Source organism: Crassostrea angulata, chromosome 10, assembly GCF_025612915.1.
Source record: "Crassostrea angulata isolate pt1a10 chromosome 10, ASM2561291v2, whole genome shotgun sequence".
Taxonomy (NCBI): Eukaryota; Metazoa; Mollusca; class Bivalvia; order Ostreida; family Ostreidae; genus Magallana; species Magallana angulata.
In genome coordinates, this window is record NC_069120.1 from 11,145,264 (window position 1) to 11,217,352 (window position 72,089).

At 34.4% G+C, this 72,089-nt stretch overlaps 3 protein-coding genes across 4 annotated transcripts; 2 read left to right on the plus strand and 1 right to left on the minus strand.

Moving 5' to 3' along the window:
* The first annotated feature begins 17,550 nt into the window (after nt 1–17,550).
* On the plus strand, nt 17,551–38,081 carry LOC128166551 (exportin-2-like). 2 transcript variants are annotated; one of them, XM_052831799.1, is made up of 27 exons: nt 17,551–17,707; nt 17,858–17,949; nt 18,076–18,221; nt 18,466–18,561; nt 18,830–18,975; nt 19,096–19,186; nt 19,277–19,384; nt 19,631–19,723; nt 19,931–20,098; nt 20,484–20,613; nt 20,997–21,062; nt 21,362–21,471; nt 21,719–21,811; nt 21,993–22,077; nt 29,572–29,633; nt 29,802–29,941; nt 30,211–30,314; nt 30,554–30,651; nt 30,908–31,058; nt 31,255–31,457; nt 31,642–31,739; nt 31,869–31,954; nt 33,199–33,280; nt 34,277–34,420; nt 35,958–36,055; nt 36,842–36,975; nt 37,721–38,081. In XM_052831799.1, the coding sequence occupies exons 2-27, from the start codon at nt 17,865–17,867 to the stop codon at nt 37,808–37,810; spliced, it is 2,907 nt and encodes a 968-aa protein (XP_052687759.1). In that variant the 5' UTR covers nt 17,551–17,707; nt 17,858–17,864; the 3' UTR covers nt 37,811–38,081. The 2 variants fall into 2 exon arrangements, with proteins under 2 accessions (XP_052687759.1, XP_052687760.1); XM_052831800.1 differs by having other exon boundaries at nt 17,553–17,707; nt 17,862–17,949.
* Nucleotides 26,192–29,200, minus strand: LOC128166552 (uncharacterized). The gene is made up of 3 exons (XM_052831801.1): nt 28,812–29,200; nt 28,361–28,469; nt 26,192–28,065 (listed from the first exon to the last, which is right to left on the minus strand). The coding sequence occupies exons 1-3, from the start codon at nt 29,100–29,102 to the stop codon at nt 26,894–26,896; spliced, it is 1,572 nt and encodes a 523-aa protein (XP_052687761.1). The 5' UTR covers nt 29,103–29,200; the 3' UTR covers nt 26,192–26,893.
* A 9,487-nt stretch (nt 38,082–47,568) lies between the features above and the next one.
* Nucleotides 47,569–49,113, plus strand: LOC128164884 (uncharacterized). The gene has a single exon (XM_052828942.1). It carries the CDS (start codon nt 47,569–47,571, stop codon nt 49,111–49,113), a length of 1,545 nt encoding a protein of 514 aa, XP_052684902.1.
* The last annotated feature ends 22,976 nt before the right edge of the window (nt 49,114–72,089 follow it).

The following is a 72,089-nucleotide window of genomic DNA, read 5'->3' on the forward strand; positions in this document are numbered from 1 at the left end:
TGTATTTAAAAACAGCTTTTAAAGGTCTTAATCATTAATTTATGAACCATCATAATGCTGCCATTGTGCATTTCAGCATGTCGCTTTACCACTAGCTTCTGTTTTCCTTTTATGCATTAAAGAGGCCGAGAAATTAATTTCTTCTCTCCTTGAAATGTGTTTGTAATTATTAGAGGAAAAAATGATCCTTTTTTCGGCATGGGCTAAGGAGTGCTTTTTAGATAAAGTTCTGATAGTTCTGGTGTCTTGTATCAAGACGATAGTCCATAGTTCACTCTCGCCAGTCGGCCATTTAGGCAACCAATAACATGCTTTGATGACGAACGAAACTTAAACACGATAGAGAGATGAAAGATAATTAAATGTCAATTTTAGTTGATTTTAATGGAACATATTGAGTAGCATTGTATTCATATAATAATATTCATTCAATGCATCCTGAACTTCTTTTTGCTTTTACATACTAGTACTTTACATATCTATTCAATTTGAATATGGTCGATAACCGTTACCGTCATGTTTTCTCAATTGCGCCCCAGTTAAAATGTTTTTGTATTTGGGAGGGGGTGATGATGAATGATCGTGGATGCGATTTCGGCTGTCTCTTGTTTGTCGGATTTAGTGCAAGTTGAGGATAGAAAACTATTTTTTCCCACTTGAATTTGGGTATTTTTAATTTTTTTAAACAGCTTTTAAAGGTCTAAATCATTAATTAATGGAAAAAAACATCCTAATGCAGTCATTGGACACAAGTTGCTTTGCCACTAGCACCCTTTCTCGCTACAACATCAACTGGCTTAAGGTATGAATTGTTTTTGCAATTGATAAAATAATGCTGTTTCGTTGCATCAAGAATTTTGGTAAAATTTTGTAAAGAAGATGGGGGAACAAGATAGCGCAAATACCCATTTGGTTGCAAATAAAAAAAAAATACCAACTAAATATACTAGATGATGTAATATTACAAGTTTACAAAAGCACAATTTCTAACTATAATTAGTTTCGAATATTTTAACAAACGATAAGAAAAAAAATAAAATTCTTAAGTTTTGGTGTATCGAACCCAAAACCTAAAAACCTTAGCTCTAAACTGTTACGTAATGTCTAGTGCTCTAACCACTGAGCCATTTCAGTCACAATAAACTTCAGTGTTAAATGCTAAATGCAACTTCAACCACGAATTTACGGACTTGTAGTATTTCTCTAAAACGTTAAATTTTTGGGATACAAATTGACATTTTTAAAGAATAGTGGGTCATCTTTCCACGTTTTTGTTGATTGAAATCGGTTTGATTTCCTTTTAACCTTATATAGCTTATGACAAAAAAATGGAGCCCAGACCCACTCTATAAAAGAAAAGGCATTGAAGTTCTAAAAATGACACTATTTGGAGTTTTTAACACATACGCCAGTTTGAATCAACCTTGTCCAAATATTTAACATATTTAAAGGTTATAAATCGATGTTATTGTAAATATACATTATTTTCAATAATTTAGAAAGAAATTATTTGTTCACATTTTTATTTTATAGTATCTTATCTATCCTCATATAGGCAGTCTACACGCCTTATTCACCCATCTTCTTTGTAAATCTGGCCTTTAATTGGACAAGAGAAGCTGCATAGGAGCACTATTTACACAACAGACATCAGATTATATTTTGTAGTCAGATCTTACAAACTTTTGGTTTCGGAACACTGTCATTGACAATCTTTAAATATTTCCCCTTTATCATTGGCATAAAGAATATATTAATTCAATTTTGAACCGGACTCATTCATAAGGAGAGAGTGGCAAGCGAAATGGCAAGTGAAACGTTGCTTTCTTCATTTTTGAGTTTTTAATTCAGTCGGGATAATCTGTCTTATTTTTCTCATCAACTGCATATTTCATATAGAGTTTGCGCTATATCACCAAAGACATTAGTGGTACTAGTAATGTATGAAGTTTCTTTGTTTATATTGTATAGTAATAAGTCTGACTTAGGATAGCTGCGCCTTTGGGAAGGCCTTTAAAATATGAGAAGGGTGGCAGTTGAACAACATCAATTTAAGCTGTTAATTTAAGGTTTAACATTAAGAATAAACTCAAGTCTGAAATGAACTTTAAAGGAAGCAATGTCAATAGACATGTTGCTGGATGAAGAAATGTCAGTTCTTTTATGATTAAATGATGGAACAAATTTACATTGATATAGATAGCTTAAAAAGAAATTTGATGAATGGGATATATATTTCTTTTATGTCACGAGAAGAGAATTGTCATAAAGGTCGCAGATGGCATTTAATCCGTTGCTTTACGTTAAATGGTTCGAGGAGAATGGATACCAATAGCCTTAGGATGTCCAATGGCACTTACCCTTACTATAGGGATTCAGGCAATCCTTGTTTGTGGTCAACATATTTCTGTTTGTGGGAAACATTAGCACTAATTTCATCATTTTCATATAATGTTTATTATTTTTGCGCACTGGTATATGTGAAGTCATTTTGGTTTCTTTTTTCCTAGTGTTTTGAAAATGGTAACAAAGGTGTCATTTAAATGGTCAGAGTCAAGTTGTTTTTTTTATTTATTTATTATTTTTTCATATGCATACAAACATTGTAATAATATAATTCAAAGCCATTTTTTATTCATCCACTCACACATTCGTGCTCACATTCATCCAGATTTGCATGGCAGTGGTTGCTTGTTTAACAAAGGCAAACGGTTAATATTGATAATAAACAAAGAAGAAACAAAACATAAAAAATTACTGAATTGTATCAAATATATGTTTCCATACATGCCAGTTGTTTGTAAACTTTTGCATTTGAAATTTCTGACATGAAATATATTTTTCAGCTTTATATTTGTTATATAGATAAAATAGCAGCCCTGATAGACTAGGCAGTATATCTTTTTTAAGACAGCAAACTAAATATTGTTTTGTATACAAAATTATAAAGTTTACAACTTTATTGTCTTTTGACAATGGGAGTTCACCCAATGAAATATTGATAACATTAAAACCAATTCGTATAGAAGTATATTGGTAAATGTGCATGATTAGGTTGCTCCAAATTGTTGATATTTTTTCACAGCTTACAAAAACATGTTGGATTGTCTCAATATCACGTTCACAGAAGGAACAGCAATCAGACGATACAACATTGATTTTTTTTAAATAGTAATTTACTGGAAGAATTCTATGAAGTAATCTGTATTGTAACCATTGAATAGATGAGTCATAGGTTGTCTTAAAACATACATTAAAAGCATCATAAACACAAATTTCTACCCCATATTGTACCAATTCTTAATTTCACTTTGGTATTGCAGTTGGGGTTATTTTATAGGCAATTATCTGTTTGTAGATTGGTTTTGTACATTTATCTTGCAAAAGAAAAGGTTTGTAATATAATGGAATATATGGAGTAAAGGATCTCTTAAATAAACATTTGATATGTACTGGAATAGAGGATCTTAGATATGTTGATATAGCACTATCTATACTGTTGTATTGCATTGTACAAATATGCAAATCAAAAATGAAAACTTACATGTGACATAAAATTTCCATTATCATCTAGAAAGTCATTGATGACCTTTACACCTTTTTTGTACCAATGTTTTCATACCAACTCTAATATGACTATTATACCAAATAGGCAAAAATAAAAAGTTTTCTTCAATATTATTATCATCAAAAGATTTTATAACATAGAGCATTGATTTAAATACATCTTTCCAAAAATTATTATTTTTCGGAATAACACATTCAGTAATAAATATATCACCAAAATCAAGTAACAAGTTGACAAAGTCTTCACCATTAATGGCCTTCAATATAGAAGTCCATGAGCTATGTCCAACAATTAATCTTTTAATCCATGAACATTTTAATGACATAATAAACTTGTCAATATCCAACATTTTTAAACCACCTTTTGATATTCTTGAATAACTACTGCACGTTTTAGTTTATCACATTTGGCATTCCAAAAACATTTAAAAATGTCTTTGTTCAATGTGGTGATTACCTCTTTAGGAGTAAGTAAAGACATAAATAAATGGTTGACTTTTGGAATAACTAGAGATTTTACTACCGTCACACGTCCAATTGGTGTAAGGTTTCTTCTTTTCCATTGTTGAAGCATGCTTTTAATTTTTGGAATTTGTATAGAATAGTTTAACTCAGTAACTTTTTCAAGATCGACAGAAAAATAAATACCCAGTAAACTAAACGTTGTTGAGCCCCAATCTAGTTTCCATCTCGTGTGGTGAAAAACCTGATTTGAGAATTTATATAATTTTTGTTTTTGAACTATTTATTTTCAACCCAGAAATGTTTGAATAAAAGCCTAGAGTATCTAAAGATGTAAATAGTGAAGTAGGTTAACCATCCAAAATGAGAGATGTGTCATCTGCATATTGACTTATTTTATGTTCTTTACTGCCTATTGTAATACCCTTTATTTTATTGTTTTGTTTAATAAGAATTGAAAGTATTTCAGCACAATTAAAGGAGGAATAAATAGGGTGCAATAGGGTCTCCCTGTCTACAACCTCTTTCAATAGAGAGGTAATTAGATAAATAGCCACTTTGTAACACTGAAGCCTTAAAATTTGTGTTTAATATTTTAACCCACTGGATTATATAATTACCAAAACCAAAAAAGTTCAAAACTTTATAAATAAATGACCAAGAAATAGAATCAAAAGCTTTTTCAAAATTAATCAGGACCAACAGTCCTGGATTTTTTTTTTATTCAGTAAAGTGCATTCAGTCATAAATAAACCTTGTATTTTCTCCAATGAATCTTCCTTTTATGAAACCTGACTGGGTATCAGAGATAAGAATATCCAAAGTAGATCTTATTCTATAACTAAGACAACCTGAAATAAGTTTATTGATAACATTTAATAGTGTAATAGGCCGCCAGTTTTTTAAGTATTGAGAGTCAAGTTTTAGGTAAAACATTTATCCGATAGTTATCTTTATACTTCTGCAAGATTAAATTATCTGGGATTGAAGTTGATACTATTGTTAAAAGCAACTTTTTAAAGAGTTATTTTTATGGGTAATATTTTCAAGGCGCAATGGTATACTAGTATGAAAAAAACATTTGTTTTGTCTAGTATTTTGATATCGGAATCTAAGAAGTCATCTAAAGGTTCTGAGTCAAGTTTCAGGTAAAAAGTTCATCAAATAGCTGTCTTTTGCAAGGTTACCGAGACTGGATGTTGATTTGAAACAAGTCGGTCTCTCAATGCTTGACTGAACCGCTTCTGTATAAGACTCTAATGCTTCATATTTCTTTCGGGCTGGTTCAGACTCTAGCCGTTTGAGGGAAGTTTTTTTTTCAGATTCAGTACAGACACTTTAAACATTGGGCAAGAAAAAAAAAACAAAAGTTACAATTTACCTCGTCCATTGTTAAAATTGCTTTCTGTACAAAGCTTCTTGAGATGGGATTACTCAGGTTCAATATAAGCATTTTAAATACAAGCATACACACAATTACAACCACAAAAACCACACACAAACATACCAATTCACACATACGCTTGCATCTTTTAAATGGCCATTAGCAAATCTTATATACATGTTGTTTTATAATGCTAAGCAGTGGTTACTTGTCGCAAATAATACAGGATAAGTTAATAGATGTAAAATCAAAAATAAATGAATATGAGTGGATTACATCTTTCCAAATATCCCATTGCTTTCCATATTTATGTAATTTGAATTGCAGCAGATCTTTCAACATTAAGTTTTACCTTTAAATGACAAAGAAAAGTAATCAGAGTTGGCGTTTTATTCAATACTCAACAGGAAAACGAGCATTTCCCAGATAAAATAATGTAATTATTAACCTTGATATGTCAATGGAAGTTTACCAAATATAATATTTAACACCTTAAATCCGATCCTTTCGGATGTATTTCTGTAATCATGAAGACTTAGTTCGCTCCACAAAGTAATTTTTTATCAGAAGAATAAAATATGACTATGGTTTCTTTCAAAACCCACCGCTGTCAAAAGAAATAATTTTTTAGATCATATCCAACTGGAACAATTCTGCGTAAAATTCTAAACTCTGTAACCACTGAACAGAAGAATCATTGGTTGTTTTAAACCAAAGCTGCTTTAAAACATCTTTTACTGAAATAACATCAATGCACTGAAAGATCACCCTATGGTGTTAGTTCTGTCTTTCATTTGTTTATGGCAATTTGGACATCCTCTTTCTTGTTCAATAATTTGTAAATGATTTTAGTGTATCATTCTAAAAGTAATAGAGGTTGGGAAACAAATGGTATATATGGATTAGGAATTCTTTTAACAGAATTCCTACCAATAGATAATAATTTCAAATATTTGAAAATTGATGTTGTAATGATGTTATATTGCATAATACATATAGCATTTAGGTTACTCATTCAAAAAAAATCTTGCACTACCTTTACCCCATTTTTTATACCAGGATTGATAATTTATGTTTTATCGTTAACAGTCCTTCTATAAAATTTTAAGTATTTCCTGTGTATTGTTCGCTGGCAATAATGACTTCTCGTGTTCAAAGTGTAACAATGAAAATTTTGGTTTATATTTGGCCTCATTTATCCGTCAGAGAGAATCACAAAATCGCACATAATGAAAAGTTACTGATAGTTAGGGTTTCCACATCAATTCTTCTTTGAAATATATATTTACCAACCTCTAAATTTAAGATTCTTGTATTTGGCCAACGTTAAACCAATATTAAATAATTCCTGTTAGTTATGTTTTCCAAGGGTAATGGGATTCTAACTAAATACCACTGGCTGTAAACCTTTAAAGTTCCTCATTAAAAAGAGAGTCCTTTTCCCCCTATTTCAAAGGTTTTGTAATTAGCAACCTTTTTAAAACATCATCAAGAAAAAGGTATTAAATGAAAAGCAGAAAAATTATGACTTAATTGGTTAAGTCATGAGTTTCAAGTTCCGTTGAGCTTCCGTGATTTCTGTTTTGAACGCTTTTAAAACAACCCTGCCTAACTTTGCAACCTTTTTCGAAAATCCTTGAAAATTTGACCTTTCCAGTTCCGAGAAATCGCTAACGAAATCTAATGATAGTGAAAAAGAAACAAACCAAATACCATATTACCATCATACCAACAGAATCAGTGCATTTTTTGAGGTTAGAGAAATGTCTGTCTTTACTTAAATAGAGAAATTTTTAAGTATTTTAAATCAGCATTTAAGGGTCTCAATCATTAACTTTTGAAAAACATTATCTTGCTGTCATTGCGCATTTCACCAATAGGTTTTCTACCTGCACTCTTTCTCCCTATAACACCAAATGACCTAAATTGTTGAATTTATGGGGAATGTAAGAGGTATCGTATTATTTTATAAATGTAGAAAGGGTGATAATGGAGGCCTTGGTGTGGATTTTTATATCTTTTATGTAACAGAGAGCCTGGGAAAATCTCACGACTTATGTAATCTTACGTAGTTGAGAAAAATTGATACCTTTTACGGCATGGGCCAAGAATGGGTTTCTTACGAAAGCCCATTGAGCTCATTTTCGTTGTTAAAAAAACTATTTTTTCGCGATATAACGCGTTCGTTTCGCGAATAAACGCAAAGCTTTCGCGATATAACGCGTGACTTTCGCGAATAAACGCGAACTTTTCGACAATAAACGCGAACTTTTCGCGATATAACGCGTTAGTTTCGCGAATAAATGCGAAACCATTATATAAATATTGTCATTTCATACAGAACCCGTATGAAGAAAAACGATTGAAAACACATTTTAAGTTTTATACCATAAAATACTTATTATTCATTATTATTCAAATATCCGTGTTAGGTTGATTTATGAATTTAAGACATAATTTTCTTTTTTGCATATAGGTACATGTGTATTTATAAATCTGATTAAACTTTAAAACATTTTTATATGTTATATGTCCAAAGTAGATAATAAGTTTGGGCATCATATTGTTCGCCGACCCTGTGTTTGAACAGGCATTCATTGATGATCTTTTTCTTATAAAATTGATATAAATTCAACCGTCGGAACCCTTTAAAATCTTAGTTTTAATTTTGAAATGACATATGTGATTAATTTGGAGGACGAATTTACGTCATCTAAATTTGAACAAAAGCTTGAAAATTTCTATTCACAGCTTGACTTATCTTTCTGATATTAAACTAGACATAAGACGTTAAGTTATGTCGCAGCGATATAACATATATTGTAACGTTTTAAACAATGATATTCTTTAACTTCTAAAATGATACTTAATAAAACGTTTAATTCGAATTAAAAGTGTTATAATTAAAATATGTTGCTGCCTCATTTTCAATAATACAGCGCCCATTAGAATGTGAGATTTCCTACGTTTGAATTTATGTTAATTTGTATAAGGTTAAATCTAATTCATTTACATCTTTTTATATTATTATTTTGTTTTATTTAAGTTGATATATTTGTTTTCAGTAATTATTCTTCATAGGGGTTCTTCTATGAAATAACAATATTTATATTTAAGTTTCGCATTAATCGCGAAAGTTTCGCGTTTATTCGCGAAAGTTCCCGCGTTATATCGCGAAAGTTTCGCGTTTATTCGCAAAAGTTTCGCGTTTATTTGCGAAAGTTACGCGTTATATCGCGAAAGTTTCCCGTTTATTCGCGAAAGTTTCCCGTTTATTCGCGAAAAAAATATTTTTTTACATACGAAAAAGAGTTCAATGGGCTTTCGTAGTTTCTAGATCAAATTCCGATAGCAAACTTTTCCTTATGATTTTATATATATGGGTATAGTCCACTAATGCATTTTCCGTAGGCGGTAATGTTAACGTTAGGGTTCATAGCTCCGGCCCTAATTTTCGTTCAGCAACAAGGGACCTCTTGAATAAAAGCTCATCAAATTGTCTCTTTCCTGTTAAAATTTCGTGGTTTGAAGTCATATTCGTTTTCCGGCAAAATGCGTCTGTATTGAAAAACTCTGAAAATGAAAGTAAAAGTAGGGAATTTCTCAGTTTTGGAAAGGGTGTACATCAAAGAATTTCAATTTTTTTCTTCAAATGATAATTCAATTTTGACACTTGTTTTTAAAATTGAAAACCCTCTTTTCTGACATGTGTCAAGCATTCTGGTTTAAAATGTCCCAATAAATGTTTATACACTCTGCAAGTATAGGGACTATTTTGCTTAAAGGCACTACTTTGTTGTCCTACCGATTCTAAAAATAGTTAGAGGGATATACCCAATATGACCAGATAATATTTTTGTTATCTTGTCTAAAAAGGTTTCTGAGAAGGCAATTTGCCTTAATCTTGAATGAGAAATGGTATTGTTGTCTTACAATTATTGATTCTCATGCAAAAAGTATAGAAATTGAGTACAGGTGTGTTCTCCTTTTAGGTGTAACGAGGGGTGAGAGAATCATGCAACCACTTTCTGTAAAGTGCATGTATTTGATTAATACGAAGGAAAGGAACACTTTATATAATAAAGACTTGACCTACAGGGCCGGTATTGGTTTCTGTCTTTACAAAAAGCATATCGATTTCCGTTCCACTTCTTGAATGTAGGCCATACACAGTAAACTCTTAGGTTTTAGTTCTCACAGTGTATAGTGATTGAAAAAAAAGTTTTACAGTCTTTGTCCGAACAGTATGAGTTATGAACGTTTTTTTTTATTTCAGTTTTCGTTCTGTAATACGATACATGTTTTTTTTTATTTACAATTAATGACATATTAGCACCTATCGAAAGTTTTGTGTGACGCGATTTCAAAGGTCGCAAACCTTTTGACTACTTGCGACAAAAAATGTCGAGGACCTAAAGTTTGATATGTAAACAAACAAAATATAAAACAATTAAATTCAATGCTTAATTCTCTGTTTTAATTTCCTCGTCAGTCATCTGTGCAAACCTGGATGCTATTGTAGGATCATAATATTAGTCACGGGCAAGGGGGTCACTCTTAATATGTTGCTGTATAAATTTTGACGTTCGCCGTGTAAAGAAATTTATAAAGCAATCACGTGACATCGAGACATTCTAGTCCGAGGCAAAACAATATATAGTATAGTTCCGATTGATTGCTTTTACTTTTAATGAAGTACTGTTTGTACCTTTTCCATCGATAACTTTAATTCAAAGAGCAAATGTGCATATAAGGAAGAAGGTTGAAGTTTAACATTCAAAATGCACAATTCTGCAAAGATCATTTAACGGTGTTTATAAATGCCGTTAGTTAAAAAAAAGTATGCCAACCGATGGAATCGAACCAGGGCACACAAATTACTGTGGTTTCATTAATATTCAAGGGTATCAATTTTCGTGGATAAAGTGAAAATCACAGGTTCAATGATACGTAAATTCGTGGCCAATGACCTATCAATACAAAATGTTAACAAAAATTGCACTCTAATGAACATTTAATTTCATGGATCAACTTAACAACGAAATCCACGAAAATTGGTATTCAACGAATATTGATGAAACCACAGTATCACGTGTGACATAGCCAGCGCTTGGTTGATCTTTTATTTACATAGCCAGCGCATTATCCTACAGAGCTATCCATGACATAAATTTATCTTAATTAATTCCTTTGAACAAAAACCTATCAAAATATCTAAGATTTGTTGAGAAGCAGGCCAATCCTAGAGAATATCTAAGCCAAAGCCAATATACCATTTTACTGAGAAAATGCTATTTTGGCCAACTTTGAAGATTGATAATAATAAAATTGCAAGAGCAATATGATATGTTCAAAATGCAAATTCGAAAAATTTAGAAAAATGTACAATAGAAAATAACCAAAAAAACCCTGATTTTTCTAAAGTGATTTTTTTCGGGAAATCCATCTCCCCTATTGGTCAATCCTTTTGTTATTTGCAATACGTCCTTTTGTCTTTCTACAGCACTGGTTTATACTTGATTTCTAGAAGAAAAAAAATTCTGATAGCAAACTATTCATTAAATAGTCGTATAATAGTTGTCTATGTAAGTCTTAAGTTAAACTGAGGTATAAAGGTATAAATTTAACAGATTTGGAAACGTAATTTGTAATATGTATATCATTTCAAAGCAATTCATTTGAATCATCAATGCTTAGTCATTGCATAATTATGTTGCCTATTGTCACTATGCATGCAAAAAGGATTAGATTAATGAAAAATAAGAGACGTCTAAGCATGACAGGAACAGATTCCAAGATAATGTTCCCAATTTAGTCATCATCCAGTAATCAGATCTACCCTCTTTGTCGTAGTACATTAGGAACTTTTTAAGATTTGTCTGGAAGCCCTGGAAGGACATTTGTATTACTCTTTACTTTTCTGACCTATTTTCAGGGCTTATTACATAATTCTCATGTTCATCGTCTTCAAAATATAAACGCCCTGTACATGATGGAGGATAAGAGTATTCTATACAAGTTGTGTTTTGTGTATGCAAGGGTACGTGTAATTTCTCGATAAGTAAAACATAAAGCTTTAGAACGGGAAACCATTGCAAACTACATCATATACTGGACAGCAACTGAGACGTCGCATTACTTGAAGTTCGAGGAAACAATTAGTAATGTTCAAAATAATATTGCCTAATTGTCAGAATTTAAAAATTAAGCATGCTGATTATCTCAACGTTTTTCTGGGTACCTACTACATTCAAGAAACAAGCTACACCTGTTATGATCACATAGCATGCGTTTTTTGCTCACCTGAGCCGAAGGCTCAAGTGAGCTTTTCTGATCAAAATTTATCCGTTGTCTGTCGTCGTTGTTGTTGTTGTCGTTGGCGTCGTCGTATACTTTTCACATTTTCATCTTCTTCTCAATAACCACTGGGCCGATTTCAACCAAACTTGGCACAAAGCATCACTCGGTAAAGGGAATTCAAGTTTGTTTAACGGGGATATAATATAGAATTATTAAAAAATTGTTATTTTTGAAAAATCTTCTTCTCAGACACAATATGATAAAAAAAACCTGGAATTTGTGTGGAAGCATCCTCAGGAAATGTGGATTCATGTTTGTTCGAATCAAGATCCCCGGAGGTAGGTTGGGGCGACAATGGCGGATCAAGTTTTACATACGAATATACATGTATAGAGAAAATATTTAAGTATCTTCTTCTCAAAAACTATTAGGCTTGGAAAGCTGAAACTTGTGTGGAAGCATCTTCAGATAGTGTAAATTCAGTTTTATTTAAATCATGGTCACCAGGGTGAGGGTGGGGCCACAATGAGGGGGGCGAATTTTTACATAAGAATATATAGGGAAAATCTTCAAACACTGTTCGACCACAAAAGCTTAAATTTCTGTGGATGAATACTCAGGCAGTGTAGATTCGAGTTTATTCAAATTATGGTCCCGGGGGTAGGGTGGGCCACAACACGGATGGGTCAAGTTTTACAAAAGAATATATAAAGAAAAACTGTTAAAGCTCAAATGTTGGTGGAAGCATCCTTATGAAGTGTAAATTCAAGTTTCTTCAACTCATGATCCCCGGGGTATTGTGGGGGCACAATATGGGGGGGGGGGGGCTTTGATATTTACATAGGAATATATAGAGAAAAAAATTTTTACAAATACCTCTGGAAAAGCATTCAGTCCAAAAAGCTGAAACTTGTGTGAAAACACAGGTTGTGCAGATTAAAGCTTGATCAAATCATGATTTCCTGGAGAAAATGGGGCCACAAAGGGGTTTTTTTAGGAATAGTAGAAAAAAGTGTGTTAATATCCACCCCTGCAAATGTTATTGTCATTTAAATTTAGACCACGTGGTTTTATTTAACCCTTTTAGTTTCACAGTAAAAATCGTGTTTATAGTCTATTTCATAGAATTTATAGATACTTGTAGTCAAATATAAATCTACACGTTTATTGATTTAAAACTTTATCTTAATTAATTAGAGGATAAAACGAGTTCTAGAAATAAATATGACAATAGAAAATAAAGGTTTTTTTCTGCTATTGCAACAATAAACATGCTTAGCAGCGGTCTCCCTTTTAGGATTAATTTTTTGATCCGCACCTGACCTAGTAATAGCATCAAACGTGAAACAGACTATAATATTTTATGCAGAATGTTCCCGGAAAATAGCTAGATATACTAAATTTTTATAAAAAACAGACACCCTTTCTTTTTTTTAAAGCATGATGATGAAAAAAGACATATAGGCTTAATAGTTTTTCATGTTTTAACATAAATCAAAGAAGGATATGATATGAAAACGACCAGTGCTTATGTATTTTGAGAATATTATCCAAACACTTTTAGTTCCGCTCGAAATTTCACAGGAACTGAACAAATCTCGGTGAGGTCTCGTGAATTTTCATTCGAGCACCTCTGGATTTATTACATACTTAGCAACGATAAAGAAAACATTCCGAACACATTCGAAGGGGTGTATCAGAAGAGAAAAAACTTCTCACAAATACCAGAACAAAAAAGGGAGCTTGGTATTTACCATAAAAAGCTTGATTAACAGGCACGTAGCATCGTTTTTGAAAGTTGGGGGGGGGGGGGGGGGGCCAGACTCATCCAAAAAATCTTGACAAGCCAAAAAAAAAAAAGGAAAGGACAATTTAAAGTTTCCCAAAATCTTCAAATTCCTAATCCGGGGGGGGGGGGGGGGGGCTGGCGTAGTAAATAACTTCAATTTCACTACTCATTTCCTTATTTTCAAATCATTTTTTTACCTACTCCCAAAAAAGTGGGGGGCCAACTCCATGATAAATCAATTTTTTATATGTAAATTTTAAAATATTTGTTGCTGCGAGAAAAAGTGGGGGGGGGGGGGGGTAAGCAGCCCCCCCCCGTCCCCCCCCCCCCCCCCCCGATGCTACGTGCCTGATTAAACCATGATTCCCTGGAGAAAAGTGGGGGGGGGGGTATTTAGGAATAGAAAAAATTTGTTGGTATAGGAAGAGAAAAAACGTCTCACAAAAAAACAGGGAAAAAAGGGAGTTTGGTATTTACCATAAAAAGATGTGGATAAAAATCGGCAGATATTTTTTACATTTTGTGCAAGATTTACTGTACCTAATTGTCAAAATAGTTTGACTTTGATACTTTAATGCAGATTTGATCAGAGTTCAGAGGTCTGTGGACCCTGGGCCTCTTGATATAATTAATAGCAGGTGTGTTACGAATAGCATTTACAGCAGCAAATCTCTACATGGAGTTTTTAAACTTCATCTCTAAAGTGTTCAATAGATTTATATCTGAGCTCAAAGTCTTCAAGCAAGTTAATCGTTTAAACACTATGTCACTTTTCTCATTAAATTTGCGTAATTATCTCTTACTGACGGGGGTTTTAATTTACAAATAGCTTGTGTTGTTTTTGGAGACATGTGATCCAATATCGACCCAAGTGCAGATACCTATCTGATTAATGGTTTCTTCACAAATGATGAAACTAAAATTTATTGATAATAAGATATCCTTTTTTTAGCTCACCGAGACGAAGTCGTCGGGGAGCATAGGCTTTACCCCCAGCGTTGGCTTCGGCGTCCGGGCCTGGTTAAAGTTTTAATTGCAGGTCCTGTATCTAAATTATTACTCGTTCTATCTTCACCAATCTTGCATGGATGGTGCATTTGGACTTATGGACTCGAAAGACTTGGATGCTGAATCTAGGCAAAGCATTTCAGATGCTGGAGGAAGTTAAGGTTGTTGGAGCAGATTAAAGTTTTTGGAGCAGGTGCCCTTTGATGGCCATTTTTAAGTTACTACTGGTCCTTAATTCACCAAACTTGCATGGATGGTGTGTCATATGATATTGATGCACCTGACAGGCTTGATTGCTGAATCTGAGCAAAAGGTTTCAGATGCTGAATGAAGTTAAGGTTTTTGAACTGGTTCAAGTTTTTTGAGGCAGGTGCCCTTTGATGATTATACTTTAGTTACTATTGGTCAGGTTTTTTTTTAAAAATTGAATATATGATGCATCTTGTGATCCTGCTACATTCCACAGGCATGGATGCTGAATCAGCCATGGTTTTCAGCATCTTTGCTAGCAAAGGTTTTTCGCTCCACTCCGCTGCCCATAAACCGTAGGGTATATGGGGAGAACCCTAGGGTTTATGGGGAGCGGAGTGAGTTTTCCAAGGGTTTTCGGTCCACTCAGCTCCCCATAAACCATAGATTGTCCATAAACCCTAGGGTTTATGGGGAGCGGAGTTGACCGAAAACCCATGGCTAGCGAAGATGAGGTTTCAGATGCTGGAGGCTGTTTAGTTTTAGGTTTAATATATAATAGTACTAGCTATTTCAAAATTGCATAGTCGATTTAACTATGATATAAATTAATCGCAGAGGTAGCTTCAGATAGAGAGCGTGATCTCCATTATATTAAATGATATAACATGATTACTATAATATAGTAGTGCATGATATAAACACTATTGTATTAGATGCTACAATTGTTTTGTATATTATGAAAGGTTATTGTATAATATGAATCGATATTGTTATGTATCACATGAAAATGTATTATATGATATTGTAATATAAAATATTGTGTCATGTAATATAGGACCGAAGACTTCCAAAAAAGGCATTTTTAATGCTTAAATTAAGTTAAAAAATAATAACGCTTCTTACATGTCACTTGTTGATTGTTCTTTATAATACGGTTGGTAATCGAGTACATTTATAAATGCTGATTTGATCAGTAGTTATTGTTTTTATTCTGACAACAAAGTTAGTGGTTTGTATTACATTGTATATTGCCAATTGTTCTCTTGTAGACTAAAATATATCGAACTTTTTTGCGGTTTAGTATACATTGATCAATGGGGCATAACTCCGAAATATATTTTCAAATTACTTCAATTGCAGTTTTGGTTTCTATTCACGGGGAGTTGCGCTCACTAACTGTTTCGTTTGTATTATGGCCAAAATCTTCTAAGTTTATATCAAGCAAAAAAAAAAAAAATAAGGCATGGAATATTTAAAAACAAAGTATATCGACCATAAACCATTTACTACTGGTCATTAATTCACCAAACTTGCATGGATGGTGCGTCATATGATATTGATGCACTTGACAGGCTTGATTGCTGAAAAAATGTGTTCAGTGGTGTACCTTAGGTTAAGCAAGCGGATGCAAGGACCACCCATTTCCCAAAGTCGGGAGTGTGAATCTGTGAAATACAGGTAAAGATAAATTTAAAAAGTAATACGCTTCAGCATACCGTTGTTGTAATTTTTTTTATTTTTATTTTTTGGTAACATTATGTATCATTGAATGGAAATTGAAAGATTCATATATACAATACAAAGAAATATCACATCTAATTTCATCTTTACACAAGTTCTCATCTCGAGGTCAAAGGTCAACGGTCAAAGTCAACTTTCAGGGGATACGCCTGTGCCTAAAGATCAGAAACTTTTACAAGATAACATCTTTTTAGTCCAGGCGATCGCGAAATTGGAATAAACCCTATCTACCGGTGCTGGTAGGCACCAGCCTGGTCTGGTAGGCTGCTGGAGAGGCATGAATGGTTCCGAACTGAAAGACACAGCATCTGACTCCTGCCGATGCTGGAAGTATATGTGTTATACTAAACAGCGCCCTGCGTTGTTGGTGGCGGTGTCTGATAGTATGGAATCTAGTGTTGGAAAATTCTTACAGCGAATAAAATGGCGTTGCCTTCATTTATATCTATCGCACATTACCATGATTACAGTATTTTAACATGGTGTTACGAACAAAACGTGTTTCTAATGATTATATGTTTCTAATAATCTATGATTATAATTTTCTATTTGCATTTTGTTATTTTTTAATTTGCGTTGCGTAATTTTTTCATTTAAATTGTATAATTTTGCAATATTGTATTTTATAAATATAAATAATTTGTATGATAACTATTTGCATTGTAAATATTTTTTGCTGGTTTATTAGATATATATACGTGTATTTTTCAGTAGACACAAAAGCGGGTCTTTGAACGACACTATTCACAAAAATTCATCAGATCAAATATCGACATGTTTGACATGCTATATTAATATTTATGCTTGTTCTACTTTCAATCCTGCAACTTTTTCCGTCACGTGTTTCGCGCAATATTGCATAATTAAATCTCATTACATGTAATCGTTTCATTTCTTCTATCTTATATCTTTTGGGCTATCCTGGCCATGAAAATAAGTTAAAACTGTGTTAGAATTATTTGAATACATTAGAGACTACCAAATAATGTCTTGCTTTTCAGCGTTATTGTTTTCAAATTTTATCGGTTTTTTTTTATTTTTTTTTTTTTTATTTTCTACTTTATTATTCAATTCAATTTAATTTATTGACAAAAACCACATGTCGCACAAGTTATACATACAGTTTACAAATATAATAAGTACATAGAATTTCTTATATTAAATGCATCACGCATAAAGTACAAATATTTCTTGTTAATTTAACATCTGACATCATTAACTTTATTATATTGCCGAATAGTTTCTTGAACGGGTTAACCAAAAACGTGTGTACGTTCGGGTTCCACAGATTTTTAGTCCAAAATCATCCATAACTCTGAAGAGCAATTTCATTCGAATTTGCGCCTGATTTTTCAGTTTGAACAACGTGATATTTTTGAATCAAGAAATAGGAAGTTTTTGAAGACATTTTTTGAAAATTAACTAATTTATTTCATTATTAGAATTCTTACACATTTACATTGTATGGATATACTATAAATAAGGTAAGAAACTGAAGCATTTTCATGTTAACAGCTGATTAAAACAAAAGATATTTACTCTTCGGTAATGTTTTTGTGTAAATAAGGTAAAGAACACGCGTAGAAAAATAGAAATGTTTAGATACTTTTTGTAAGGAAATGTCTTTATTGTAGACAGAGAATGGAAGTATCTGACGCCAACTTGCAGGCCTTGGCAGGATATTTACAACAGACACTTTCTCCAGACATATCTGTGAGAAAGCAAGGTACACTGATAATGATTGTGATTGAATGTATAGTTATGTCTATAAGAGCTCATTAACCTAATCTGCTCAAATCAGACTTTTTTGAAATCCAGATATGATATAGAGCTTCTTGTGTTTTTATGGCAGCTGAGCAGTTTCTGGAGTCAGTAGAGGGAAATCAGAACTATGGACTTCTTCTCCTAACCCTGTTAGACAGAGATGGAGTTGAGCCCCACATTCGTGTCAGTGCAGCGGTCACATTCAAAAATTTTATCAAACGCAACTGGAGAGTGGTATGTATTGAATCTTGCTTCACTTCTTAATGTCTTCTTTGTTGGTCAAGGGTCTACAATCCATTTTTCCTCGCAAGTTAGGAAAAAGAGAAGCAGATCGAAAACCCTTTGCTAGCGAAGATGATTGCTTTGGTTCATGTAAAATATGTTTCTCACTCTTTCATATATTTGATACCATGCAGCAGTGAGTGATATTTACAGAGTCTGTGTCTTGTTTACATTATTTTTTTGTTGTTGCGTGAAGACTGATACTGACAAGATTCATGACAATGACCGAAACACCATCAAACAGCAGATTGTGGGATTGATGTTAAAAAGTCCAGAGCAAATACAAAAACAGGTAAGTAGGTTCAAATTTCTGAATTAATTCCCTTCAACTTCAAACTTCAGTTGATGTTTCTTTTCACTATTTGAAATTGTTCCACCTTAATAGAATTGCTCTCAAGAATAGTGATGATCATTATCTCAATGATTATTTTATTTGATTGTCTGACTGTGATAGGTTATAAAGAATATTTGAGGCAGCATTTGTACCAATGTGTTTCTTGTTTACATCATCATGTTGTCTATACATGACCTTATATTTTGTTTTCATTGATTTACAACAGTTGAGTGATGCTATCAGCATAATAGGAAGAGAAGACTTCCCAGACAAATGGCCAAATCTCATCATGGAAATGGTTGAGAAATTTCAGACCGGGGACTTCTATGTTATCAATGGAATTCTGCATACAGCCCATTCTTTGTTTAAAAGGTGAATATAGAAAAGACAGATAGAGATTACTGGTAGCCTAAAATGACTAAAATAATCATGTGCATTTCTTTTTATCTGTTTTCCTGCAATAATAAGCTTTTGAACATTGTTTGATTTCAGATATCGACATGAATTCAAATCTCAAAAACTCTGGGAGGAAATCAAATTTGTCCTGGAAAATTTTGCAAAGCCTTTCACTGAGCTCTTCAATGTAAGACCATGGTACAAAGTATTTACACTGTTAGCTGTTAAGAGTTTATAATTTGTTTAGATACAAATACTCATATTCTTCTATTTGTAGGCAACAATGGACTTGGCAACAAAGCATGCCTCTGACCCCAGTGCTCTAAAAGTTATATTCAGCTCCATTGTCCTTATTTGCAAAATATTCTACAGTCTAAATTTTCAGGTATGTGTTTTTACGTGGGTTATTAGGTAATAAATAAACATAACAACCTATATAATGTGAAACAAATGCTGTAATACACGGAACTCCCTAGGGAGTTGCTACTGTTCACACCAATATTATAAAGCCTGTATCAAGTTAAAAAAGAAACCAATTAATATCAAATGCAAAATTATTATTCAAAGGCCCATTTAACTAGTTGATAACATTCACTGGTATACATGTAACTACATGTATTGTCTAATTTAGGATTTGCCAGAACATTTTGAAGACAACATGAGCATATGGATGACCCATTTTCTGACACTGTTGAGTGCTGACAACAAAATTCTACAGACACAAGTAAGCACTCTATGCTACGCAGTGTATTCTGCAATGTATATGATACCCCATACATGTAAATAAAGTACACTATATACAGAATATTTATTTTGAACTGTAATGCCACAGGATACATTAACTATTCTTTCTATCCTTATCAGGAGCTTTGCAGGGTGATCTTTAGTTGTATACACTATTTTGACTAAGTAATTTCACTTTTTTGTACAGGACGAGGAAGAAGCTGGCCTGTTAGAGCAAGTGAAGTCTCAGATCTGTGACAATGTGGCACTCTATGCTCAGAAGTACGACGAAGAGTTCTCTCCTCAGTTACCCGCTTTTGTCACCGCCATCTGGAATCTCCTGATCTCGACTGGACTACAAGTGAAGTACGACGATGTAAGTGAAATGATTAAGTAAAACTGTCACTCGACATTGTTAGTAGGTCTCAATACAGTGTAAAATATGCTTATTACAAAGTGAAAGGGATGAACAATTTTGATTTATCATAAACCTAACTTTCTTTTGTGATCAGATGTAATGTAATTGAATGCTTAGTAAATGATTTGCCATTTTGAAAATTAATTTAATAATTATGATGATCATGTTAACTAACCATGTTTAACTGTATCCATATATACATGTACCTTAATAGGACTGAAGTGATAAATTGTAAGGATGTAAGGAACAAGTTCTCAGACCATTATATGTATTATGAAGTCATTCTAGTAGAGTGAAGAGCTTTGATTTAGATTGAATCTAGACTTTTATTCGACTGTTGTAGCTGGTGAGCAATGCTATCCAGTTTCTGGCTTCTGTTGCCGAGCGTCCGTCGTACAAACACCTCTTTGAAGACCCTGCTACTCTTGCCAGTATCTGTGAAAAAGTCATTGTTCCAAACATGCAGTTCAGAGGTAAGAATTTCCTAAACATTTTAATGCTTCCATTTCTCATTGTAGTTTTATACATTCTACACAATTTAAAGAATATTTCTTATTGTATATATTTTATGATATGAAATTCACTGAACATTGTAATGCTTACATTTTTTGATAAGGTTATTTCATATTTCCTACATATACAAAATATATACAGTAAAACACGCTTATAACGAAGTGCACGAGACAGGTGATTTTACTTCGTTATGAGCGGAATTCGTGATATTCGTCAAGTTTACAACATGAAATACAGACTTGGGGAATGAAAATCACTTCGCTGTAAGTGTCAATTCATTATAAGCGTGTTCATGATAAATGTGTTTTATTGTATATTATTTTCTATTCCCTGACTGTTACAGATGCTGATGAGGAGCTGTTTGAGGATAACCCGGAGGAGTACATCAGGAGAGACATTGAAGGATCAGGTAATGCACAGAGACATGCTCATACTTTTTAATGTTATTTTTGTACAATATTGCTACATGTATATTTATACTCTTTCCACTCTTAAATGATCGTTCTGTAATACAGGTAAGTGTGTATCTGATTTTTTGATTTATATAATTTTTGACAATAATGTCTTTTTCCTGCTTACATCAAATAAGAATTGCCATAGGATAAACAGTGTGACTTTGTCAGTAAATGGCTGTCCATGAATGTACAGTATGTAGATACAACATGACTATTTGTGGATATTTACCAATGAGTGCTGTATATTTTATAGATGTGGACACCAGGAGACGGGCGGCCTGTGACCTTGTACAGGCCCTCTGTAAGTCGTTTGAGGGGCCGGTCATTCAGAACTTCTCCCAGTATGTCCAGGGATTGCTACAGGTATCGATTATCATCCATGCAGTATCTATAACAACCAGTCATGTTGTTATGCCTTCAACAGTAACAGAAAATAAGAAATATTTTTTTAAAAGCTGAAAGTTTAATAATTATGTTTGATTAGAAAATTAAAAAAAATACTGTATTAGCAGGATTTAAATGGGCACATTTCATACATTATTTCTTATTTAATTTGAAGTACATTTGCAATTTTCATCTATCTATAATTGTTTAAAATGTTTCCTTCAAGGAGTATTCTAGTAACCCTGCACAAAACTGGAAAGCCAAAGATGTGGCTGTGTACTTAGTGACATCATTAGCAGCAAAGGCTCAAACACAAAAGGTAGGATCTCTCTCTCTCTCTCTCTCTCTCTCTCTCTCTCTCTCTCTCTCTCTTTCTCTCTCTCTCTCTCTCTTTAACATTACTGATTTACTTTAATTTTACTCATAGTTAGTGGAATTTTTGAAAATTAATCAAATATGATAAACTTATTAAACTGAAATTTGTTAAACAAACATTTCAGCATGGGATAACACAAACAAGCACCCTTGTAAATGTGACTGATTTTTACCAAGCTCACATTCTACCAGATATTCAAAATCCTGATGGTAAGTTTTACTGGGAGCAGGCATTTAATGCTTTTACAAGCATTTAAAAAGCGTTCTAAAAATTTTTAAAGAATGGCCAGTATGGTAAATGTTCAGGACATATCTGAATAGAAAACTGTCATATTTAAACTGAGATTATTAAATTTGTGGAGTTTTTTTAGCTCACCTGAGCTGAAAGCTCAAGTGAGCTATTCTGATCACATTTTGTCTGTCGTCCGTCTGTCTGTCTGTCTGTCCGTCTGTCCGTCCGTCTGTCTGTAAACTTTTCACATTTTCAACATCTTCTCAAGAACCACTGGGCCAATTTCAACCAAACTTAGCACAAAGCATCCTTAGCCTAAGGGGATTTAAATTTGTGAAAATTAAGGATCACGCCCTTTTGCAAAGGGAGATAATTAGGAATTAATGAAAATTTTCGAGAAATTTTCAAAAATCTTCTTCTCATGAACCATAAGACCAGGAAAGCTGAAACTTGTGTGGAAGCATCATCAGGTAGTGTAGATTCTAATTTGTGAAAATCATGATCCCCGGGGGTAGGGTGGGGCCACAATGGGGGGAACGAAGTTTTACATAGGAATATATAGAGTAAATCTTTAAAAATCTTCTTCTCAAAAACTAATCAGCCAGGAAAGCTGAAACTTGTGTGAAAGCATCCTCAGGTAGTGTAGATTCATAGTTGTGAAAATCATGACCCCCGGGGGCAGGGAGGGGCCACAATGGGGGAACGAAGTTTTACATAGGAATATATAGAGTAAATCTTTAAAAATCTTCTTCTCAGAAACTAATCAGCCAGGAAAGCTGACACTTGTGTGAAAGCATCCTCAGGTAGTGTAGATACAAAGTTGTGAAAATCATGACCCCCAAGGGTAGGGTGGGGCCAAAATGGAAGGTCAAAGTTTTACATAGGAATATATAGAGTAAATCTTTAAAAATCTTCTTCTCAGAAACTAATCAGCCAGGAAAGCTTAAACTTGTGTGGAAGCGTCCTCAGGTAGTGTAAATTCAAAGTTGTGAAAATCATGATCCCCAGGGGTAGGGTGGGCCACAATGGGGGGCCAAAGTTTAACAAAGGAATATATATGGTAAATCTTTAAAAATCTTCTTCTCAGAAATTAATCAGCCAGATGATTCTTTATAATTGTTAAGATTTTGGCCCCAGGACAATTCTTTGGCCTCATAAGAAGGTTCAGAGTTTATTCCCCACTTCAAGAACGTGAGTTATTTCCCTTATAAAATTGGAACTCTTCTTTGTTAGCGTAACTTCCGCTGACTACAACGTATGTTGTTATGGACGCCTCCGCCGAATTAACGCTATTTAATGACTGGACGATCGCAAAACTAAGAGAATTTTTGAGAGAGAATAATCAAATAATATCAGGTAGCAAAAAGGAACTTGTCGAAAGAGCACGCGGCGTTATTATTCTTAAACTAACGGCTGTCCAAGGGCAAAACAATCAGTCTGAGAAAAACTCCAAGTCGTCAACTTTTTCAGATGGAGAACCTATACCCGATATCCGCACTCTGTCTAACTGGTCATCAGATTTTACTAACATTCCCGATTTTTCAGAGAAAGATATTTATAATTATCTTGTAATCAAAATGAACACTAAACGTCAACTTAAATCAAAAGTGTTCCTTGAAGATAAACATGTCCATTCGGTGGAATACAACCCTATCAATAATGAAAGTTCTCATTGTGCCATACGTTGTAAAGTTATACCATCATTCCCATCAGCTGACATGAGCAAGCGTCCTGACTATGATGTGTCAACATTTTTGTCAAAGGTTACAGGCAATGTGTTTGCTGCACATTGCACCTGTACAGCAGGGTATGTTAATTGTAATTGTGTACACTATCGTGCCAGAAGTATGTACACTTTTCCTTTTTCCCTATACATTTCATTGAAACAAGACATATTTAAAAGGGTTTTTGTTGTTATTTTTTGTCAGATTTTGAATAATTTTTTATTGATTTAATTAGATTCAATTTGCACTTTTTGACAAAAGTTGAAATAGTTTTTTGACAACTCATTTGTAAATTATGATATTTCAAACACAACACAAAGATATTTTTTAAAGACTCTATTATACTGTATATCTTTTGCAATAAATATGATGCCAAAAAAAAAAAAAGAGAACTTTATATTTTGAATTGGTCAATCCAATTTTTTCAAAATTAATTAAGGGGTTATTTTTTAACGAATCTTTAAAAAACGTTGGTTTTCAATGATATATAGAGTGAAAAGAAAAAAATTGACATACTCTTGGCACTGGTCCGAGTGTAATACATATAATCAATATCTTAATTACCAAAAAAAAAAATTAAATAAAAAAAAGATGGGGAAAAAACTTAAAAACTTAATCTTTGTGTTTCTATGAAGTACTTGTTTCACTTTAGATATAACTCATGAAAAGTGTGAAGTTATTTTTAAATAAATAATTACAGATATATTTTTCTATTATCATTAAATCACAGTTTTGGTGAGGCGTGCAACCACATTTCTGCATTACTTTATACAATTGCTGACATTGCTGAAAAAAAGAAAAGTGGTCTTCTTTCATGTACGTCAACACAATGTGTGTGGAACAACCCAAGGAAAAGAAAACTTAGTCCAAAAAAGTGCAGTGAAATAAAATTCAAAAAGTTTTCATTTGGCTGTTCATCAGTTCTAGAAAATAAAACCAGCAAATCTGCAACTAACAGCATCATAGCATCAACAACATTCAACGTAGAAAGATTTAGAAAAACTCTTGTTGAAAAAAAATCTAAAGCAGGCTGGCTTACATATTTTGCAAAGAAAAAAGATGGTACTGAGGAAAATATACCATTGCTTCATAATATTTTATTTATGTATCATGATAGTGTAGATATGTGTAATTCACAAGTACAAAGTGATTTGTGCAAATATTTTGAGTCTCTCTCTGTGTCAGATGCTGATTGTGCCAAAATTGAAAAACTTACAAAGGGTCAAAACAAAAGTCAGAACTGGTTTGAATGCAGGAAAGGAAGGTTGACAAGTTCAAATTTTGGAAAAATTTGTAAGCTAAGGCCAGAAACTGACCCCCAAAATTTATTGAAATGCTTTTTGTATGATGTTTCCTTTCCCACCAACAAATTTGTCAGGTGGGGAATTGAACACGAGCCTGCTGCTAGGAGATTTTATTGTAAACTATATCCTTCATATATAGTGAGTCAGTCAGGACTTATTGTTAATCCAAAATACCCTCATCTAGGTTGTAGTCCTGATGGTATTGTTACATTACCAACTGGTGAGATTGGTCTGCTAGAAATTAAATGTCCAGCATCAGACAGATGGCGAATCCTTTCACCAGCTGAATGTGGACTTGATTCTGAATTTTGTTGTTCACTTGATGAAAATCAAAATTTAAAACTAAAAACAAACCATAATTATTATTTTCAGGTACAAGGTCAAATGGCAATTTGTAATAAACAATGGTGTGATTTTGTAATATGGACACTGAAGCCACCACTCTCTGTAGAAAGAATATATTTTGATGAATCATTCTGGTTGAAATGTTTAAATAGACTGAATGATTTTTATCTGAAAAGCATGCTTCCAGAACTATTCACACAGAGGTTGTTAAGGTCTCTGAAATAAATTGCAACATGGATCTTCAGTCCCCTTTGCTCAGTTGTTTTATTATCATAGGCGTCGGAACCGGGGGGCTAGGAGGGCTTAGGCCCCCTCCCCCCCCCCCCCACCCTTTTGCAAAGTTAGACCTAACCATTAGGCAAATAGCAAAAAAGAAGGTTCACCCCCTCCCCCCACTTTTTGTCGCTGCAAACATAATTGTTCCTAAATTTACTTTAAAAAGATTCAAATATTCAACCCCCCCCCCCCCCCCCCGGAATAGGAATTTCACGATTAGAGGAAAAAAAATATTTGGTAGTAAGAATTATTTTGGAATTCTAGGTATCCCCGCCACCATGGATTAGCAATGTCATGATTTTGGGAATTAGGTTTTTTTTTTTTTTTTTTTTTTTTTTTTGCTTGTCAAGATTTCTGAGGATTAGTCTAGCCCCCCCCCCCCCCCTTTAATTTGCCTCCGACGCCAGTGTTTATACATTTTTAGAACTTAAAATGGATAGCAGTTCAGGTATTCTATTCCTTTATTGCAGAAGGAATAACAAGTTGATATACATGTAATGTTAAAAAAACTTCATTTTTTCATTTTGTGAAACTTAATGCCAATTATACAGAATGGAAAAATCAATGCTACACAATTCTTTTGATTTCAACCATACAACAATTGTACTAAACCAATTACAACAATTGTACAAAATATTTGAATGAGAATTGTTTTCATATGTGCAAAAATCCTTATCTATAAATTAAGATATACAAATACATGTACCTGTCAATGAATTAATATTACCTTAATGACAAACAATTCATTGGCAGAATATGATTTGGCAGAATATGAATATGATTTGATACATACGTACATTAATATTTTCATGGTGGTCATTGCTTTTAAGCCTATAACTCTATGTCCTGCTGTTGTCATACATTAAATGTATAAAAATTCAGAAGTATTGTTTTATATATATATAAATATAATTAGAAGATTTTAAATATGTTTTGCAAAAAGTATGAGTTCTTAGTACTCAATATGTGTGCATGCACTTCTTTATAATGAGACTGAATTTATGCACATGCAATTAAAAAATATGAAAATCTCATCAAATAACTATAGCTATATATATTGGAAGCAGACATTGAACAAGTTATAGGAATATTTTTTTCTATCATAAGAACCTTAAATTGTATGCAAGCACATTTTCACTATTTAGCTATGAAGCAATGTCATATTCTGGAACAGTACACAAAGGGGGAAGGAGATTTGTCAAAGCAACACAAATTTTCCAAATTTTAGAACACTGAGATGCCATACTTAACTGCATCACACCTTCAAAAATATGAAAGTTCTTAATTCTTTCCATTTGTCTTTCAACATGTATTCTAAGATGTGCTATTTCACGAGTCAGTAAGACATCACTTCTGGACATTTGTGTATTTTTTTTCTTGAAAGGGGGAATAATAAGATGAATACCCTTTGGCGTAGTTAGATCTGAAATGATGAAACCCTTATCTGCCATGATAGCATCGCCAACTTCACACAAATCTAAAATTCCGCAATTCTTTGTTAATTGTTTGTCACTTATACTTCCCCCCCAAAGGTCTGAAACAAATGTTGTAACACCTGCTGGGCTGATGCCTATGAGTCCTTTAAATGTCATATGGGATTTATAATCACTGTAGAGTAATGACTTGTTAGCAAGAGAACTAGGTGTTTGCACAAAAACTTCAGTACAGTCTAATATGACTCTGCAGTTACTAAATTTTCCCTTAAATGAACATGGCATGGTGGCATATATTGTTTCTTTGGATGGCCACATTATCAAAGGCTGCAACTGAACAAACAAAAAATCAATCCATAAATTAAAAATATTGCTGCAAGTTGAAACACTAACATTAAACCTGTCTGATAAATCCTCTAGGAGTAATCCCAGCCGTAGTCTCATGAGAACAAGAAAAAACTCGTCAATAATCCTTAGTCTTCTTGGTCGTCCTTGATTTGAAGATGAAATCCCTACACGTGTTGTACTTTCGAGTGCATTATCCTTTATCTCATCAAACACAGCATTAAATGTCTCTTTGTTAGGAATACCTGTGTAGAATAAAATTTTGGAGTCATCCTGTTCTACATCTTCAAAGGTGAACACAGGTCTAGAAACTTGAATCCCTTTATCAATGAAAAGCTTTCCATCAGTCTGTGTTTCTGCAGAGGAGGAAACACACTTTTTCATGGCCATGCTGTTAAAAAAGGATTCATCAGTCTGTGTTGATGAATCTACAGTTAACAAAATAGTCTGAGTTTCCTTATTTTTTGGAACTTCACCAGCACATGTTGTCCAGTCTTTATGATAGTCGTGCATATTTAGGGAATCCTTTAACGGGTCATCTGAAATTCAAATTATATATACTGCATATCAGTAAGGGATTCAAACTCATGACTTATAGATTTATAATTATAATGTAACGCATTGCGCTACACTGTTGGGTAAAATTTTCAGAAAAGAAAAATTTTTAAAATCATGCATGCAATTATGTTTTTTTTTCTGATAAGAATTGCATCACAATATGGAGCTGTCCCATACCACCTTGAAATACATTATAAAAAATATGTAGCAAATTTTTAAGTTTCTCATTAAATTTATATCAGTTATATTAAGTAATAGTCACAAATTATGTAGAACCTGTTTGTTCAAGGCTATCCTGGTTATCCTCACTCTCAGGAAGCTGATTGTCCTGCACACCTGGCTCATGAGAAAAGGGAACAGCTGGGGCATTTGTGGTTGAGGGTGCCTGGATTGCAAAGTAATGTTGCTCTTGACTAATTCAAATGTTTGCTCTATCTCTGAACCCACCCCCCTTTAACACATTAATTTACATACACAAAAACACTCAATGATAGTTAATAAATAAGATACATTCAAAAAATAAATAAACAATGACAAAAACTTTTAAACATAATTGAGGAATATTACTAAATTATTGAAGCATAACAACTTCCAACATTATCATTCAAACACTAAACTCAAAATCATTCATTACATACGTTATCTTACAAGATATGCTGGATTTACCCCCCCCCCCCCCCCCCTCCCCACGAATGTGAATCAAACATGTTTTATCGTTTATACTAACCGAAGTTTTGAACACCTTGTTCGGAAATATCGACGGCAAAGGATGGGTTGCAGAGGGGCCGCTACCATTCACGAAATGTGAAGAACACACGTACGAATTCTTGGTGTAGGTGAAGTCCTTGCGCACTAACCTTGCTCGCTGCAGCCATATTCTACGTTTATCTGCATCGCTTGGAAATCTGTGGAGACTGACGACTTGCCCCTCTACGGTTTTCCCCCTATAATTACTACATATACAACAATACTTTCTTGAGCGGTATCCCGAAGCAGAGCTTTTCGTTCGTACGTCCATTTTGACAGTTGTCAAGAACGCCCGCGGAAGTAGACGTATATTTTAACGCATGCGCAGTTTTACAATAGGAGAGTTCCAATTAGGGGAAATAACTCACGTTCTTGAAATGGGGAATGTACGTTTATATCCCATATAGAAACAATTGTTAAGGATCTTTTTGAGAACTGCAATACTCAACATATGATATGACTATAAAATCATCCTGTTAGAAAAGGGACTAATGATTATAAACATAAGAATATCCAGGGGAAAAATGGATTTTATTTATACAGAATCAACATGTATTATTGTACATTGTCCAGATAGTTTGTATTATGACTCCATTAACCTGATTTTATCATACCTATTGTTCCTCAGGTGAGCGATGTGGCCCATGGGCCTCTTGTTTCTTTCAAATTTTGACATGATTGGTTATTTGCCTTATATATTTCTCAATACCAAATTAATGCATGTTTGATTTTCATTTCAGTCAGCTCAACTCCAATATTAAAAGCAGATGCCATTAAATATTTGATGATATTTAGAAATCAGGTAAAAAGATTTGTTCAACTTTATTTTTCTTTAAAATAGGTGTATGGGTACATGTTTTTCAATTCATTAAGATAAATTCTAAGTTCTGAAAACTAGAAATCTACACATAATTTTTGTTTAAAACGCTCAATTTATTTTCTATATTTGAAGATATGTTTAATTTTACAGATCCCGCATGAAGCTTTGGTAGCCAGTATGGCCAATCTTGTGCTGTACTTGAAGGCCCCTAGTGTGGTTGTCCACTCCTACGCTGCCCACACTATAGAAAGGATTCTTATGGTGAAAAAGCCTGATGGCAGTGGACCTGTGTGAGTAGTTATAATGAAATTGTGGCTCCATGGTTTAAAAAATTTTTGACCATGCAGCCTCCTTAAGAAAAGTAGAATACGTCTATATTATATATATATTACGATATATTTATTCAGATTGATTTGGCTTTACATTTTGAAATAAAGTTTTATTCCCAAAAGATAACATCATACATTTTATGTTATATGTACCTACGATATGAAATACAATAATGTTGATGCGTACATTTTATGCTGAATTCCTAAGAACCGTGTTCCTTATTTTTCAGCATTACACATGGACTGATAAAAGGTTGTGTAGGTGATCTGATGAACAACTTGATAGCTGCCATGAACCACCCAGGCTCTGCAGAAAATGAATACATTATGAAAGGTGAATCCCTCATACCATGTAAAAAAAAAAAATCGGCAATAAATAAGCATTTGAAAATTAAACTCAATTCTGTTGATGAATTTTTTTTCAAACTAGATCTATTTTAAACACTGTTTCATGTCCTGATGTTTTTTGTAAAAGAAATTCAAAATTAAAAGTATAGAGTGTGTTTTAACAAGTTTTGGGAGTTTTTTGCCGGGACATGTATCCTGATATTCTTAAATGTGTTATAATTCTAGCACTGATGAGAAGCATGTCGACATTACAAGAAGATTTGTTGCCTATGATGGAACAGCTTTTGAAATTCCTCACCGAGAAACTTAAACAAGTCAGCAAGGTCTGTTCTAATTAACCTTCTTCCCAGAAATTATATTTCTCTGTAAAGTGTACCATATTTAAGTTCTTATATTTTATTGGGAAACCTACCAATTATTTCCCTAGATGCTAACTCTAAGGTTTCTTATCTTGTTTGGGTATCATTTGAATTTTGACCCTATATTGATGATGAGGGTAAAGATCTTACTTTATTCATGTCTTGTTTGATTGTCAGTAAAATTTTATTGAGTTTGCATTGAATCTTTTTTTTTATCCAGAACCCCAGCAAACCTCATTTCAACCACTACCTGTTTGAGTCAATCTGTGTTGGAATCAGGACCACATGTAAACACAGCCCTGGGGCGGTGGTACAGTTTGAACAAGTCCTGTTTGAACCATTCACATTTATTCTTCAGTCCGATGTTCAAGGTACATAATTAGGGAAACATATAAATATATATTTATATAAATATAAATTTAAATGGCCTTTTTGCTTTATATACATGTATTTATCTTTTATGTGTACCAAATGGTTTGAAAAGAATTTTATTCTATTTTTTTGTCTAATTTAACTAAGATCTTAAAAAATTTCTTTTCACTAAATTCCAATACTTTGTCATTGCAGAGTTTCTGCCCTATGTGTTTCAAATCTTGTCTTTACTGATTGACCACCACCCTGAGGGTAAAGTGGCTGACACATACATGGCTCTCTTCCCCCACCTGATGGCGCCGGCTCTGTGGGAGAGGCCAGGAAATATCCCCCCACTGGTCCGTCTCCTGCAGGCCTACATAGAGAAAGGAGGGAAACAGATAGAGACAGAGAAAGTTGTAAGTATTAACAGCTACATAAATACTAACAAACATTTCTTTGTACTACAAGTGTTTGCCTCTTTATATTGGTGGGTTTTTTAATAAATTTTTCTTTATATGAGATATTGCACTCCCATTCAAACATATTAAGTACTTGTATGTCTTACATTAGTTAACATGTACATGTATATCAATTTTTCAGAATGGATTACTTGGGATATTCCAGAAACTTATAGCCTCCAAGACAAATGATCATGAAGGATTTTATCTCCTTAACAGCATACTAGAGCACATGCCGAGGTCCGATTTTATGCATACATCTATATTTAAAGTTGATCAATTTTACTAACAGAAATGATATGTTAGTTTACATGTGTAACTGTAATTGGGAAAGATGTTCGGTATGATGTTCATTACTTTATTTTTCAGAGCGGTAATAGACCCATACCACAAGCAGATCTTTATTCTCCTTTTCCAAAGATTATCCAGTTCAAAAACAACAAAATACATTAAAAGTAAGACATCTTCTTCCCCTTTACAGCATATCCTGTTTGAAGGAAATATTCAGATTAATGTATTTATACCCCCCGCAAACGAAGTTTTGGGGGGTATATAGGAATCACCTTGTCCGTCTGTCTGTCAGTCTGTCTGTGCAATCGTGTCCGGTCCATATCTTTCTTATGGAGAGGCATTGGAAGTTCTTACTTCACACAAAGATTGCTTATGACCTAAGGGTGTGTCATGACCTTGACCCAAGGTCATTCGGGCAAGGTCAAGGTCACTGGCAGAAAAAGTGCAAAATTCGTGTCCAGTCCATATCTTTCTTATGGAGAATTATTAAAATTTCTTACTTCACACAAAGATTGATTATGACCTAATAGTGTGTCATGACCTTGACCCAAGGTCATTTGGGCAAGGTCAAGGTCACTGGCAGAAAAAGTGCAAAATTCGTGTCCAGTCCATATCTTTCTTATGGTGAATTATTGGAAGTTCTTACTTCAAACAAAGATTGATTATGACCTAAGGATGTGTCATGACCTTTAACCAAAGTCAATCGGGCAAGGTCAAGGTCACTGGCAGAAAAAGTGCAAAATTTGTGTCCGGTCCATATATTTCTTATGGAGAACCATTGGAAGTTCTTAATTCACACAAATATTGCTTATGACCCATGGGTGTGTCATGACCTTAATCCAAGGTCATTTGGGCAAGGTCAAGGTCGTTGGGAAAAATAGTATAAAATTCGTGTCCGGTCAATATCTTTCTTATGGAGAATTATTGGACGTTGTAACTTCACACAAATATTGCTTAGGACTTAAAGGTGTGTCATGACCTAGACCCAAGGTCAGGTTGGCAAGGTCAAGGTCACTGGCAGAAAAGGTGAAAAATTCGTGTCCGGTCATTATATTTCTTATGGAGAAGCATTAAATGTTCTTACTTCACACAAATATTGCTTATAACCAACAGTTTTAAAAAAAATAGAGCAGTTGTTATTTAAGGAAAATGGACGGTGAAATAGATTCATCCAATATTTTCTATAATTGGAAAAATACACGCATTATGATTTTTATCTTAGCGAGGGGTATCGATTGTGAGCTTGCTCACAGTACCTCTAGTTTTAATTTCCAATCAACTTTTTTCTCCAAGCATATTAATTTCACATCAAAATTTAATCTATTTCTTTTGAATTTCAGTGATTCATTATAAACTACTTGCTGCTTTCGTGTGATGTATAGGTTATACACATTTTCCATTATTTCAGGTTTGCTTGTTTTCTTCTCTCTGTATGCCACCATCTTTGGAGCCAGTCAGTTGGTAGAACTGATTGATGGAATTCAACCAAGGTAACTAGAAATAAACAAAATTCTAATGGCTATTTGTTGTGAAATGGAAGGAGGGCATTGGGTAGTAAATATATGGAGTACATTTTAGGTGCCTCATTCTAGCCAGTCAGTTGGCAAAACTCTTTTTTATGGAATTTTTTAAAAATATATTGTGAAATCCATGGCCCCTGAGTCGAGGTCCAGGACATGGAAGGGTGGGGGGGGGGGGGGGCAATATACCGGTAGTGTTAATGCATATACGGTTTTAAAATTTTCTTCTCTTTTCTCATACATCTGTATAGAAAAACTGACTTATAATTATGTTTACCAGGAAGTCCTCTACTGAAATTTCATATTTTCATGTCCCCTGGAGTATGGGTTTTGACTCTAGGGCAGGTCTAAAATGGATGTATAGGTGTTAAAGCATATAATGTTAAAAAATTATCTTCTTTACTCCCACACACCTGAAAGGAAAACTGAATTCATGATTTTGTAGACCAGATCTCTAACTTTTTCGACAAAATTATAGGTTTCATAGTTCTTTTTGAAAGATTTCAGGCAGGGAGGTGGACGTCATTACAAATTTATAAATTATAGGTTTCATAGTTCTTTTTGAAAGATTTCAGGCAGGGAGGTGGATGTCATTACAAATTTATAAATTATAGGTTTCGTAGTTCTTTTTGAAAGATTTCAGGCAGGGAGGTGGTCGTCATTACAAATTTGTAATTTTTCTACTCCAGAATGAAACCTACCGTAATTAATTAAATGCATGTATGAGACTCCTTGACAAAGATTGTGTATGGGTTACATGCTACTCAGGTGACCGTTAAGGCCAATTGGCCTCTTGTTTAAATATGTCATCCATTTTTTCTGTATTTTTATGTGTATATGCATGCATGTATTTTAAAAACATCTGAACAGAGTGTGGAAACAAATGCCTGGTTTTGTAATATATTGTACAACCTTCTTTAGATTTTGTTACATTGTATGCATTTATATTGTTGTATATGTTCATAGGATGTTTGGTATGGTTTTGGAGAAGCTGTATCTACAAGACCTACAGAAGATCTCGGGGGACGTGGAACAGAAGATCTGTGCGGTGGGCGTCACTAACATACTGACCGAGGCTCCAGCCATGCTGCAGAACTACGAGGCTTTCTGGTCAGTTAACTTGGATCTTTGCTGAAAATTTCAATGTGTGGTTTCTGTATAAATTTACTTATCAAGATTGATCTGAACATAAAAATTTGTCAGTCGCTCATAGGACTTTATACTAGGGAAGTCAATTTTACTCGGTTGGCTTAGTCGATTAATCGAAGGCTTTAGTCGAGTGATAGTCGAGTACTCGATGATTTAAGCGTATTTGAAACTATGAGTCTTTTTTTAATTCAAATAATGTTACTGCCACATTGATCTTATCTTAAATTAAAGAACATTTAAAAACTTATGATAGCATATACTAAATGTATTTGATTTTTAAAATAAATTGGAAAGTATTATATCTGAATATTCGTTAGAAAATGTTCTGCCTTTTCCTTTTTTCTCGTGACTCTTGCATATAATTGAGCTCAGTATTATCTTATAAAGCAAATCAAATATGACCTGTTCCACAGTACTAAGTCATTGTCCTTGCCTAATCAACAATCAAAGATTAATGATTACAAAAACAAACGCCTTACGATAATTATTGATATGATTAAAGTTTTGATTATACAAACATCTAATCTAATAAACAACTTAGAAGAAACACAAATTGTACTCAAGTAACGGTATATGTCTGTTTAAGTAAATCAAAAGAGATCAATTATTAGCCGCTTCAAAAATACACAAGGGACATCGATAGAAAAGAGCGTAACTTACGAATCATACATGTCGATAACAGAAAACTGTTATCTACATTCGTAGAACAAAAAACTGCCGTGTTAAGAACAAATAAATAATATTTTTAAATTCCATTCACTTTATTACGAGTAATCGACTAAAAAAAATTAAGTCGATGATCGTTTTTACCGATCGATAGTCGAGTACTCATTGACATCCCTACTTTATACCAGTTCCTTCGATTTAGTTATGTGTGAAGATTTACTTGTTACTTTATATTTTAAAATTTTAGATAGTGTTCAGTGTCAGTTTTGTATACAATTGAAGTTTAATTATGTAAAATGTACTATAAAACATATTTGAGGTTTTAAAGAAACTTCAACAATGACTTCATTATTAAAGAACATATTTTTGGTAATGATATGAGAAGAAATAAAGCCATTTTAACTGGCGTTTGGGCTTTGGGAAGTATGTGACAAGACTATGTGATGAAGATGGGGTCTACCAATGGTTAATGCCTAGTCATTGGCTAATAGATATGAATACATTGAATGCAATGACACTGGTCCAACTCAATCTAAAGGTGTATATTTCAGTTGAACATAATCGATTTCTCACAACAGAACAGATCTTGGTAGGAAAAATGTCCGATTGTGACAGGCTATGAATATTAATGAGCTTCTCTTAGCAAATAAGAAAAAAGGAGGTCAATATTTGACAGCTTGTTTTGATGAGCAAACTAGATTTTAACATCCCTCTGAAAGTCCAAGCTCTTGTTAAAATGGTTGTTATATTGTCACACTTTGTTTTGGGTCAAGTTAGAGAATGGGTTGTCTTCTTCAGTTATATATCCAGTACTTGTTTTTGATTTTTATAGGTGTAAACTTCTTCAAGCACTGGTTAGTCTGTTTGAACTACCCAAAGATGAATCCACACCAGACGATGAGCACTTCATTGAGATTGAAGACACACCAGGTATTTGTATTACAATGTAATTACTATCTGTATCAACTCTGAATAAACTGAATGAGAAACTTGAAATAGAAATCTATATGCTAAAGAGATCAAAACTGGGGAAGATGGTTTTGTTTTAACCTTTGAGATTTACTAGATACATACACTGTTTAAGGTTAATTACATGTAAAGATGAAAGGTCATTCACATTGTATCAAGCCATGGTCCTGATTCTGCATACAAGTAGTAGACAATAACTTTGGCTGCCTAATCACATAAAGTACATGTATTGTTATATTGAATGTTCATGCATAACATGGGGCATCATGTTTAATCTGCTTGAATCTTAATGTTCTGCACTGTGACTGCACCAGTCTTGTTTTGTTTAAATACCGTATATACTCGCCTATAAGTATTGTTCGCCTATAAGTCGGTTGCCATTTTCTGACTGTATGTCATGCCTATAAGTCGGACCCCTACTTTTTATTCAAATTTCTACTCCCAAAATACCGACTTATAAGCGAGTATATACGGTAAGCAATGGTAACATTAAAGGTCAATCTCTGGCAATGCTTAACCCCATTATGTACAAAATATTCTTTTCTTGTGCCCCTATGGCAAGATGAGAAAGGTTCATACATAGATTGGCTGAATTTGCAACAATTGGAGGATTTTTGCATTAAATTAAAAATTGCCAAGATTCTGGTACATTTAAGTGAATAAAGAAAATTTTGGCATGACCTGGCTTGACCATCACCATGTAAGAATTCAGTGTAAAAGAACTTAAAATCATGATAATTGTTGCAGGCTACCAAACAGTTTATTCCCAACTGGCCTTTGCTGGCAAAAAAGAAAATGACCCATTGGCAAAGTCAGTGCCTGATGCCAAGGTTTATCTCGCCAAACAACTTGCTAAACTTTCTGCAGCAAACCCAGGGAAGGTTGGTATTCTCTTTGTTTCACTCTTTAAATAAGCCCATTAGACACTGGTTTATGAATAGAATATTAGAACAAAGACAGTCTTGATTTTTTTTTGTAATTCTAACAAGCTTTTTTCATAGTCCTTTTATATAGTCATCATCAGTTATCATAGTCTATCATTTCTGCTCAAGAAAAAAAAACAATTGACATTTCTCAACTTTTTTATTGATGGTAAATTTAGTTCTTGATTAAAGTGGCACTCAAGTCAAACATTTGAAGCCGTACCAGAACTACCATGCCCCAACTAAAAATTGGTTATTTTTCAACCACTGTATTACAAAACATTGAAAACAAAGGGCTTAGAACCATTTTATAAAGAGCTGGGACTTTCGGTAGGACATAACTATCTATTTCTTGCATCAAAACATAATTAAAATGACGCCGGTTTAGAGTGAAATATGCATAGATTGCACAGACTGAGGTCAAAAGCCAAGTCCAAGCTCTTGTTATAATGATTCTACACTGTATGTTTGTGGTTGCTCAAAAGAACAATTCTCAATTAAAAATAATAAGATATATCCCTATTTCCCTATCTCGAAGGCATTATGGTTCAAGATCCCAGGAATGACTGGATGATGGAGCAATGTAATACAACATGTATATATATGGGAATTTGTTTAATTTGGGTTTTAATGTAGGAAGAAAAATCTACCATCTAGTCTTGGCATGATTTTGTTTAAACCCTTTGCTTATCTATATTTGCAGATTGCTCCATTGATTCGAAGTGGTTTAGAAGAAGGCGCCCAGACCTTTCTGCAGAAATACTTCACAGCAGCCAATGTCTCCATTGCATGATAAAAATACTCTTTTCAGAAAAGACTATGTCATGGCCATATGTGTGCTGCCCTTTGACTCAAGGCTGATCTGTTAGATACATCGCTCAGTGTTCATTGTTCTCCTACCTGAACTTACTTGTACTTCGTCCTAGATGTTGTGCAAAGCATGGACTACAAAATATCAATCTATTGTGCAAGCTTTGTAAACTTTGGGTTCAAAAATTGAAAGAAAAGTGCTATGTTATGTTATTAATAAATTATGAATTAAAATAAGGGTTTTGTGGATTACTGGTAGTTAGAATGAGATACAAATTTCCCTTGAAAGAATCTTTGAATACCAAAATGCTGAAAGGTGTAAATTTTGACTCCACAATATCCCACAAGCAGCTTTATACTTTGTGCAAGTATTTTAACAATTTTTCAAGGTTTACATTGAAGTAACTCAGCAGTTGCAGCAAGATACTGTAAATGTTTAATCTTTTTTCTTTTTTTTTTCAAATCATGGCTTCCTGTTCAATAGCGAGACCCAAGGAGGGGTGCCAAGTTTAACAGTAATAAAATATTGAAATGTCTTAAAATGAACGAAGATCAATAATGCTAAACTAATGTGATTTTGTTCTGATGAAATTTGTTTCAATCATGAAACCCCAGACAAATGATGGTGCCCATTTACAAGTGCCCTCAAAAATAATTTTCAGGAATCACTTTTGATGTAGATCATTTTTTAATCAACACCCTTGCCCCCTTATCAACAATGAGGCTTCAGGAGATGATTGAAAACAATCTAAGCTCAGACCAATAACTAGGGATGCAGAGGTTAAATGCCCTTTCCCTGATTTTGCCTACTTTTGTTTTAGAAGAAGATGGGTGAACAACTGTCAAGGCGTATAAAATGCCAATGAGGAATGATTACATACTGCAAAATTAAAATATCACTAAATCTGCCATTTTTTCAAAAATAATTAAAAACAGTGTATATGTAACGTAACATCGGTTTGTAACCCTTAAATATTTTAAATAAATGTAATAGGTTAATTTAACGTAGCTCGCGGGTTTGCTGACGTCACAATAGGAATCGACGTAAAGAGTTGACCGTCATAGTAAACTCATAATTTTATTTTAAAATGACAAATGAGATATTTAGGAGTATAAAAGAAAATATTTTTAAAAGCTTTTATGCGGTTTATGACTGTTTATACAAAGATTTATAATATCAAGTGCTGAAAATTTAAAGATGTCACATACATTGTCACATTTTGTTTTATAAAGATAAAGAACGAGTGTGCGTTAGAACTCTTCCATTTAAAGTCATGTTTTAAAATAGAATGTATGCATTAACTTAACGCTTTTTTTTACAATTATAACTTCCTTAATTTGTACTACCGATTAAATTCTTAAATTTCTTTTGGCCTGAGATAACTGTTTTATTCGATTACTTACTTATAATGTCAGTAGTTGCCTGGCATTTTATTTTTGCATTGATTGACTCAGAGTTTCATAAAAACAAAAATAGCAATTTTCTGTATCTTTACAGCCTTACATTAATTGCATTTGATAACATTCACAATAATGTCTAATAAGCATTTACATGTTCTAAAATGTGTTAAACAGCTAGTCTTGTCAATAAATGCATTTCAATTTTGGTGTTCTAAGAAGTAAGGAAATGATGACGTCAGGCTAACGTCGTAATGAAAATATAAGGTTTTGAGAAATCTTTTAAATCTTTAAAGTTTTTTTGCCAAAAATTGGCCGAGAACACATACTGATATTTTTTTATGAATCGATTCATAATTATCTCCTCTGTTTCTGTGTTGAGTATGATTAATTTCGTCTGAATCGTTTAAAAGTTTGGAGCAAAGTTTTGTAATGCGTTTCTCGGTTAAAATGTGCATTTTACTATATATTTCATTGAAATGGCGTTCCTTGATTTTATTAATGACACTGTATTTGAAACACGATAACATTATTACCGCGCAGACGAATCTTAAATAAATTTTAGAAATAAAACTATAAAACCTATGGATCACGTGGACAAATTTTCAAGGTAGGTTTTCTCACAAGCAGGTAAACCCGCGAGCTACCTTAAACTGGCGTATGCGTGTCAAAACCTCCAAATAATGTCATTTTTATAACTTCAATGCAATCTCTTTCATAGAGTAGGTCTGAGCTCCATATTTTTGTCATAGTCTAAATGCTGTTTAATGGAATTTAAACCGATTTCTACAACAAAAAGTGGAGATGACCCACTATACTTTTAAAATGTCATTTTGTAGCCCAACAATTGAACGTTTTCGTAATATAACACAAGTCCGTAAATTCGTGGCCAATGTCTCATATAGCATAACAACGCACTTTGTTGTGAATGAAATGGCTTAGTGGTTAGAGCACCAGACATTAGGTAAGTTTATAGAACTTGGGTTTTTAGGTTGTGGGTTCGATACCACCAAAACTTAAGGATTTATTTTATTTTTCTTATCATTTTTAGCTCACCGAGCTGAAAGCTCAAGTGAGCTATTCTGATCACATTTTGTCTGTCGTCCGTCTGTCCGTCTGTCTGTAAACTTAACACATTTTCAACATCTTCTCAAGAACCACTGGGCCAATTTTAACCAAACTTGGCACAAAGCATCCTTAGCCTAAGGGGATTCAAAGTTTTGAAAATTAAGGATCCTGCCCTTTTGCAAAGGGAGATAATCAGGAATTTATGAAAATTTTCGAGAAATTTTCAAAAATCTTCTTCTCATGAACCATAAGACCAGGAAGGCTGAAACTTATGTGAAAGCATCCTCAGGTAGTGTAGATTCAAATTTGTGAAAATCATGACCCCCGGGGGTAGGGTGGGGCCACAATGGGGGGTCGAAGTTTAACATAGGAATATATAGAGTAAATCTTTAAAAATCTTCTCAGAAACTAATCAGCCAGGAAAGCTGAAACTTGTGTGGAAGCATCCTCAGGTAGTGTAGATACAATGTTGTGAAAATCATGACCCCCGGGGGTAGGATGGGACCACAATGGGGGGTTGAAGTTTAACACATGAATATATAGAGTAAATCTTTAAAAATCTTCTTCTCAGAAACTAATCAGCCAGGAAAGCTGAAACTTGTGTGGAAGCATCTTCAGGTAGTGTAGATACAAAGTTGTGAAAATCATGACCCCCGGGGGTAGGGTGGGGCCACAATGGGGGGTCGAAGTTTAACATAGGAATATATAGAGTAAATCTTTAAAAATCTTCTTCTCAGAAACTAATCAGCCAGGAAAGCTGAAACTTGTGTGGAAGCATCCTCAGGTAGTGTATATACAATGTTGTGAAAATCATGACCCCCGGGGGTAGGATGGGACCACAATGGGGGGTTGAAGTTTAACACATGAATATATAGAGTAAATCTTTAAAAATCTTCTTCTCAGAAACTAATCAGCCAGGAAAGCTGAAACTTGTGTGGAAGCATCTTCAGGTAGTGTAGATACAAAGTTGTGAAAATCATGACCCCCGGGGGTAGGGTGGGGCCACAATGGGGGGTCGAAGTTTAACATAGGAATATATAGAGTAAATCTTTAAAAATCTTCTTCTCAGAAACTAATCAGCCAGGAAAGCTGAAACTTGTGTGGAAGCATCCTCAGGTAGTGTATATACAATGTTGTGAAAATCATGACCCCCGGGGGTAGGATGGGACCACAATGGGGGTCAAACTTTTACATAGGAATATATAGAGTAAATCTTTAAAAATCTTCTTCTCAGAAACTAATCAGCCAGGAAAGCTGAAACTTGTGTGGAAGCATCTTCAGGTAGTGTAGATACAAAGTTGTGAAAATCATGTCCCCCGGGGATAGGATGGGGCCACAATGGGGGGTTGAAGTTTAACACATGAATATATAGAGTAAATCTTTAAAAATCTTCTTCTCAGAAACTAATCAGCCAGGAAAGCTGACACTTGTGTGGAAGCATCTTCAGGTAGTGTAGATACAAAGTTGTGAAAATCATGACCCCTGGGGGTAGGGTGGGGTCACAATGGGGGGTCGAAGTTTAACACATGAATATATAGAGTAAATCTTTAAAAATCTTCTTCTCAGAAACTAATCAGCCAGGAAAGCTGAAACTTGTGTGGAAGCATCCTCAGGTAGTGTATATACAATGTTGTGAAAATCATGACCCCCGGGGGTAGGATGGGACCACAATGGGGGTCAAACTTTTACATAGGAATATATAGAGTAAATCTTTAAAAATCTTCTTCTCAGAAACTAATCAGCCAGGAAAGCTGAAACTTGTGTGGAAGCATCTTCAGGTAGTGTAGATACAAAGTTGTGAAAATCATGTCCCCCGGGGATAGGGTGGGGCCACAATGGGGGGTTGAAGTTTAACACATGAATATATAGAGTAAATCTTTAAAAATCTTCTTCTCAGAAACTAATCAGCCAGGAAAGCTGACACTTGTGTGGAAGCATCCTCAGGTAGTGTAGATACAAAGTTGTGAAAATCATGACCCCTGGGGGTAGGGTGGGGTCACAATGGGGGGTCGAAGTTTAACACATGATATATAAAGTAAATCTTTAAAAATCTTCTTCTCAGAAACTAATCAGCCAGGAAAGCTGAAACTTGTGTGGAAGCATCCTCAGGTAATGTAGATTCAAAGTTGTGAAAATCATGACCCCCGGGGGTAGGGTGGGGCCACAATGGGGGGTTGAAGTTTAACATAGGAATATATAGAGTAAATCTTTAAAAATCTTCTTCTCAGAAACTAATTAGCCAGATGATTCTTTATAATTGTTAAGACTTTGGCCCCAGGACAATTCTTTGGCTTTACAAGAAGGTTCAGAGTTTGATGTAGGTTTATATCCCATATATAAACTATTGTTAAGGATCTTTTTGAGAACTGCAATACTCAACATATGATATGACTATAAAATCATCCTGTTAGAAAAGGGACCAATGATTATAAACATAAGAATATCCAGGGGGGAAATGGATTTTATTTATACAGGATCTACATGTATTATTGTACATTGTCCAGATAGTTTGTATTAATTATGACTCCATTAAGCTGATTTTATTATACCTATTGTTACTCAGGTGAGCGATGTGGCCCATGGGCCTCTTGTTTGTTGTTGAAATATTTCAAAGTGAATATAGTAAAAAAAATACCTTTTGTAAACTTGTATTATAACATTTCAAATATATTTAATTATAAAAAAATGTATTAAATTTGAAATTGTATTTTACGACCAAACCAAATGGGCAGTTGCGTCATTTTATTCCCCCATCTTCTTTATAGCATTTCAAGCTATACTCTAATCTCAATTTCTGTTTTAAGTAGAGAATACTCATTTCATGGAAACATTCAATGATTTGGTATCAATGTATTAGACATCAAACAAACCAGATGCTGTTAGGGAAAGTATAGTACCACTACGGCGGCTGCCCCCACTCCGGAACTTTTAAAAGAAATTTATTTCTGAACGTTTTGTGCTTTAATGCTAGCGCTCAGGAGCGCTAGCAACTACATTAGTTTTTTTCACTGGAATACGCATGCTCGTCTCTATAGTAGGGGATTCTGGTAGTACTGTAGATAAACTGTACCGTTTGAATTTCATTTTATCATCTTCACATGAAGTTTTATGTTTTATTGTAAATGTCAAAAAGTATCAGTAGCTTAGGTCTAATAATGAAAAGTTATTTTTAATATTAAAATAAATTATAGCTAGCTTTATCTTAAATTCCTTCAAGCTCGGAAAACAGCTTCGAATATGTTTTCTGAGCTTGCCGGAAAGGCCCGAGAAGATACGATTCCAATGGTTCTTGAAAATTTTCACCTTGAAATTGAAATTACAGTATAGATACATAATGATTGACTCGCAGTCAGTGAGCTATGCCAATGCCGATGTGATTCACAATTCTAAATTGAGACCCCACTCCAGCACAATTCCAGTACACCACCTCCTATTGTTAATTAATCGATTCAGAAATTTAAACCAATGTTTTAGAAATCTGATTCTGTGTTTTGTGATGGCTACAGCGCTAGCTCACCAATCTTTTTAAAAGATAAGCTTGTTGCCATTTACATTGTGCAACAAAGAAAGATTATTTGTCTTTGGTATAAGCATAAAAAACACATTGCATTAAAATTACATTTTAATGACTAACAAATGAAAACATTTACACTAGCTCATTCATACATCTCTCTGAAACATTGGTATGTCAATGAAGATTCACATCTGAAAAATATAAGAAAATATACATGACATTACGCACAAGTAATTTTTAAAATGACAGTTGAATTAATCATGGATAAAATACTGGCACATGTACATGTAATATTTATAAACATATTTATAAACATACACATGTATGTTCTGCATTTCAATAATACTAATATCATACATTCCCAAAGAGGTTAATGTAATTATCCTTTAATATGAGCTTCTAATTAGTTTTCTTTAGCACAAATGGAATGATTGCTAACGAAATTGACTAAATCAAAAGTTTCTTTGCTTAAAAATCGCTCCTTCCATGTACTTCTATAGAAGTTAATGCGCTTGGCTTCGATCCCTGCTTCACGGCTTTCGTCGTTTCGATAAACTGAATACTTTTCTTGTCGATATATCAACAGAAAATGGAGTCATAGACTAAGCAACAAAGAAACCAACAAACCTCTAAATATTCCAGTTAATCACTCTTTTTTTATGTTGTTGACTGATACATAGTGGTACAGGACAACCAACAAGAATAGTGTCACTCCAAGAGCATTTGCAAAGATGGCTAGCTGTACGTCAGAAATCATTCTTGCCGATGTAACCTGCAGTTGGTTAAAGAACATGTTAATAAATGCAGTCGTAAATAGCCAGGTTATACTGCAGAAATCTTATGAATTATTACACATTTCAGTCTAATAAAACAGTTAAATAAATAAAATATACCTAAAAAAATCTCACGACCAGGCAGATTCTGATTTTGTTATCGCAAGGTACGTGTTTCCGGTTTAATTAGATGAAATGCCGATCCCGATATACTTTTTACAGAACAGCTCAAAATTTAAGGACGGTTTTATAAATCAAGCTATAATGTAGTCAGAATGGTTCCGGGTGTGACATTTTGAACTGTTTCATGCTATTTTTTAACTGATAGGTTGAAGGAGATGAATTTTAACTATTTTCAAGATATTCAGTAACTGTAGACCCCCCCCCACCACACAAACACATTTACTATAACTGAGTTTTTAGGAAAACACCCGAGGTGTGCAACATTTTTTCATGCATAACTATAAAATCCCTGGTCACATCTAAGTATGAGCCCAACAAGTATGTAGAATTTATTTTAGTTAATGAATAAGTGTAGGTATTTACACACTGGGTGTACTTAAAATGATCATTGCTCTCATACATTTACACTTAGCCCTGTGTCCTGAATTTTACATTGTTGCTAGAGACAAACATTTTCCCTCAATTAAAATTGCAGCAATATATTCTGCAATTAATATACCAAGGGATGGGGAAGAAGATTCCTAAGCAAATGAAGAGAAGGGATTACAGTGTGTCATACCAGAATACATCAATAGATTGTTTCCAATTATCAAATGATGAATCTATGGTGGCGATTTTCTCACTAATCGCTTACAGCTTTAAATAACTCTTTGGTACATCCCATGTCAAATCCTGAAAAAGCTCAAAATCTAAATTTTTGGCGAATCTTTTCTGCCTCTGATACCTTCAGTCAAATTTGCGCTGGAATTCCACGACATTGAACTTCGATAGGGAACGTCCATGTCATCCAACCTCTCTGGTCACACTGTTTTTTGCAATATCAATACCTTGCAATTGTGGACAATTTATTGTGACCTTTGATATTGTCGGGTTTTTTTTCGTAATATTGTAAATTTTGTGTCAAAATTTCACAGGAGAGGGCGTTTTAAGTTTACAGAAATTGTGCCCGATTCCATTGTATATATACCATCTTAACAATAAAATATAAGTTCAAACCAATTGTGTGCCCTCTTCTTTTGATGAGCTAAATTGCAGCCTTCTTCCCACGGCACTAAACGCGTTTCTTTTTAAGCACAATTGTAACGAACCATAACTCTGGAACCGGCCGCTCCGGTGTCTGGTCATACAGGGAATAATTGTTTCCGCTCAAGGCCAGCCTGCATATTCATCTAGCAGACTATTGTGTGGCTGTTGGATTTTCTTCTTCTTCTTCTTCTTCTTCTTCTTCTTCTTTTCTGTTGCTTGTTTCACCCACATGAACAAAAAATTTCTCTGTGCAGTTTAAGAGCTTGTTGTGTCCTTTTGTTTTTTATTCTCTCTTTCTCTGATTTTTACTTGCTTGGCTTGAACCATCTTGTTGTGTCTTTATCTATATCCTCATTGCTGGAGACTGGAGAGCCACCTTGCACCAAGACAGGGTTTCCGCTAGTGTTGTCCTTTCCTCGGCAGTCTTCTTTGTCCGGTTTATGCCTTGCACCTCTTCTTTTCTGATTTTGCATCTTGCAAGTCCTACTGTGTCAGAACTAGTCGATATCTTAATACATTGTACTTTGTGTCGAACCAGATATGAAAATGGTATGTACCGGTTACTGGGTAAAAATTATTCCAAGTTTTTGCATTGTTTCAAATCAAAAGACAAGTAAAACTTCTTCGTAAAGTTTCCGTGTTACAATAGTATAGTTTACCGATTTATCGCAGAAATCGTGTTTGGGTATAAAATACAAGAAACAAAACCTGGTTTGTTTAAAAATCGAATAATAATATGTTCTTTAAATATCTACATTTATTCAAGTCTTAGTTTACACTGAGATAGGTCATTGTTATGGTGTTCCGATGGGGCCACTTCGACCTTCGCATTTTCGCCTTGATGTCGGAGATGCGAGAGTGCGAAGTTGCGAAGGCGAAAGTGCGAAGATGCGAAGGCGAGAGTGCGAAGTTGCGATGGCGAAGGTGCGATAGTAGTATCGCTTCTTCGCCTTCGCACTTTCGCCTTCTCATCTTCGCGCTTCGCCGTCGCATCTTCGCACTTTCGCTCCTTCGCCGTCGCACCTTCGCACTTTCGCCTTCGCAACTTCGCACCTCGACCTAAAGGCGAAGGTCGAAGTGGCCCCATCGGAACACCATACGTTGTCGTTTCATGTTGTGACTCCTCTTTTAAGCAAAAATACTGACTATACCCAAATTATAGCCAGTTTAAATTTACCTTTAGTCTGAGAAGTAAAAGACTAAATGGTTTGTAGCATTCTGTTAACAACACATCAATATTTATTTCATGTATCCTTGAGATATTAGGTTCGGTTTACTCTGCAACAATTGACTACAGAAATCTCCCAAAACGCTTTAACATTTTTGACGACTGTGTTTAGATCACAAAGAAATCAGATTATCAATTTTGTTCGGTGGAAATTAAGGGGGGTAACTTCTCTCGGGTCTGCCTGTTGTACTAGTTGTTCAATTCTTTCGTGTAATGCATTTGACGTCACATAAAGGAGTCAAACCCAAAATGTTATTTATTGGTTCACAAATCTAAAAGAAAATCTCACAGCTACCGTGTCGCAATACCACAAAGATTAAATGTCTTTTATAATTTCTTCGGATCTGTGCGTTCATTAGTACAATTAGTCGAAGACAATAAAACAGCTAGTCCAATGAAGCGACAAACGAACTATCTGTTATCTTGTTACCCCCAATAAAGAATTGCATATGAAAGAGAATTACATGGAGTATGTGGGGGATTGTGGAGAGGACCGAAGCTCTTAATAAATTCTTCATAGCCTAATACTCGGGTTTACCTAAGTGTGAAGGATGTCGAGATCTCGAAGAAGAGGACCAGCCGCTGATACTAGGTCTGTGAGTACTAGTAGTTTGTCGGTGAGAACTGAAGTATCGCCGGTTCAAACCGTGGCTCAGACCCTGACTGGTATGTGTTCTGATCACGAACTGGAAATTCTTAATCTGTATTGCCGAACATGTGACCAGTTGGTTTGTACCGACTGCGTTCTCCAGAAGCATAAGTTACACGACTGGTGCAAAGTCAAAGACATCGCAGACGACAAGAGAGCCGATTTATACAGCAATACACAGAAAGTTCTAGAAAAAACCCTTCCGAAATTTGAACAAACTCTCCAAGATGTTCAACAGATTTCACGAGAAAACCAAAAGAAGAAAAAAGAAACTCTTCAGAAAATCGAGGACCAAAGTACAGCCATCTTGGCGTGCGTTCGGAGGATAGAACAGAAACTGAAGGAAGCCGTGGAACAAAGTTTCCAGTCGTGTCTAGAAGGTGAACGGGACATACGCGAGGATTTCCGGAATTTATCTGGACTATCCAAGGAATGTGAGATGGTTTCTCAAAAGGGAAGCGATACCGATGCAATTATGGTGAACAGTAAGCTTGAGAAGTATATACGGCAAGTCACTGATCTACACAGTGATTCCTTTAAATGCGACTCTTCCTTTGAACCAGGGACCATCGACAATGAAGAAATTGAGAAGATGTTTGGTCGTGTCAATGTCGTGAGCCGATCAGGTCGTTCAAACTACGTACCACAAGTCGTCGTCGGCGAGCGGAAGCTGTTATCCAAAACGACGCTTAATGAGGACATCACCTCCATTTGCTCCCTGGGAAATCAAATTTGGCTTCATCCTCGAGGTTCGACGGAAAATGTCGTCCTCGATCACGAAGGAAATTTTGCAACCGTGAAAAATTTCGGAGTTGATGTTTCACACGCCTTTGCAAAGTCCTTGGATGGATTTCTCTTATGTGTGGACCACGTGGGTAAAGCAATTCTGAAGCTCTCCGGCGACGGAAAGTTTTCAAAGGTTGTCAACACGGCCCCGATGAAGCCCCTGTCGATCTGCATGACCCGGGAAGGTCAGTACCTGGCGTGTTTGGAAGATTCCCCAAGTAACGGCCACGCCAAGACCAGTCAGAGCCGAGTGTTCAGACTCTCTGTAAGTGGCCGCATTGTACAGAGCATCGGAACCAGGCTGTTTAAGTCACCAAAGAAAGTTCTAGAGAACACGAATTCGGACATATGCGTGATCGACAAGCCGCAAGATCAGAGCAGTCTGCTCAGCGTTGTGTCGTCTGCTGGCGTCTCCATGTTCAAGTACACGGCCCTGTCCCCCTCTGACGTATGTTGTGACCAGTATTCCAACATCATCCTAATCAGCCACCGTCGCCCCGATGTCCAGATTCTGGACCATAAAGGAGCTCTTCTCCAGACAGTGCTAGCTGTAGACATAGACAATACATTTAGTGCTCTGTGCGTCACTATAGACAATGACGCAATATGGGTAGCAGGAACAAATGGCAATGTCGCAAGGATAGAAGTAGTCTATAACTGATGGTTAAATGTGCCTGTATTCATATTGATTATGTACGCAAAATGGTTCTAAACTTGTGACTTCTATTTTATGACAGCGTCTTAATGGTTTTTTCAAATAGTTGTAATGGCAAATTGGTTCTATGCTAACTTCATATATACAAGAAGATGAAGTAACTGACTACATGAACCAAGCGGAAGACAGTACATATCGAAGGGAATATTGTTTAGATAAATTATGATAATTTTAACAAAATCATTATTGTACTTCAAAATTGTAAATTCTGTAAAACTGTGTTGAGGAAAATGGTGTTTTAAAAAATAAAACGATATGGTACATGTTGATATTTGAAACTTGTCCAACGTTGATGGTCCTTAAAACACTATACTGTATGGTGCGTGAACGTTAGTTGACCCGACAATTTCCATTACTTAAGACTGATCCATGTAAATCTGATTGTAAAAGTGGAGACTTGCATATTAAGTTACAGGTAAACTAAAATACTCATAAAGCATCGTAACGTTAGAAAATAAAAAAAGACATGTTTCAAGGTATTTTCGTGGTGGTCTGAGGACCATATACATTTCTCAAAGCCCGAGCAGCTAAACAAAATTTATTATGGTATTGTCAAACATTAGAGCAAACGTTATTTTACCAAAGATTTTCTTTTGTCAATTCATATTCAATTCATATTTAAATTACATTTTATGATTACACAAATATTCACAATGAATAACAATCAAACATGAAACGGGGTTTGTTTTTGACCAAGTCTGTACTTTTTAGTTCGGGATCGGGGTTCGAAATGCTGATAGCCAATGAGAAGCGAGGAATTTTGACAGCTCGACAACAAAGGACTGGCGGGAGGCTGTGCACATTTTTATAATTATCTATAAATATGCCCCATATTGAATTGAAATATTATTATCTACCGATAAAATGGTAAGAAATGATTATTATATTACATCAAAAGAAGTGGGAAATTATCCCCTTTGGTGCTTTAATCGATATACACGTGAATTCTGAATTTCCTCTGTCCTTTGTTCAGATGAAGGACATCCTTATACGTTGCTATTTGATTATTTATTTATGTTTTAAGTGATTAGTAGTGGTTTTTCTGATACATTTGAATACTCTGTAAATGTAGTTGCAAACTACTTGCATCTGTCAAAGTAGATAATCGGACATTTTGTTCAAGGGACCGGTGGATGTTCATCGTGTCTTATAGATTCACAGGTTGACTAGTTGCTCGATTTCGATATTATGTTTACGGTGCAACCGTTTTGGCATGCGCTGTCAAATATGTTTATCATTTTTATGTGGACAACGTTATTTAAAAATCTATATAACCAGTGATATACAATGATGAGGGTCTGGTTTACATTCAAACACTAAGATATGCTATACACCTTAGTCTAGTCTCAAAAGCATAGTGTGACATACCTCATATATATATAGGGAAAAAGAGAGTATTTTCACTGTGACATTATATAATCGTCGTAATATACTACTACTAATGGAGAATTCTAATTGGTCATAATAAGCTAAGAAAAAGCAACAATTTAGAACAAACAAATCAAAATTTAGGACGTTTCTATCCATATGTTTGGCAGTTAAAGTCCAAAATTGGTAAAAATCAACACATTTTGACTCTTCTGAGCCCTATTATGATCACAGTCCCTCGTTCATTAAACCTTCTGTCTCATAGCACTTGTCTGGAGCAGATTTTCTCTTTGGCCAAATCTGGCTTATTATCGCCCAAAAATTGTTCATACATGATGAAACAGGTTATAGTGACCTTGAACTAAGTTCCTGAGTCCAATGTTAAGGTCACAGCAGATATTGGCTGCAGGTCTGTAGCTCCCGGTCTGAAAAAATTCGGATAGACGACCTGGGAGCTACAGTGCCTCCCATACTAAAAATCTGCAATTTACGGCGCACAAAAAATTGCGCTAGTTTTGGACTGATTAACTTTATTTTCACACAAATTCTGTGAAAACAAATAGTACCATTAAATTCTTCAGACAATTTACTACTGATATTGTTATTGATATTGATATTGATACTTGCCTCGGACTTTCTTTGAAACATGCTAAACGACCTCGGAGATAAAGTATATTAATTCACGTCGAGATCGAGAGTTGCCATTTTTACATGTAAACAAACTGCACCACTTCACTTTTACAGGGCTGGTGATCGTGTTTAAAAGAATATCAGAGGCAAGTAAAGTGACATATCTGTAGTAAATTGTCCGAAGAATATTTTGGAATCAAATATTTATACAGAATATGTTCGAAATTGAGATTAATTAGTCCAAAACTAGCGCATTTTTTTGTGCGCCGTAAATTGCAGATTTTTAGTATGGGAGGCACTGTAGCTCCCAGGTCGTCCATCCGAATTTTTTTCAGACCAGGAGCTTCAGACCTGCAGCTAAGCAGATATCTGTATAAAATCTTTGCAAAAAGCATCAAACTGGCCCACACCTCAACCAAAAGAGTAACCAAAGGTTATTGGATTTGGAATGCAGTGATTTTAAACCAAGTGTCCGGGATCAGGGTCATGTCTTTGTTAACATTTTACTTGACAACAAAAATGGAGGGTTGAATGAGCTCCCTGGGTTAATTGAGCCTAGCTATAAGACGTACGTTAGTCATAATTGATCTGATGCAATGAAGTGATCTTTCAGAAAATAGTAATAAGAATGTATCAGTATTTATATTGTATGATAAAAGAAATCATTTAATTGTACACAAAAGTTTATTTTTGGAGTGAAGTTGTTAAACCTTGAAAAAGCAGTACTCTGATGATATCATCTTTGCAAGCTAAGGGTCTTGTGAAGGTGATGATGTATATTTGTCAGTATTTCTGTGCATAAGATAGCTTTTTTAATGTCTTTGTAATGTGCACACAATATGATAAAGATCTGCTTATTATATTAACTGCGACTGTTGTAGACACTTATTGTCAGGTGTGGATCAGTGCCATATTTCCCAACATATTATAAAGCTGTCTGTTTTTAAGTAGTGCACATTGAAAGTGGACTTCAGACTTGTTCCTAGAACATTTTATGTGGCTGACAAGGGTAAGACTTGATAATTCTCTAGCATACATTGTTATATACTCCATGCACAGATTCAGAAAAAAAAAATCCGGGGGGGGGGGGGGGGGGGGGGGGGGGGGGGTAAGAAATATGTAGCAGAGCTTAATTGGCATTTGCCAGGGTGGTCCGAGGCACATTTTTGGTAAATTTTCTTTGTAAATTTAAAAAGTTTGACTTTTCCAAGGGGGGGGGGGGTCCAGACCCACCTGACCTCCCTCTAGATCAGCAAATGCTGAGCTATTTAAGTGCCAGGGTGAGGAGAATACATGTACATGTTATTGTATTACATATATGAACCTCTCAATCATGCCTATTTATTTTGAATAAGTTCTATATCCGCATCATATACAATGTATATTTTGTTTCGAATGTTTTGCCATTTTATTTCGTATTTCCACCTAATTCTTGTCCAGATTTTAGTTAGTTGTTTCAATATGCATTGACGGTTGTGATTACAAATCATTTCCAATGCTGATCGGTTTGTTGAAAGTTTTAAGGGGAATTTAATCATTTTGTAACACATCCACTTTTTGTCAAAACATAGATTTTTGGATTTTCCAGTGGTCTTGCCACCCATGAAACACAGCATGCATCTCTTAATTAAGCACTTCTATAGGGATCTATGTGGTATACACACCCCCCCACCCCCACCCCACCCCCCCCCCCCCCCCCCCCCCCCCCCCCCCCCCCAAATCTTCCTGACGCTATGAGTTTCTCATTCCTTGTAAAAAAAAAAAAAAAAAGTAATTTCATTGTTAGGTTCATCACCCCTTCATGATTGGTGATAATTATTTTTGAATAGAATCCTACATTTAATATCGTATATGACAACAGAAAGTGTCTTTCTGATTTATTTATCCAGTAAGAGTTGTCTCTCTTTACAAGAAATGCAGAAGAAGTTGATTGAGTGAAAGATTCATAGGCCCAAGGGTTAAAGCTCGGTAGTTTTTCATTACAGGTCTCTTGTTTGAGCACTACTATGATCTTATAATATTTTGTGATTTGTCCTTAAATTTTATTGGTATGTTAGAGTTATTGTTTCAACACCATCAATATGTCAAAACATCAACTTGGCATAAGCTCTATTTCATTGTATAGTTACAACAACATAGCTATGCTGTGCTTGTAGATGTATAACCAGTGTGTTTTTCAATGATGACGTATATCAATTTCAAATAACATAGATGGTTACATCATACCATAAAGTCTTAAGTTGTGGTAAAAGTGCTCTGTGCAGAAAGAAAGAAACAACATGTAGTTAACATTCCATGGACTGGTGTCCTATCAATGAATTACTGACTTTCTGGCACTAACTGAACAACAAATTTGAATTCGGAAAAATAAATCAACTTGGTCAATGATTCAAATGTTAAACTATTATCTCTTGTTATCCACTCACACCCAGAGAATCTCAAGTCTACTCTTTCCACTCATAGCTATAGAGTTCCAATTCTTGCCATGCCATCTTATAAAATTTAAACTCTTCCCATGCTGACATCTTACCTTGCATACAAAGATAATATAAACTCTACCACTTACGCTAATGAGTCTCAACTCTTTCCACTTATGTGAATGGGTCTCAACTTTTACCACTTGTGCGAGTGAGTCTCAACTCTTACCACTAAAGCCTCATGAGTTTCAGCTCTTTCCAATCATTTCTGTAAACTTTGAGCACTGCCCAATCTTTAATTAGTGTTTCAACTCTTAATTATTTAAGAAAATAAAAAATGATTTTATCTCAATAATAGGAACCATGTAAATTGTTGCAAGTAATTTGAAATATGAAGACTGTTTATAGTATGCTTTTATTTTAATATTATGATTTGAATTGTCAAATATATATGACCACCTTTGAGATAGATTGAGAGATCTCTGTATAAATCCTACCGACACATTTAATTGTGGAAAGTTCACTGATAAGTCTGCCATATCACTAATGTCGCATTTGTTGTCATTCTGATGTGTGTTTGTCTATGCTAATGGTATATGCTTTGACGATCGAAGGTCATGTGTACAGCAAAACTTTATTTTGATAGTAATTTTGAAAAGTTATGATAGTTGATGTATTTCATCATTACTTAGAAACAGATTAAACAGATAAGCAGATGGCGCATAATAAGAATGCTACCTAATGCAGTGGTAACATATTGACATGAAATAACATCATTTCTTGGTGAAGTATATGAATTCATTAAACTTATTTAGATTTATTGACTATATTCCGTCACGTCTTGATATTTATACTTAACATGGTATATCTTTTTAGCTCACCTGAGCCAAAGGCTCAAGTGAGCTTTTCTGATCACAATTTGTCCGTTGTCTGTCGTTGTCGTTGTCGTCGTTGTCGTCATTGTCGTTGTTAACTTTTCACATTTTCATCTTCTTCTCAAGAACCACTGGACAGATTTCAACCAAATTTGGCACAAAGCACCACTAGGTGAAGGGGATTCAAGTTTGTTCAAATGAAGTGCCACGCCCTTTTTAAAGGGGAGATAATTGAGAATTATTAAAAATTTGTTGGTATTTTTCAAAAATCTTCTTCTCAAAAACTATTCAGCCGGAAAAGCTTAAACTTGTGTGGAGGCATCCTCAGGGAGTGTAGATTCACGTTTGTTCAAATCATGGTCCCCGGGGGTAGGGAGGGGCCACAAGAGGGGGATCAAGTTTTACATAGGAATATATAGAGAAAATCTTTAAAAATCTTCTTCTCAAAAACTATCAGGCCAGAAAAGCTCAAATTAAAATGGAAGCATGCTCAGGAAATGCAGATTTAAGTTTGTTCAAATCATGGTCCCCGGGGATAGGATGGGGCCACAATAGGGGGATCAAGTTTTACATAGGAATAAAAAGAGAAAATCTTTAAAAATCTTCTTCTCAAAAACTATTAGGCCAGAAAAGCTCAAATTTAAATGGAAGCATCCTCAGGAAGTGTAGATTCAAAATTGTTCAAATCATGGTCCCCGGGGGTAGGGTGGGGCCACAATTGGGGGATCAAGTTTTACATAGGAATATAAAGAGAAAATCTTTAAAAATCTTCTTCTCAAAAACAACTAGGCCAGGAAAGCTCAACTTTGAGTGGAAGCATTCGCAGGTAGTGTAGATTCAAGTTTGATTAAATCATCGTCCCCGGGGGTAGGGTGGGGCCACAATAGGGGGATCATGTTTTAAATAGGAATATATAGAGAAAATCTTTAAAAATCCTCTTCTCAAAAACCATTCGGCCAGAAAAGCTCAAATTAAAATGGAAGCATCCTCAGGTAGTGTAGATTTAAGTCTGTTCAAATCATGATCCCCAGGGGTAGGGTGGGGCCACAATTGGGGGATCAGGTTTTACATAGGAATATATATAGAGAAAATCTTTAAAAATCTTATTCTCAAAATCTATTAAGCCAGATAAGCTCAAATTAAAATGGAAGCATCCTCAGGTAGTGTAGATTCACGTTTCTTCAAATCATAGTCCCCGGGGGTAGGGTGGGGCCACAATTGGGGGATCAATTTTTACATAAGAGTATATACATTAGAGAAAATCTTTTAAAAAATTTCTTTTAATAACTATTTGGCCAAGAAATCTCAAATTTGCGTGTAACCATCCTCAGATAATGTAGATTCAAGTTTGTTCAAATCATGGTCCCTGGGGGTAGGGCGGGGCCACAATGGGGGATACATTTTTATATATAGAGAAAATCTTTAAAAGTCTTCTTCTCAAAAGTATTAGGCCAGGAAAGCCCAAATTTGAGTGGAGGCATCCCCAGATCATATAGATTCAAGTTTGTTTAAATAATAGTCCAGGGGTAGGATGAGGCCACAAGGGGGATGAAATTTTACTTAGGAATATATAGAGAAAATCTTTCAAAATCTTCTTTTTAAAGACTATTTGGCCAGAAAAGCTTAAACTTGTGTAGAGGCATCCTCGGGTAGTGTAAATTCAAGTTTGCAAAATCACTAGTGGTAGGGTGGGACCGTGATGGCGGTTTGAATTTTTTAATTTTTACATAGGAATATATAGAGAAAATCTTTAAAAATATTCTGGGAAAGTTTTTGGTCCAAAACTCAGTACTTAGTGTGAAAGCACAGGTTATGAGATTAAAGGTAGATTTAAGTTTAATGAAACCATGATTCCCTAGAGAATAGTGGGGCCACGGAATGGGGGGGGGGGGGGTATATAGGAATAGAGAAAAATCTTAGAGGTACAACAACAAAAGGGGCTTAGTATTTACCAAAAAATAAGAGGTAGATAAAAATTGGCAGATTTCAAATAACATCATTTCTTGGTAAAGTATATGAATTCATTAAACTTATTTAGATTTATTGACTATATTCCGTCACGTCTTGATATTTATACTTAACATGGTATATCTTTTTATTAATTTGAAGGTACTCCCAAGGGGATTTATTTAAATTTCCACTGATTGAATGAGATTATGAAGCTATTGATTGGTTAGTTAGATGGTGTAGCTGTGAACTAGGAGATTTCTTTTGCAGATAAGGGTTCTCAAACATTAAATACTTTTTATTGCAATCATTGCAATCCATTTAGATAAAAAGATTTTAAAAACAAAAGCATTTTAAAATGCAAGAAAATATGTAATTTCCATTTAAGGTGGTGTGGGATAACTTGAGATATAAAGGTTGATCAAATAAAAGTACAACTAAATCAAAATATAATCACCATTATAAAATCTTCAAATTGTATAATATTTTACAATTTAGTGCATTTAAATAATAATTAAGTAAAAGCCAAAACAGGTTTGAAACTTGTGACTTGAAGGCTTTAACCTATTGCACTACACTGTCATATATTAACAATTTGAAGAGAAAAAAAATGTATAAGATTTTAGTAAATTTTATTGTTCATTTTGTGTTATTCTGCACCATCTTAATGGACTGTCTCTCTTGGTCCATAATGCCTCCTCTAACTCGGCAGTAATTTGGAGTTACCTCTCTTGAGCCATTAATTTTACCCTGAGTCCTGAAGCAACTCAGCAGGCATCCAGAAGCAGCTGTATGCAAATGAGGGTGGAGTTTTATTCCATTGGCCTCAGGCTAATTTATTTTCTTTGTTGTGTTCATAATAGACTGTCATTTAGGGGCTGAATTGCACATGTGCTTTTCAGCGAGAAGTTCAGAAAATCAATGAGACTTCAAATTTTTGAACCTTTGTAAATTTGATCTGTGGTCAATATTTTACAGTACAAGATTTTTTCACTGCTTTTTTTTTTTTGTCAATTCATTGTTTCCCTATTTTATTGGATATCTGCAATTTGTTTGCCCTTCTTTCTTTCTGGTATGTTTGGCTTGTACAGAATGCTAGAAAAGAAATGTATGACATTACATAATGATTCATCATCTTTATCATTTTTACATGAAATGTTTATCAACTGCTACCAGATACATTCAGATCTTCTCAGATCAATTTTTACAAAATTTAGCGTGTATTAAACCAAAAAAGACTTTATTAATTAGAAAATTTGTCTGGCAGATGTTCACAAGTGAGGAGATACACAGTTTTTTGGTGTTGAAATGGAATTTTCATGTCTGAAAAACAAAACCTGCTAGTGACATTTTACAGAATTTGTATGACTTCTGTTTTTGATACAGTGAGATTATTATCCAATTCTTGTTTTAAAAGTGATAGAAAGGTTGAAGACTTTGTTCTGAAAAGTAAAACCTGTAAGTGAGAAACTCTAGCTTTGTCTGTCTCTTTTTCTTTCTTCTGTCTGCCAAGATGCTATCATAAGGTGACATTATTTGCAATAAAGATGTAACAGTTTAAGGTTTTAGTCATGTTTCTTAATCATTTTTTGTTTAAATTGGTTTGTTGCAAAATCTTGAGATTGACTTACATTTTCAAGCTTCAGTTTGTAAGGTTTTTTTTATAGGAATTTTGAAGAGCAAAGAGAAAAAATCTCTCTCTCTCTCTCTCTCTCTCTCTCTCTCTCTCTCTCTCTCTCTCTCTCTCTCTCTCTCTCTCTCTCTCTTAACCTCAGCAGGCCAATTTTCCATACTTCTCCTGAACATGACAGTTGCCAAGGTAACAGAATTGAGTTCAGTGTCAAAGGAAACGATGCCAGATTCTTTCCTGTTTTAATAGATGGGGACATTTGATTGGTTGGCCATTAAAATAACAATGACTTGGCTGAAGGGGAGAGAACCTGGGTTAAATAGAAATTGGCCATTATGGGCTGGGTTTGCTCGTTATTGGGAATGGGACAATGGAAGAGTCATTAATGATAAGAACTTAACTCGGATCACCTGTGTATTACTGAAATGGCTTTTTACTAAACAGAAATTTAATCAAATTGGCTGTTTTACAGATGATGTCAGCCATTAACTTAAGGGTAATGAAAACCTTTAGCAGATGGACTGTGAGGAAACGTTGCCACATTAAACTTTTATGTACATTTACAGACTACAAATAAGGGTAAAAACTAGAAATTAAAACACAAAATTCAAAAGTGTATTTATTTACACCAGTGTATTCTTCATTTGTTAAATGATTAATCTTTTAAAGTCATGTAAGTGCAATCCAAGGCCTTATTTGAGAGAGAGTGCAACTTGCTATTGATTTGCTCATCAATTATGCCACCTGATTTCAGCAAGCCAATGTGATTTTCAGGCAGGATAACTGCCTCCCATCTGTCTTCTAATTTTCTACCCAGTCCCTAGAGACTTTAAGGCTTCTACATCAACAAAATTAGTGAAAAAGCCTAATTCATTCCACAGAAAGAGCAGAATTATTTATGTTGAAGCTTGTTGGATAATTCTTGTGATCAAATTTCTCTCCTTATTAAAATTGTGTCTGGGTGTATAACATGATGAATACAATGTATTGCAGTGTTGCAACTAAATGATTTTTTTATATAATGTTTCTGATTGTATTCTTAGTTGATACCCCTCTGCATCACTGTTATATCTAAAAAGATTAATTTGGGAATTAATTCAAGCGAGTTTTGAAAAACTGAGAGCAAAGTTGTTCTTTCATGAGCCATGGAGGGTTTGTTCAGACTCAAGTTTATGAACAAGTTGATCAACAACATAATGTCCAGCAGTTTGCCACAAGGATTTTCTGCAGATTTATGACACTATCAGTTATGATGTAATCCTATATAGCAAGGCAGATATAGAGTAATCTCCCCTTTGTACTTTATCAGCAGCTGACTAATTGCAAACTGAATTCTTCCATGTAGATCAGGAATTGTTACATTTTTGTGGTTTCTTGATAAATATTTGGGCCAATACAAAGTACAGATATACACAAAGCATTAGTCACCTAGGGGTTTATTGTATATGGAATATCTCCTGTAATTACCAAACACCAAAGTGACCCTGATTGACTAATTTAAAGATCAAAGGACAGCCTCAGTTTCATATTGCATGAATATTTGTTTTGGTTCCTGGGGTGCTGTGGCCCCCCACTGGTCAGCTATGTGTATTCTAAGTAAATATTGGTGTACAGGGGATGTTGGAATTAGTGGTTTATCAGACATCTCCTGTACCCAGGGGCATGCTTTTGATATGTGTGGTCAGCAGACATTTAGAGAGGATGTGAAAATGACTCTGTAGCCTTGCAACTGACCACTGCTCTGGGAATTGAGAGGGTTTCATCCAATGACCCAAAGCATATCTGGGATTTTCTAATTGATTAACTTTGGTATGGCTTGATTTGTGCTGGATGTTTGGGAGAGATAGGGCCAAGATCACATGATGCAGGCTTTGGACAATTAGATCCGTACAACTAATTATATTCAATAAATTTGAGGGGGTTTTGATGTTAGGGAAATTTACCACATGAGCTCTTTTGTGAATATTTCTGTCCGAAGAAAATAATTCTTGTCTGACAGATGTAAAGATTTTTTATTTTACCTCAGTGATTAGGTGTTCTGTTGTTTTAAACATTTTCTATGATTTCATTATTGACTAAAACATTGCTTAGGCTGAAGCTAGGTGCTATCCCAACATGGAAATATTACCAAGTGTATGTACACAAACACTTCACAATGCTTATCCCTCTTACCAACTTCTATTTACAATGAAAACAATGACAGTTTTTGTGTCAAAGTCAAGCGGCAAGGACTGGGGCCTTAGGGCTGTTATTTTTCATAGCAAGTTATTTCAGCTTGAAGGGGCTATAATGTAGGTCCCTTTTGATGTAGATAATATGGTTATATTTACTGAGTAATCATGCTGATTTAATCAAGACTGTGTTTTCTGGTTTGGTCACCGTGATGTAGAATTGTCTATTTGTGTGTTGGTGTCTATTTGCCAAGAGATTTAATGTTGGTTTGATGTAGAGCGACAAAAAGACCTATGGTGTAAAGAAAACCACAAAGTTTAATAAAAAAAAATCCCTAAAACCCTCTCCCACTGAAACTATCAAAAGCCATTGGTATAGATCTCTAGAAGATTCAATATTTGACTACACCATAGAAAAAATAATGCAGCCAAGTGCATGTTGAAACCATTGTTGAGAGAGAGAGAGAGAGAGAGAGAGAGAGAGAGAGAGAGAGAGAGAGAGAGAGAGAGAGAGAGAGAATATGCTCAAGAGATGTTTTAAGGAAATGATGATTATCAGAGGGTTAGATCATGCAATTTGAAATAAAAGAGAAACCAATTACATGGTTTCCTAAGTACCTAAGTAAATTTTGGAACAATTCGGGGAACTGGATGCTTGAAAGAATCCACACAGGATATGGTAGGGTACTTTACCAAGCAGGAAATATTGGCAGTTTGGTTACATTGAAGACGTGGAAAATCCGTGCCCCCATTTTAAAATCTACAGTATCAAGTCAACAGGAAGAAGATGGGAAGATCTGAGTCAATAAATTGGGCTTACTTAAAGGGAAATGGGGCATTCTGGAACTGTCCTGACTGCACCTGTTTTGTGACCAGTTTGTTTACCTATATCAGTAAATTTATCAAAGCTGATAGCCTTCTCAGGTTTCACAAATATTTTATTCTACTCATGACCAGAAATAATGGCCACATCCTGTGACAAGCTTGAATAAAACTGGTTAAAGTCCCATGCACAAGTAGGAGATACGATCTAGGTGTTAGATAGGATTAAAGAAAATTAATCTATAAAGAGGATTATTGTTTTTCACTGTTTTGCCTAAGTCATGTCATAACTTTGAAAGGTGCTAACCAACTGTAAGTAACTGGGAGATTCTGTTGTATGTACAACATCAGGCTTTAAGAGACAACAGGATAATATGGTCTGCTTGTTTGCTCTTTTTGAAAACCAGTTTTGGTAACAGTCATTAATTTATATAATGTGTAAAAATAGTAATAAAACCTATAGTCAATTGAGTTTACTCAAGGTGTAAAGTGTTTACCCCAAATTGCATCCATTTGTAATGATTATATACTTAAAAGTCCTGAGTGTATTGCTTAACTTGATTGACTTCATTTTGGTATCAATGGCTTTCGATACACAGGGTGCAGTCTGTGTTCTCAACTCCTTGTGTACTTTGTGAGGTAACTGAGAACAAAGCTTTCTAATTAAGAAGAAGTAAAATCCAAAAACAAACTTAAGAAAGTTTTCTGATGGAGTAGAATAATAACTCTGTGGTCACAATATCTTCTCTTGAGTTTGCTGTCGGACTTTGCGGGTGCAGAAATCTACCTATTTAATGGGAAGAATTCCACCCCTTACCAAGAAAACAACGATACACAACATAGTTATGTGGTGACTGAATTTGAAGCAAACTTTTGAAGAGTCCATAATTCAGCCAATTTGGAACATCTTCTATTGAAATTGAACTGTAGATAAATTGAGGTTTTATTTTGAAGGTAAATACTCTAAGCAGTTAGATCATGACACAGGATGTGTGTCTTCAGATAATCTTTACAACAAGCAAACAACAAGGTCCTAACGCTTTTTCATTGACCCCAATCTCAAATTCGGTTCTTTTCTGCGATATCTTTTCACGACTTTGACAATGGTCTTGTGTAATATTTTGTACCAGTGAGCACTATTGTTTCTAAGTTTCTCTGATATTGGTGATTTTATTGTCGGAAAAGCCTTCAAGTCATAATATGATCCCACAATAAATAAAGGATTTCTGTTCTTGTATCGTAAGACATAGACAAAAAGTGAATGTGTATTTAAAATCAAGATGGAGGAAAACTTTTTAAAGGGTATTACTTTTCACAGTGTTCACTTGATTAACTGCTTAGTTTCATGTTGGTATAGGGACAAGATGGTATTATAAAACGAATTCTTGCACATCCATTCATCACGGCAAAGAAAGGAAAAGATTAAATCTTTCAGAAATTAAAAAGTTTCAGTTAAGTAAGTTTAAGAGTAGAATATGTCTAATCACCATTTTTTATCAAGTTTGAACAAAATCGGTCGCACAACAATAGTTAATGGCGTAACTGAGCGAGGAAAGAGAGCCTTGGGCTGCAATAGCTTGTAGAAATCGGAGATAGTTGACTAATACCTACGTATTAATTCCTAGATAGCATTTTCAATCAAAAACTGCTTTGTAACTTTAAAGCATTCTTTGATAGATAATGTATTTTGACCAGTGCACAATTGCTAGATAAGGTTTTTACCTGTGAAAAAGGTTTCTGTTACAGATATCATTAAAAAGCCTGTAGAATTTTTCATTCTTTAAATATTTCAGGCATTTACTGAAAGAATCTGGTAAATTTGAATTTTGTTGTTGTTGGAATAGCACTTAATATTATTTAATTCTTTAATATACGAGAGTTTTATTGAAAATGAAGGTATGACTCATTAATGGGTACAAATTCAGCAAAACAGAAAGGAGTCATTTCCTTCTTCTCGGTTTGGAACTAGGACAGTTATGCAAAAAAACATATCTGTATCAAGAGTCCTAAGTAGAATTCTCTACTTCCGTCTTAATTTTAGAGAATTACATTGGGTGAGAGATGACAGGAAATGATATAATCTCTTGTGTGCACATGAATATCGTGTTTAAAGCAACATGTTTTGTATGCTAGGAGAATACACAAACAGGATGCTAGAAGGGGGGTGAGAGTGGAGAGTAGTGATGGCTTTCAGATGTCTTTGTGGCTTCCACTTATCAACCTCTTGAAAATGTATGAAGATCTAGGACATTGGCTCCAGTCACGGGCACATGTTTCCCCAGCCCCACTAGGAGGGATGTATGAAGCAGGGTTATGAAAGCAGAAATTAAGAATATTATTTTTTTGCGACTGGAGACTTGAAAGCACTTGAAATTTTGTAATTAAACACTTGTGACTAGGAAACTCACCTGCTGCCTATATCTTTCTCTGGGTTTTTTTCTTTTTTCTGGTTTTGTTGTGGTATATTGGCCCTGTATTATTGAGATTTAGTGGTATTTTGTTTTTGTACTCTTTTCATTCAAATTTTCGATCATCACTCCATCTTATTACAGGTATTAGAATTTTACTACATTATGAAAAGCAAATACAATGTAAATCAAATAGAATTCAGGTACAGTTTACTTTTTGAAGACTTAGAAAAATATGGATTTTTTTTTTTTGCTGAAGCTCACAGTTGCTGGTTTATTGAACGGATCGGGTCAATTGATTAGAATTCATTTTGGCAACATTCGAGGGTTGACATGAAAATTTCCTCACCAGATCGTGTGCAGAGCTGTAGAGGAAATGCCATATTCATTGACAGATGGGGAGCAGACTATTCCCCACTGTCTGTCCATAAATTAGCAGGCAGCAGATAAAATGTCCTCACTGTTTACTTTTACTAAGTCTTAATTCCTTGAAACATGGCTCTTGATTATATTTTTCCAGCTGTCTTATTTGAAAATAACATTTGTTTTTCAAGATGCTAATTATTTCGATGTGTTGCATATATATGCAAGAAAATGCTTTAATATATGCTCCTGTGGCTTTGGAGCCATATATTCTTAGAAGTTTTAAAAATTATTTTGAGGAATAAGAAAATTAACAGCTATATGGAAATTCAGAAATTGATTGAAGAAGATTGAAATCGACCAATCGCTGAGTAGCTAATTTAAATAGCAGGTGCTGAAAATGGTTCATCAGATTATGTAAAACTGAGAAATTATTGGATTTTTTGGAGTCCAGAAAGTACTAATTATTGAATGAACAAAAGATATAAAATCTATTATTTTATAGATTGAATAGAAAAGGTTTTTCATTATAAAGTACCATAGTAATGCTTTTTATATTTGAAGAAGCTGGAGTGTATAATAATTTGAAGGTGCACAGTACGTGTAAATGAACACGATTTGTTGAGGAAATCGAAGGTTAAGATACACGAGGTAACCTTGATGCACTTAAAGCACTGGTATGCATTTAGAAAAAGTGGGTCACATCTAAACAGACTAAAAATGTGTATATATTGATAGCTTTGGTCTTTGATTTGAAAAACTGATAGGTTTTTTTTTTGCAATTGGTAAGATGGTTTTAGCTTATAAATAAGTCTGCTGCTGACTGGCGCAGCGTAAGACGAGTTGAACGAGGTAAAACATTTGTTACAGTGTTTTGGATGGAAGAAATTGGTGTTTTCTCATTACAAATTGTTGGGAAAACAATTTGAAATCCCTGTCGAATTGAGTTTTCAGTATACACAACATTACATTTTGCTGAGTTAGGTTTTCTTCACCTTGGTTTTGAAGAAGTCGTGAAAACTTGGTTAATTAGTGGTTTAAGTTAGGGAAAGAGTTTCAAGGGTCCTGCTACAGATAAAAAAAAAATTTTGGTGGCCTGTTTTATTATAAGCTGGTGCGACTCCCAACTGTCTGATCATCATTCGGTGGGGGCCGAGTTTTATCAGGGGTTTTTTTTAACAGTTTGTTTACCTTTGCCATCTGTTTATGTTTCTACTAATGCTGGGGTTCCAAGCAGGGAACCTGGGGCTCTCTAATTCAGACTCTGTGATATCAGCCAATATTTATTATATTTTTATATTTAAGTGCTCCATAGATATACACACACCAATCTGGGTGACCTTCTTTGAACAAACTAGTATGTTTTCATTGGAAATAAGATAATGAGTATACTCATCATTTATAAATCATTTATTAGTTCAGTTTTAAAGGCCGTTAATATGGTTTCCTCTGTATTTGAGAATATGTAAAATTCTGCTAGATTAAACAAAAAATTGGAAACAATAAAATTTGGAAATACATCTGAATTATGATCATTATGTTTTAGATGTGCAATTATGTTAAATGTTAGTTGTATATAATGAAGATGATTTTTCCACCAATCCTTTGAGTCTCAGTCATAAAGACATTGATTTGATTTGAATACCATATTCAAAACATCACCAAGTCATTATCTACCTGTCGGACTTTTAGCACACCTGTAGGTCGTGAATTCGGGATTAGGAGGTTACTGTGTGATTTTCGTTACTGTACATCGGTCAGTTAACAAACAAACACTCCTTCTGTAATGTCCTAACACCTGTCCAAAGAAAGCAAAAATCTTGAGTCTTGAATACGTAGAGTCCTAAGATGATTTTACTGTGCTAGTAGAGGGGGCGGTATATTGTTGTACACAAATCAATTCACAAACCAAATTTGATTGCTTTAAAAATCAGTCAGTGTTGAATTTACATAATTCAAAACTTATTTCTTGATTAGTTTTATTTCACAATATTTAGTGCAGTTTATAAATCCTATCCCCTCAGTAATTTTTTTTTTGTAAGAAGACCTTAGCTATTGAGCTCAGTCACAGGTCGAATACACAGCAGCTGGACAAACCCGAAGACCTACAAATACACGATACCTATTTTTAAAATGTTATTTGAATTTTTGAGCACATAAGTACAAGCTGTTAGGTTTGAGAGACAGGTAGCAAGAGATCCAGTCATTTAAATTAAGTAACAGGTGGAGATTACGGCAGATATAAGAGTCGGGTGCATTGTATAAAACTCTTGTTTACGAGTGGCCCCGGCCCTCCATCTGTTACACTGTTGTGATGACAGACACCATGTGCAAGTGCTCAAAAATTTATTTTTGAAATAAAGTTAAATCATGATAGATTTATTTACAATCTCTTATTCATGTGGGATTCTTGGACTTTTTACGTCAAAATCTATCAAAAGCTGTTGCATTACTTTTGGTATGATCCTAAGATATATTAGGGAAATTGATGTATGGCCTTGGTTTGATACTCGTTTGAGATGGTTGACCTTTCAATAAAATTTCAAACAAGACAAATAATGGTAAGTTCAAAAGTGTTCATGTTATCTCTGAATACTCCTGAAGTTTCTAGAGAGGAGGTGCAAACGGTGCATTAATATGATACACGAGTTGTCTTTCTTGTTATAACGGGCTGCGAGGATCATGAAACCATTAATGATGAATTATTGATTGGGAAGTCATCTAAATGTGTATTATAATAAAAAGTCTGTCACATTTACTGGAGATGCAGTCACTCATGCATAACTAACAGCAATCTATAATCATTAAAACAGGAAACTCTCTTTTTATCGAGAAATTAGTTGAAAGAATTAATATCCAGCCTTCGCTGGGGCTAGTGTGCAATTTATTCACCAAAAGGAGAGCGACATGTTATCATGTCGCCAGATAATTAAGGCGAAGGAAATCCTTTTCCAGTTATCTAACTTAATGTTTTCAAACAACATCTGGGATTTGAATGAAAAAAAAAAAATTCTGTTGTAATTTGTGAACCATATTCATTTCATTTTTCCCTCAATCTATGGTGATAACATCAAACCAGATGCTTACATTTTGATGTTGTTGGACTCCCTCATTTAATGATCAAATAAACCTGAATAAGAAAGAGACTGTCTTTCTTTAGATGTGCACTTTTTCTCAAAGTTTTCCTGCATACTTACATACATGAATTCCCAGGACTTCAGAGATATATATTTTCATGTTTCTAAACTGTTCACAGATGTATAATTGCATTAATCTGTTTTTAAGTTAATTGGCAAGGTATGAAATTCAGCAAATGGAAATTTCTGGTCAAATATAATGTTGAAAGTAGCCTTGTATCGCTCAAGATAATTATTCATTGTCAGACATAGATATAAGCATTGTTGTAGCTTGTTCATGCCCCACACTTCAAAGAAACAGAGATCCTTGATGTTTACCTATTATGTTATTTAGTGCAGCTTTTAAAGCCAAAGCTGTGATTTTATTTTTAAAATGGCCTAGACACATGTTTAGAAAATTCATATAACTTTTAAACATTTTGGGTTTTTTTGTTACCGAGTACATTTAATGTAGAACATATCAGTCAATAAATGTCTTATTGTTAAAAAGTTTTTAAAAAATTCTTGAAATTGTTGCACATTTTGAATTGAAAAAAAAAAAAAATTCACAATTCATTACGATAAGTATTATGCAAAGTATTATTTTTTTCAGATACTAGTACACAAAATCTGTGGAAAAGAACAATCAGCAAGCATGGTGAGAATCTCTCTTATTTTTCCCCCTCATTGAAAGTACTTTGTGAGAAAATTTGGAGATTAATGAATTCAAGTTACTGGTAAATACTGTAAGATATAACTTATGCAACATATCATTTGAATTTCTGAAAGTGGTGGTGCAATAATGCATCCTAATTTCCAACCTTAATATATATTGAAGGGTCTATTTCCACCCAGCTCATCCAGAATATAATGGAGGTGCTATATGCTCATCTCTGAAATAGGGAAGGAAATATTTTATCTGTGTCAGGCATTCTTAGTATAAAATGACTCTTTCGGCCAGATCAAAAAAGTCTGAATCATGCCTGAAAATTGGGTTGAATCATCGACTTAGCAAGGTCTTGGTTGACTGGTTCCTTACAAACCGTTTGTCTATTTTTACATCTATACACTCGCTATTGATCCTGTGGATACATCAATTAAATAATGGGCCGACAAAAATGCCAATAGTACCACAAACATTCTTTGAAAGTTGGTAACACTTTGAAGTGACATAAGTCAATAAAATTGTCACCGAAAGGATTAGGATTGGAGACTAATGGATGTCTTTAATAAATAGGCGTTTATTTGGTATTCATTATTCTGCATTTGTTATTAAGTACTTTGAATGATTGTGCAGGCAACATGCACTCACTTTGGTAGCACAGTTGGGTTGGGTTTTGTTTTTATCTGTATTTCAAATAACAGAGACAGTTAGATCAGAGCATGTTTATTTAATTTCTTTTAATTTCAAATGGGATTTCTTGTAGAAAACTGTTTTGCATTGGTTTAAAGGAGCAGTTATTTATCATCATAACAGCCAATCTTACATGAATAATATTTATGATGTGTTTGTATTACCAATCTAAGTAATTAGGAAAATATTTGTTGTTGTTATTAGAGATGGTAAGAGAATCAGGCCGTTAATGATAGAATTGTCAATGATGTTACATACTATATAGGCCAGCCTTTGTCTACAGTGTTATTGATGTAAGAGCAATTTATTTTCTGATCTTTATATCAGGGAAACGGGGATTAAAGTTCTTTACAACATTTGCTGTAATTTTGTATGGGTGATATACCTTATGAATTTATCCAGAATCAATTGCCATATGGGTTTTAAATCTATTATCTGTCGCCAGTATTAAAAAGCATTTCATTTAATACCCACTCCTCTATTAAAGAGGATATTTGTTCTCTCGTCTCACACAATGTAAAACATTGGAGGCAGCAGTGGAAGCTGGGAGGGGAGGGGTGTTATTCAACCGGGGTACTCTTTCAATTTAAAAACCCCAGACCCGGCCACAATACACAGAAAAAAAATCATTTCTATTTGGCCAAACAAAATCTGTGAGAGGGAAACATCTGCCAGTGGTTGTCCTTTGACAAAAGAACAAGTTCTACTGTTGGTTGGGTGGTTGGAGGGGGGAGACTCACAGCTGATGTCTCCAGGGGCTGTACGCTCTCTCTCCGTCATTATCATGTGGAAATCGGAATTCGAGGTGAACACAAACAGCTGACATGTCTGAATTCACAGTGATTGATGTCAAAAAGATTTTAAATTCTTTACAGAATAAATGGCTCTTTTATCATTTTTGGTGTATATATCTTTTATGATTTTTAATTTTTTTTTCATATTTAAAACAATTCGTTGCATTGCTTGTAAATTGTAATAATGTTTAAAGTACACCATCAACAGTATATATATTTAGAATTTTTACGAGCTAGGTATTGGGGACCTCCCAATTTAATTGCACAGTATCTCCTTTACCAGTTCAGCAATTCTCCATCTTTCCAGCAATTGATTACTCTATCTGTATGGCTGATATATATTTATAAATTGGTGTGGATTCTGTTACTAAGGTGTTGTAAATAACAGAGGCTTTTTTCACACACCCTCCAGTTTTGATTAAGCTTACTGGTTGATAAAAACAAGGAAATTATTTTCAAGGTTCAGCTTGTCTTGGAGGGAAATTCTTCCTGACAAATATTATCTTGTAAAATAAGAATAAAACAGGTATTTTGTCCATGTGTCCTTTTGGAGACCACTTTTGATGTCTGTGATATGAAGCATTTGATTTCTTTGCCCTTACAGGGAAGTTTGCTTTGAGGTGTTAGGAATCCATTACATTATGCAATTCTTCCTGCTTCTGGAATGGAGCAGAGTGAATTGTTATATAAGTCTTGATTGAAAGGGTATACAAGAAATTTTTGACAGTTATTGGCAGCATTCAGCGTGTGAAGAAATGTTTGTTGTCATCGTCCATGGGGGGCAGAGGAAGAGGGAAGCAGAAACCAGTCAAGTGTAAAATTAACTGCTGGTATATGAAAGTACCACGCAGAAGTCGTCAGTCTTCTTCCGCTTTTTTTTTCCATTTTTTTTTTTTTGCGCTCTTTGAAATTGTTAATTATATCATCCCAAAAGAATAAAAAACTCTAATGGGTTTTTTTCATTCAAGTGAAAAAATGTGGCAAGGAAGTGAAACTCTTAGACAAATTAGAATTTACCCATAAATGTCTTTTATCATCCTGATTTGGAATAATATTTACAGCTGTGTATTAATTATACAAATTAAATTATCCTGTGATTAATTTTGATTATTTTTTTTACTTTTAAGATTTATGATTACCTATATGCACTAAATTCGACATGTTTTGATGATGAAAATTTTTGGGCATGATATAATCAGCTGTAACATAGGGTGAAATCATGAAATTGATTTTTTGAGAGGTATTTTGTTGAGGCGCGTGAGTAATACATGAGGTGACTTGCTGAACGGTGTGGCTGTGTCTTGTGCACTAAACCTCATCAATAATAAATGTGGGAAATCAGGCTTGGACTGTCTCACATGTAGAGCTATCTGCAATCACCCCGTCTAACAGATGCTGAACAGCCATAGATTTCAAATTTTCTACAAATGTCTTATCAATATTTAAGTAGGAATAAAGTCTTGTTTCCTGTTTCGGACATACTAAATGATGATTGATTCATTTGATTCGGATGTTATTGAAGAGTTACCCCCCTTAGTGCAGATTCTTTTTCTGTTTGGTTTTCGTTGTGATAATTTGGCAGGTCGCTAGCTGAAGTTATTGACATTCCTTACTTAATTGTTTTTGTGAAGCAAGTGACACATTGACACCCCATGCAAACAGTAAGAACCCCCTGACTCTATCTGAACACATTAAATACCCTGTGTTAATCCCGACATGTATACATGACATTATTCCCACTTGTATGTTACAAAAATGTGGACAGGATTGGAACATATTATCCTTGCTTGTTTGCTTAGTCTGTGCTTTCATTATAAACACACAAATTGGAGGATTTACTAGGCAGAGAGTGAAACCTCAAGAAGTTTCTGTTGCTAAAGTTCTATTTAAACCTCCTTTTTTCAGTTTTATTGGGTTAAGGTTCATGTGATAGTGTTGTATCAATACTGCAACAAGACCTTGAAAATAAGTTTTTACAGAGTTAATTAGTATGTTCTTTGATAAAATAAAAACTTACTTAACTTAAAGAGATACTCAATTTCTGTTTTCAACATCTGTATCCCACAAAAAATAAAATTCTGACATGCAGCAAATCTGCAAAATAGGATTAGGGAAAGTGATATTGCATTTGGAAGCCTTTTTTTTTCATTTAGTTTGCTTTGTACCCAATATAAGCAGATATATGCCCTAAATCTAAGTCAACTAAATCTAAGTCATCTCTCTTGAAGGATTCTGAACCAGGTCAATAACTGGTGAATGTTTGACAGACTGAAATATTCTGTTCTGTGTTCTATAAAATTTGTGCCAACGACTTTTTAATGGGTAGTTCACAAGACGAAAAGAATAAACAGAACAATATAAGAAAAATAAATTACGAACCATTTGACAGGGAAAAAGTCCCAACGTAGACATATTTGATGAAAGGATCAAGCTTTTGAATTGGCTTTTATGTGGTTTATGTGAATAAAACTTTATTTTTGAAATTGATGAGGTACATGGTCGCAGGCATGTCAATGCACTTAACTTGTACTGGGTTTACATGATCGTATAAATCTCCTCTTGTGTTTTCATCAGAGTCTAAGATGTAAACCACTTGATTAGGGATTTAATCAGATTGAAAGTCCCAATCTCCAAGCGCAAGTCGTGTGGCAATGGTCCTTTTATAGATGACACTGACACACCCTGTTTGTGTGTGTGATGTAATAAGTACATGAGTACAAGATGACCTTCACCTTTGTATTATAATGGATATACTCGTATGTGGTCACAATCTCCTTATTTCTCTCATCCTGTTGCTGTTGTGTATTCACTAAGTATTTATGAATCACATGCACACTGCCGATTGAGTCTCGATTGAAAGAAATTTGTATTTATATAATATATTTTATGCATTAGTGAAGATTCATTATATTATACGAGTGCTAATTCCATGATTTTGCCATTTTGAATTAAATCATAAAAATATAAAAATTGTTATCGCAGTTTCATATTGTTCACATTTGTCGGAAAATTAAACCAAGATTGTTT

Excerpts from the sequence above, each read along its gene's own strand:
- LOC128166551 (XM_052831799.1), top strand. The coding sequence starts at position 17,865 with ATGGAAGTATCTGACGCCAACTTGCAGGCCTTGGCAGGATATTTACAA. Across the intron at positions 21,063-21,361 it reads GAGAGACATTGAAGGATCAG|ATGTGGACACCAGGAGACGG; the intron begins GTAATGCACAGA and ends TATATTTTATAG. Across the intron at positions 22,078-29,571 it reads AGATATTCAAAATCCTGATG|TCAGCTCAACTCCAATATTA; the intron begins GTAAGTTTTACT and ends TTTTCATTTCAG.
- LOC128166552 (XM_052831801.1), bottom strand. The coding sequence starts at position 29,102 with ATGGACGTACGAACGAAAAGCTCTGCTTCGGGATACCGCTCAAGAAAG. Across the intron at positions 28,470-28,811 it reads ACAAGGTGTTCAAAACTTCG|GCACCCTCAACCACAAATGC; the intron begins GTTAGTATAAAC and ends TTTGCAATCCAG. Across the intron at positions 28,066-28,360 it reads GGATAGCCTTGAACAAACAG|ATGACCCGTTAAAGGATTCC; the intron begins GTTCTACATAAT and ends TTTGAATTTCAG.
- LOC128164884 (XM_052828942.1), top strand. The coding sequence starts at position 47,569 with ATGTCGAGATCTCGAAGAAGAGGACCAGCCGCTGATACTAGGTCTGTG.